Genomic DNA, 68485 nt, shown 5'->3' on the forward strand with positions numbered 1-68485 from the left:
TCCAGCGTTCGATCCGAGATAACGGCGCCAAACCTTCGGATTAACGTTAATCAATTCAAGTCAAGATCATTGGGAGATTGAAGGGCCAAATCCATCAAGAATTTCAAGATCTTCAAGTCAAATTTAGTCAAAGTTCAACGTTCGATCCGAGATACAAGTCGCAAGACCCTTGGAAAACGTTATTCAAATCCAAAATCAAATCCGGAGAAGATCAAGTGAACGACCCGACTCCGAAAATTCAAGTCAACTATATATTTTTCTAGAGAGAAGAATCAGAGGATTAAAATAGAGATTGTAGCCCGCAATTTATTTATTTTAATTCAATAAAATCATCTTTGTTCAATTTTTCTTGTTTGTTTATATCGCAGATAAGAATTTGTTGTTACACTTACATTCATCTATGTTACCATTCTTATCGGTGACTTTAATCGACTATAGTTCATCATAGTCGATTAATATACATGATAGAAATTAAAAAACAAAAAAGAAATTATAAAAAATTATAAAATAATAAAGAAATAAAGAAAGACACGCAGATGGGGGCGGATAGTGTGTAAGGTGGAGGGACATAATTGGGAAAATGGATGGCTGAAATTAAGAGTGGGTTTTTCTCAAATGGTGCAAAATAGTTTGGACATTTCCCTTTTAAAAGAAATATTGATGGGTTATATTAAAGAGCCCCTAAAAAAAAGATAAAGAGTAAATAATTGATCTGTGTCTGTGGCCATTAACTCTCAAAATATCTTATTTCACCACCAAATTAAATATATTTTCTATTTTAGTAATTTCTACTTCTTTCACCTATACTTTATTTTACCACCAAGTTAGATATATTATTTACTACTTTCTTCTTTCACATATACTCTTGTACAAATTCATAAAAAGTCCACCACTAAACTAATTAAAATATTTATCAAAAACTCCACATTTTTTCACTAGATTCTTTACCAAAAAATTTCACCTTATTCCCCTTAAGTGAACAATACATTCGTCAGAGAAAAACATCTACGAAGGTTAAAAAGAGCATAAATTCACGTTCTTTGAGCAATAAATTAAGAGTCTTGTATGGAAGGTCCTGAACTTCCTCCATAATTGACAAGTTTTGCTTAATATGATTTCGTTCTTCGAAAAAAAAAGTTGCACAATTTTCAGGTCATCTGATATAGATGTTTAAATATATTGAAATAAATATTTCATTGAAAAAAAAATAGAAATAACTTAGAACACATGAGGATTAATCGAGAAGAATAGTAGATTAGAAATTTGAGGGATATTTATAATATTTTATATAGTTTTAGTGGTGACTGGAGATACTCCATACTTTGAGGGTGGAAATAACACCACTCATTGTTTAATTGCATTTCTTACCCAATTTATATTTTGATGCCCGCTATGAGTGAGTGGTGGTTTGAAACAAGAGTTTGTGTCAGTAAATTCAACTTCGAATCCCTTTAAAAAAAAAACGAATTCATATACACGTTTAAACAAAATTTTTGCAAGAATTGTATTTAATCTATTGGTGAATGTTGTTGTTAAGTGCCAAATATCGTGGGTTCCACCGGCTTATATGTTTCATTAAACACTTTCGTATATTTTCTTTGTTCTCCTCTTTTCATTTTCTTTTTCCAGTTTCAGCCTTGGGTCTTTTAACCCTTTAGATCACACTGCATGTGGTTTTTAAGCTATTTGGTTAATCCTATATGACTGATTGGGATTCCTTTATTATAAAAAGGGTAATTAGCACTTAACTCCCTCGTGGTTTGGACATTTTGCACATGAGCCCCTTATGGTATGAATTTAGGCACATAACCCTTTTGTGGTTTTGACATTTTGCACATAACCTCTTATGGTATGAAATTAGGTACATAACCCCCTTGTGGTTTTGAAATTTTTCACATGACCCCCTTATGGTATGAAATTAGCATATAACCCCTTAAATATAATACTGCAAAAGACCAAATTACCCCTATCAAGTCCAAAATTCTTGTTTTAATTTAAAAATAATTATTTCATAAAATGAAAAGGTTAATGTACATTTTTGTAAAATGAGAAATATAATATATTATTGTATTTTTTTAATTTTACAGCACAAAAGGTATATAATACTAGTTATTGTTCGATTGACAATTTATTCGATTTTAAAAATCAATTTGAAAATTCTTTAACATTATCATTAATTATATTTATTATATTATTATTTTCTATATAATACATTATATTATAGATGTTATTGAACTTTAATTTTTTAAAGAAACAAAGTCTTTATTTTTTTTTATTCTTTTGGAAAAATCTAAAAAAAACATTTCTCTAAATTTGAAATGAAAATTAAATTTAGAAAAAAATATATGTGCGGTAAAATAGAAAAAACACAATAATATATTTTATTTCTCATTTCACAAAAAATATACATTAAGCTTTTGATTTTATAGAATAATTATTTTTAAATCAAAACAAGAACTTTTGTTTGATAGGGGTAATTTAGTCTTTTTAGTTTTCTATTCAAGTGGGTTATGTGCTAATTTCATACCATAAGGGGGTCATGTGCAAAATTTCAAAACCACAAGGGGGTTATGTGCCTAATTTCATACCGTAAGGGGGTCATGTGCAAAATGTCAAAACCACAAGGGGATTATGTGCCTAAATTCATATCATAAGGGGTTCATGTACAAAATATCTAAACCACAAGGGGGTTAAATGCTATTTAGCCTTATAAAAAAAATTATATTTTGATTAATTGCTATCCACTTGAACATGGAGTGTATACTTAAACCAAATTGCCATTTATTGAGGGGTTATTTTACGTACCCCTAACCACCAAATAAACTAGGGATAAACCCAAGCCCAAATCATCCTTTGACATACCATCATGGAGAAGTGAAAGTACAATACTACCCTTATATGCAATTTTCGGCCAAACTGCATTCAGCATTTCTGCACCTGCATTTATCATTTTCGCTGATTTATTTATTATTATCTTTTTTTTTAATAATAAACTTGTTTGTTAAATTTATATATATATATATATATATATATATATATATATTTATTTTTTTTTCATTTTTTTCATTTTTTAATTTTTTTTAAAACTTAAAAAAAGTTAATTTTTTTTTAATTTTTTTTATTTGTTTTTTTAATTTTCAAAATAATATGTTTACTGTACTGAAAATAACTACATGTAACTATAGTACCTATAGTAATTCGTAGTTATGTTCATTTTTTTTCCTCATATTTTTAGTCGATCAATTGTATACACACACGAATATTGGCTTATACAAAGGAAATTCATAAAACCCCAAAAAAAAATTACAAATTTCAATATTTTTATTATAAATCACCTCAGATCCAACAAAATACAAATCGAAAATACACAAATGTACGCATATGTAACTACATGTTACTATAGTAACGTATAGTAATGTACAGTAATGTATACAGTCTGTTGAACAAAACAGATGTAACTTCAAACAAAAATTTTGACACCTTCAAGGAAAGGATCAATGGCCTTCATTAAGCTGCAATTGCAAAATCAAAAAAAAAAAATTTACTTTAATGCAAATCAACAAAATTTGAAGAAACATCAAAACACTAAAAAATCAACAAACACTAAGAGATCGAGAGATACAGAGAGAGGTTATTGCTGAAAAATGCTACAGATTTTAAATCAAACAGATAGTGACTCTTCACCCCCATCGCCTCCTACCAAAACCCTACACGCCGCTAATAACCACCAATGGTTCCGCGCGCCCACAAATGCAAAAAAAATATAGAAATAAATCTGAGAACATGAAAATAAATGAAATTACCATCAAAATACAGATCTCGACGAGAGGAATCCAACGATGGGTAGCCTGTCAAATTTCGACGGGTGGAACACAAAACAAAGCTCCGGCAAGACCACCGTCGTCGAATGAAAAAAAATTGCAGAAACAGATCAGCGCTCCAAACTGAATGAAATCACCACCAAAAGAAAGATCTCGGCGAGAGGAATCCAACGGTAGTTAAACCATCGAATTCCGACCACCAGAGAGAGTTATGACTCCGGGAAGCAATTTAGCCGGTGGGAGGTTTGTGGAGGCGAAATTTTGAATCTGGGAGAGGAAGAGAGCGACCGAAATGTGTTGGGCTAGGGTTTAAAACTGATTTTAAAAGGGTATTATAAGGACTTCAAGTAGCCCAGGGGGTATGTCAAAATATTTTCGAAATGAGGGGGGTATTCCCTAGAGTGTAATCCACTTGGTAGTTAGTTCTATATAATTTAAAAATGAAGGGGGTCTACAAAATAATCCCTTTATTGATGTCAGTTTTTGGAAGACACGTGTATAATCCTGCGAGCATTTATAACTTAAAATGTTAAATGTCGTTTTAATTTAAATAATACCATTTTAACATCACACGTGATTTTTGCCACTTTCTGGTTGGATTTTTGTAAAATCCAAAACACAGAAATTCTAGTCCCTTGAGTTAACTTTCTTATCCAATCTGAATCAACTAAAATGAATGTCGGCTAACAAAGTTATTAATGAATGAGTTACATTTTGAATGTTCGATAACTTAGAACATCATTCATTGATTCATATCTCTCTCACCCGATATTAACCTTTGGTGATTCAAGTTGAATTAAAAAATCAATTGAAATAACTATTTTTTTTGTTATTTCCAAATTCACTCGAAAATAGTTAATATAGTGTCAAATGAAATGATAACCACTAATTTGGTATTTGTTAGATAATATTTTGGTGGTATATAATGATACTCGATATTTGATAACTTTTCCATTCATAGCCACAATATTGCATCAAACTTTCTAAACCTGGAAAGACACACACATTATTATGCAAATATTTCTCATATAATTTTAGTCTATTATTGCAATATATAAATATCTTATTGAGTTTGTAACTAAAAATGGATCGTAGAAACAAGTGATTTGTCTATCGATATTGTATTTGCTAATGTAAACTATTTAAAGTAAGAGCACCGCAAGTGGGGTTATTAAATGTGGTATCAAAACCTTTAACCACCATTTTCATACTCAAAAATAGTAATTTTTAGTTCCAATAGAGTTATGAAATGAGAGTTGTATTTTGATATTTCTTCTTTCAGAATGTAAAAATACATCATGTTGAATAAAATATCAAACTTGAGTTATGAATTTAACCACCTCAGTATCCATTTAGAAAATGACATGTGGCAGTTATATATATAAATTATTTTTAGTATTTTTAATTAAGAACCATGTAATACCTATGGTTGGCGTCAATAAATTTAGATAAATATCAAAATAAAATATTAAATATCACATAAATATTTGCAAACTCATTTTGACACTTTTGAGTTAGAGTTGCTCTAATTATGTATTTAATTATATTTATGAGTGTAATAGAGAAATACTTATTAGTAGAATAAAATATATATAGTATATACGATCACTATACATTCTAAACAAAACAATTTTTATTCTTCATATTTGGTATTAAATAAAGTGAATAAATGAATTTAGTTCCAAATATTTAGTGTAGCATTGTAATATTTTGAAATATATAAAATTAATTCTTTTATTTTATTTTATCAATTGATTAAACTGAATTTATGCTATTCAATTTATTAGTATACTCATGAGAAAGTTTGTATTTTTATTAGTATATAATTAAAATAAATTAAATCACTCATAACAAAAATTGTCACTAGCTTCAGTGAAGACAAAAGAAAAGTTAAACAATAACATGAAATTCATGTAGTAAAATTTTCAATATGGTAAATAATTGAGAGTAAACTATTATACACATGGCTGAAAAAAAAAGTATATTGTCAATTTTCGCAATATAGTAAATTCGAACATGTATCTTTCTTTTCTACAGATAATATTAATATATAATATTAAATTAGTAAAAAAAATAAATATATGTTCATGTAAAATGTATAATCAAATGATTTTGAAACACGTGGATTATTTCCACATTTTGTTTTTAACCTTCTTATTTTCTAAACTAAATTTTAGTTATTGAATAAGTAGTGCTTAGTGGGTTAAGTATAGTGCTTAGTGGGCTAAGTAGTGATTAGTGGATTAAATTATGGATTTTATTTTAACTACCCAACTAACCCACTAACCCATAGTCTTGAGTGCTCTTATAGTTGGTTTTCTTGCAGATCATGGGCTGAGGAGTGGATGCTTGGAATTCTTATAAATACCGAATTCAATACTCAAGGAAGATTATCGATTCTAAGAAACAAAAACCGAGAGCTGAAAAGAATACATGAGTGTTTTAGAGTGGTTTTAGAATCGGTCGTTTGTACTCCTCATGAGTACATTCTTTACGTACTTCTCATAAGTACATTCTTTATAGTCTAGATTGTTTAGTATATATGTTTCTAGATTTGGTTGTAAGAATGATCAAGATAGTAATTCATTCATAAGTTCTTTACGTACTCCTCACGAGTACATCTTTGAAATCTAGAATTTTTAATATTTTTCTTTTGGTATCTAGATTTGAATGTAAGAATGATCATGAGAATGATTCATTCATAAGGAAGAAGTTTTCGCACCTCTTCTGTTTGTATTCTTGGAATACTGATTTTAATATATTTTTCCGTCCTGTAAAGGGCAAGTTCACAAGTCTTTACTTGTGAACATTTTTAATTCTGAGTATTGTTCTTTTATCTTTATATTTCCGCTGCATGTTTGTTCAAGTGTCATAACACTTAAGATAACACCTCTGTATTAAAAGAATTCCTATCAAACTACCATACACTCAATGGAGGACGTGTAACCCATGGAGGAGGAGCTAAAGGCAAAGTGGTTGGACGTGGAACACTCAGTATTGAGGGACTTCCAAAACTTTCAAATTTCTTACATGTTGAAGGATTGGGGTCAAATCTCATCAGGTCTAGGTCAATGGATAATTGTTATGAAACATGTGACACCATCTCATGCAAGAGCTCAAGAGTAAGTGAAGTAGAGCTGTGGCACCAGAAACTAGGGCACACAAACTTCAAAAATCTGATGCTGCTCAACAAGTACAATGCCATAAGAAGAATTCCAGATCTCAAGATCAAGGACATCCCTATATGCGGAATGTGCCAGAAGGGAAAGCAAACTAGAGTACCACACAAAGTGTTACAACCCGTTGGTACCACCATTTGTTTTGAACTTGTACATATGGATCTTATGGGTCCTATAGAGGTAGAAAGCCTAGGTGGTAAAACATATGTATTTGTGTGTGTTGATGATTTTTCGAAATATACTTTGGTGTATTTTTTAAGAGAAAAATCTGGTCTAGAATACATGCATGTGTTTGGATGTGTTTGCTATGTCCTAAACGATAGAGATCATCTAGCTAAATTTGATTCCAAAAGTGATTTGAGTTTATTTATGGGATACTCTAATAACAGTCATGCTTATAGAGTATATAACTTAAGAACTCGAACCATTATTGAATCTGTAAATGTGGTATTTGATGATTTTGCTGATCTCCGCAGTAAAACAGCTGAAGATGAAGTTGCTGACCTGATTGCTGAAGGAGAAACAACCGGAGGAGACACTACTGCCACAGATGCTCCAGATATAAACAGTCCAGTATCAAGAGAAGAGGGTGTTGAGCCAAGTGTTGCCACATCTGACTCAATACTTCCTACAGAGAGCACAGAAGCTGAATTGCAGCCAACTCATGATGTCTGCAGAAATGAACCATCTTGTAGAATCCAGAAAAATCACCCCTCGACTCAAGTTGTGGGAGATATCTTTGATGGGATAAGGACCAGAAGAAAAGAGAGAGTGAATTACAGAGATATGGTAAGATTTGCAAATTTATCTTCTGAATGTGCACTAACTGGAACTACTTGCTTTGTATCTTCATTCGAACCAAGGAATATTGCAGAAGCACTGAAGGGTGAATTCTGGATCTATGCAATGCATGAAGAACTGAATCACTTCATCAGAAATGATGTTTGGTACTTAGTTCCCAGACCAAGCCATGTAAATGTGATAGGAACTAAGTGGATTTTCAAAAACAAAACTGATGAAAAAGGTACACTTGTTAGAAATAAGGCTAGGTTAGTAGCACAAGGTTATACTCAGATTGAAGGTATAGATTTTGATGAAACCTTTGCTCCAGTAGCTAGAATTGAATCTATCAGGTTACTTCTTGCTATAGCCTGCTTTCTTAAAATCAAACTGTATCAGATGGATATCAAAAGTGCATGTCTAAATGGTGTTTTAAATGAAGAAGCATATGTAGAGCAGCCAAAGGGTTTTGAAGATTCTGCCAAGCCTAATCATGTGTTCAAGCTTAAGAAGGCTCTGTATGGTCTTAAACAAGCTCCTAGAGCTTGGTATCAAAGATTCACTGACTTCTTACTTAAAATACATTTTGCCAGAGAAGAGGCAGACAGAACTCTATTTGTTAGAAGAACAAATAACCATATCATTATTGTACAAATATATGTTGATGATATTGTTTTTGGTTCTACTTGTGCTAACCTTTTACAGTCTTTTGTAGATTCTATGTCTCACACTTTTGAAATGAGCATGGCAGGAGAGTTGAATTACTTCCTAGGACTCCAGATCAGACAGACAGGAGAAGGAATTTTTGTAAATCAAAATAAGTATGCTCTAAATCTGGTCAAAAGGTTTGAGTTGGAGTCAACCAAGCACATGAAAACTCCAATGGGTTCAAGTCAAAAACTGTCCAAGGATGATGTTGCTGAAGATGTTGACAACACCCTTTACAGAAGCATGATTGGAAGCCTTCTGTATCTAACAGCAAGCAGGCCTGACATTATGTTTAGTGTTTGTGTGTGTGCCAGGTATCAAGCTAATCCCAAAGTCACTCATCTTAAAGCTGTGAAGAGGATTATTAGTTATGTTGCAGGTACAGTAGACTTAGGGATTCTGTTTTTCAAAGACACTAATACAAATTTGATAGGTTTTAGTGACTCTGATTGGGCTGGGGATATTAGTGACAGAAAAAGCACATCAGGTGCATGTTTCTTTTTGGGGAATAACTTGGTTTCTTGGTTTAGTAGAAAACAAAATTGTGTATCACTTTCAACAGCTGAATCAGAATATGTAGCTGCTGGAGGATGTTGTGGTCAACTAATTTGGATGAAACAAATGTTGGGGGATTATGGGTTAACCAGTGACACCCTGACCATATATTGTGATAATTCAAGTGCTATTGATATTTCAAAAAATCATGTTCAACACTCACGAACTAAACACATAGATATTAAACATCATTTTATTCGTGATATAGTTGAGAAAAATATTGTGTGCTTAAAGTACATTTCCACAGAAGATCAGCTGGCAGACATCTTTACAAAGGCATTAGATTATGAGAGGTTATCTAAACTTAGAAAATCTCTCGGGATGTGTACTCAATAAACATGTCCTGAAAAATGTTGCAGCACCTCATCAAATATCTTAAGCTGCAACATAATTTATTGAAGCTTAGCTTCTTTAAATAATGACTTCACTGTGATAGATTATTCTCTAAATAAGTAACTGGAAGTCTTTCACCTTGAAACGTGATCATGCTTCATGTAAACATTCAGAGAACAATTATAATCACATAAGTCAAACTCCTCTATTTTGATAGTCATATCTTAGTAACTGAGGAACCTTCAAACTGAACACTTGATCACGTTCCATGTGAATTGTTTGACTTGAAAATAAGAGTTTAAAAAAAAAAAATTATTATCATTATATATATATATAATAAAATCTATGCCTGTTAGCCAATTTATTTTTCTCACACTATTAATCATTAATAAATGTGTTTCTTATTTTTGTGAAAATTTCGTGAGTGCTACTAATTTTATTTTATTTATTTTTGAATTATCACTATTTATATGGGTCATGGGGTACATGGGTTAGTCTTTTATTTTCCACTAAGTCCACTCTTTATTATGCCATGTGTCACGTTTTGTTTTAAACTGCCAAATAAACCTTTATTCTCCTTAATCACACCTTCTCCAAGTAAAACGCACACCACTTCTTCACCTTCTCCACTTCGATTTTTTTTCTGCAAAAATTAGGGCCTATAAATTTCGTGCTTCTTTTTCGAAAATTCACACTCAAAAATCAAAAGCACAAGAAGCAATTTTTATCTACTGTATCATGGCATCTCCTCCTAAAAATCCTCTTCCAACTGTTGGTGATGTCCACAACGATGCTGCAGCACCTGAACCAGCAGACCAGAATCTAGCCATCATCGTTCATCCTGTCAACCTTGAAGATATGCCGATCAGCTTTATTGAGCCCGGAGACGAGCTGAATCCGATTGACCCAGACAACTTCGAGTACGTGGGTCCCTCTTCCACTGCAGGAAGGTTTCCAACTCGCCGGTCCAAGCGCTTGAATCCTTTCCCAGATCTGAATGCTAGTGGGTCACAACGCCGGAGGGAAGAAAATTCTCCCAGCAGAGGCGGCAGAGGTGGAAGAAGAGGCGGCAGAGGTAGCCGTACTCCAGTTAGACCAAACCCACCAAGAGGCCTTCATTTGGTTGATGAAGAAACCGATGATGAAGAAGGAGATCCAACCTTTGCAGAACCAGAAGCCCAAGCTCTCTCCTCAAGCTTTGCTGAGTCATCCTCCAATGACTCAACTCCACCAGCATCAACTCAGGGGGAGACACTTCAGCCTAACATGGCAGCAGCCTCTTCTCAAACATCATGTTTTCGAAGATGTTGCTGCACATGTTCCTGAAAATGCTGCAATGCTGCCACACCTACTGTCTCAGACAATGCCCTTCAGAATGCTGCTAAGGATGCTGCTCCCTACCAGGATGAGGAAATGCCTGACTTTTCCAGGATGTCTTCTGCTGAGCATGTAGACATTCCCACTGTTGATGCCCAGGATTTCACCACCACTGAAGAAGTAGAGAAAAGTTATGATAGCTGGGAAGTTTCCCTTGCCTCATTTCGCAAAAAATTGCCACCCTCAGAGTCAGACAGTGACTCGTTTGAGGAATTCTCTCAGATGCAGGAAAATGCTGCCCCACGTGTTGCATCACCTGAGCCAGCATACATCCCAGATGAACTTGAAGACTCAGAAGAAGAGGAATCTTCTAAGGAAGAAGTGCTGAAATTGGATGGGAATGATCTGTCAACTCCTTTTGAGGTAAACAATGCTTTCAGTACAACTTTTTATTTTGTATCTGATTCAAATTTGAGTCCTCATGAATTGCCAATTCATTGAGGAGAAGAAAATTTCCAAGGATGAGTTTAATAGACATAGGATTACTGATTTTCTTGATCAAAGAAAAATCCTTAATTAGTTGAGATTGCCTGTCCTTATGATTTTATGCCAATTTATGCCAATTTACAAACCTCTTTTTTAAAGAAAAATTCTCCAAACTTTGGCAAAGTTTTTGTGCTCTATTCCATTTTCTCCCTTTTCTCCCAAAATTATCAACTCTCATTTACAAACTCCTACTGTGATTGAGGAGGATAATTATGGTGATTTTACTGAGGTTTGTAAGACTCTTTCTGGCAATCGTTTATAATGTTGGCCTGCTCACCCCAGAAAATTCAAAGTTTCTCAACTCACTGCATTTTATTCTGTCTTGTTCAGACTCACAGTGATGAATTGGATTCCATCCAAAAAATGTCTCTGTGATTACTAAATCTCATGCAGTACTCATGTACAAATTGGGGATGGGATTACAAGTTGTTTTGGCAAACTTTTCTTTAATAATATAGGTCATCTTGCCCAGAAAATTTCATCCTCCACTCATTTTCCTTATCCTTCTCTCATCTACTCCATTCTGCTTTCTTAAAATTTGGGCCAAGATGAATCGGAATATCTTCACACTCCACTTGGCATGATAATTGTTTCTCAAAATTTTCTCAAAGCTCCTCATGTCCAAGATCTTCCCTGGAATGGAGATAATTTTCTCTCAACTGAATCAGGTCAAAATAATCTTGGTGTTGCTCCTCATGTTGACAACATCCCTGACATTCTTGTTTCTGTTCCTCGAGATCTCTTGTTACAACAGCTTACTCATTCTCTAGCTCAGATTACCTATCATCAGTCCATGGTGGAAATGCTTCGAAAAACTCTTTCTGATCAAAAAGGGGGAGAAAAAGCTAGTCATGAAATTGAAGCAGGGACTTCTCATCCTTTGGATGCCTGAGGCAGAGAGCAAGGAGTTAATGAAGAAGAAGCAGAGGAAAGCAGGGATCCAGTGCTAGTGATGGAGGAGCAGCAGCTGATACTGAAGAGACCTTGGATATTCTACTTTAATTGCATTTATGAACAATATATGGTTTTGTTCTGTTTTTATTTTTCCTCTGAACTTTTATGTTAATGTTGGTTGTCAAATTCAGGGGGAGTTCAAGCAATGACTCAGGGGGAGTTAAGCTAAAATTTAGTTTTGATCAGAAAGTTAAAAAAAAGGGGGAGTTTGAAACACGTGGATTATTTCCACATTTTGTTTTTAAGCTTCTTATTTTCTAAACTAAATTTTAGTTATTGAATAAGTAGTGCTTAGTGGGTTAAGTATAGTGCTTTGTGGGCTAAGTAGTGCTTAGTGGATTAAATTATGGATTTTATTTTAACTACCCAACTAACCCACTAACCCATGTTCTTGAGTGCTCTTATAGTTGGTTTTCTTGCAGATCATGGGCTGAGGAGTGGATGCTTGGAATTCTTATAAATACCGAATTCAATACTCAAGGAAGATTATCGATTCTAAGAAACAAAAACCGAGAGCTGAAAAGAATACATGAGTGTTTTAGAGTGGTTTTAGAATCGGTCGTTTGTACTCCTCATGAGTACATTCTTTACGTACTTCTCATAAGTACATTCTTTGTAGTCTAGATTGTTTAGTATATATGTTTCTAGACTTGGTTGTAAGAATGATCAAGATAGTGATTCATTCATAAGTTCTTTACGTACTCCTCACGAGTACATCTTTGAAATCTAGAATTTTTAATATTTTTTTTTTTGTATCTAGATTTGAATGTAAGAATGATCATGAGAATGACTCATTCATAAGGAAGAAGTTTTCGCACCTCTTCTGTTTGTATTCTTGGAATACTGATTTTAATATATTTTTCCGTCCTGTAAAGGGCAAGTTCACAAGTCTTTACTTGTGAACATTTTTAATTCTGAGTATTGTTCTTTTATCCTTATATTTCCGCTGCATGTTTGTTCAAGTGTCATAACACTTAAGATAACACCTCTGTATTAAACGAATTCGGGACCATAAATTCTTTCAGATTTATTCTGCAATATTTTTTAATATAAATCCAACTTTGTAAATTAAAATAAAAAAAATATGTAACACCGCCAATCATTCATACAATTATAGTACGGGAAGATTTCAAATTGATTTTAACTAAATTAAAATTAAATTAACTAGTGTTAAAATTAAATTAAAAAAATAAAATTATTTAGAGTTTCCAACAAAGTTGATATATTTAGAGTATTTTATAAATAGGATGATTTAAATATAACCAACCCTCATTAGGAGAGTTGGTACCTAATCTTTATGAATAGGTTAACGGTCTAGGGTTCGAGTCCCCGCCTCCCCTATTTTCACTTGTAATGGACCCACCAACCCCCACCGTCTTTTCCTCTTTCGTTGACTCCATTATGGAGAAAAAATCCACCATCATCTCCTTGCAAATTCAATTATCAGACAAATAGAAATATCGCCGGAAAGTTCGCAAGCGGATGAAAAATGAAAGGGTTGCTGGCAGCGGCAACGATGGTGGGGTTCCTGGTGGTGAAAGAGATGTTGTGACGGCCGGAAAGTTCTCAAACTGGAAACATGGAGAGGATGCTGACAGCGGCGACAGATAATTTGTTGGCGGCGAAGGTCAGCGTTGGAGGAGCCAGTGGTGGTGGCGGAGCTGTCGGCAGAGAGTTGGTGAAAGACAGTCGAGTGTTGAATGGGGAAGAGAGCCCGATTAGTTTTCCTCATATTCCTCATATTTTTTGAAGAAAATGGGTTTTCCTCGTTCCTATACTGGTGTTTAATTTTTAGGGGCTGCAATTTTGTTACTAGTTTACTTAGAGTTGTAATAAATTTTATTGGCATTACAATATTTAGAAGGATGTGTTAAATGACAACGTGAACTAAAAATTTTAATTGTTAGTAAAATGTATGATTTAATATTAGGGAAAATTAGAGAAAAGCCTCCATCTAGGAAATATATTTAAAGGAAAAAACCCCTCCCAAAAATAATTAGAGAAAACCCCCTTGCCTAATATTACATTCATGTGATATTTTTATAATTCTAAAACTACCCTTAATTGTCTATTATACTCTTTCAAACTCTAATCTTATTTTTAATTTTCCTCCGCCGTTTTCTCGTTTCTCTCTTGTCTTCTTCTCTGTGTTCTCTCTTCTCTGTTTTCTTCTTCTTTATTCTTTGTTTTCTCCGGCGAACTTCTCCCTGTCGCTGCTACCACTGGAAGATGGAGAAAGAAAGAAGCGGAATCAATCGTCGTCGGCGCATGGAGGAGAAACACTCTTCTTTCGCAACACCATGTCCCACCCCGTCGGCGTGTGGAGGAAGAAGAAGAGGAACAAGCTGTTGAGAAAGAAGAAGAAACACTCGTCGGAGGAGGAGAATCAACGAAAAACTTTTATGAAGGTATTTTTTGATTTTTTTTTTTTTTTTTTTTTTTTTTTTTACTTTTATTATTATTTTAGTGTTGGTTTTATAATGTGCTAAAAAATTGTTTATGGAGTGACCAACAATGGTTGACAAATTCCTTTGAATTGTTCTTGTTTTATTTTTTTTTTGGACATTGAAATGCTAATTTGTGTGTTTTTGTATGAATTATTTATTTTATTTATTTTATTGTTGTTAAGGATTGGTTGAATAGTGTGTTGTGGCGCCGGTGTGGTGACGATGGGGAGACATATTTAGGGTTTTTTGGTGGATCGAGCGGAGGACGGCGCGTGTAGAGAATTTTGCGCAAGCTGAAACGTTAATCGACTATGTACATGTTCATAGTCGATTAAGCTAATCGACTATGCTCTGGTAGTCGATTAAGGTTGATTGACTCCAATTTATTTATTTTTTTAGATTTTTCGTTTATTGATTCCAATTGTATAAATAATTTATAATGTATGCATATTTTTTGTTTTTGTAATATATAGTTGATTTTGCATTTTGTTCACAGTTGTGATTTGGTATTTTTAGTAGCTGATTCTTAATCGACTATGCTTCACATCATAGTCGATTAATATGCTTCATTGACTCCAATTTTTATCTTATTTTTGGATTTTTTGTTTATTGATTTCAATTGTATAAATCAATTATAATGTTTGTATATTGTTTGTTTTAATAAAATACAGTTGAGTTTGCATTTTTGTAGTTGTGATTTCTTAGTTTTAGTAATCGGTTCTTTAATCGACTACAGTTCATCATAGTCGATTTAATATGCTTCATAGTCGATTAATATAACTGATAGAGAAAAAAAAATTTAAAAATTAAAATTAAAAAAATTATAAAAAAAAATTAAAATTAAAAAATAAAATTAATAATAATAATAATAATAATAATAATAATAATAATAATAATAATAATAATAATAATAATAATAATAATAATAATAATAATAATAATAATAATAATAATAATAATAATAATAATAATAATAATAATAATAATAATAATAATAAAAATAAAAATAAAAATAATAATAATAATAATAATAATAATAATAATAATAATAATAATAATAATAATAATAATAATAATAATAATAATAATAATAATAATAATAATAATAATAATAATAATAATAATAATAATAATAATAATAATAATAATAATAATAATAATAATAATAATAATAATAATAATAATAATAATAATAATAATAATAATAATAATAATAATAATAATAATAATAATAATAATAATAATAATAATAATAAAAAAAATGAAAAAGAAAAAAGAAAAGGAAAAAAGCATGGCTGATGGGTATAGGAATAGTATGTAAGGTGGAGGGACATAAATGGAAAAATGAATGGTTGAAATTAAGAGTGAGTTTTTCTCAAATGATCCAAAATAATTAGGGTATTTTCCTATTAAAAGAAATATTGAGAGATTATATCAAAAAAAAACCCTTAATATTAATATATACAACATGATGAACACTAGATGTTACGTTCTTACGTTTGGTGTGTTAGCTTACATTACACTTCATTAATAAGAATTTAATTATCCATATTGATTTCGACAGTACATATGGAGTTTACTTTTATTCTTAATGGGCTGAGCACATACCAAATTATGACATGCTCAAAATATTAAGTCTTTTAATTTGGTTTAGGTTATATTTGGGGCTTCATTAGTACTACTTACGGGTGCAAGTTGGAACGTAAGTTTCAATTTCCGCCAACCCCGATTCGAAAAGTTTTGATTTTAGAATAACTATTTTCATTCTTGTTTCCGAAATTCCAATTTCCGAATTTTTCCGATTTTTTGGGATTGGAATTGGGATTATATAAAATAAATTTGGAATTTTCGATTTCCGATCCGATTTAAGTCCGAAATTAATTCCGAAATATTCCAATATTTTTCCGAAAAATACACCTATAAAATATATATATTATATAATACTTATTTTCAGAAAAATACACATAAGTTTTGTTTTAGGATTTTGACATAATGAGTTGTGGTTAGAAGGTTTATTAGATATTATGTTGTGTTTATTGTTATTTATTTTTTGAACTGAAATTTATAGGGTGTTTAGCTAAGCTTATAAGATGTTAAAATGAGCTTATAAGATGTTTTAGAGCTTATAAGCTCTTCCAAAGTGTTTGGTAATTTTTTAGAAAAAGATCTTAATTTTTTTTAAATAAGCTGTTGGAGAGCAAATAAGATCTTTTTAAATAAGTACTTCTACCCCACCTTTTTATTTAAGATCTTTTAATGAGTAAAAATAGGAAATAAGTCCATAATGCAAACACTCTAAAAATTAATCCTAAAAATAAGATGTAACAGTTTATCTGCTCTTAAAACATCTTATCATACGTAAGAGCTTATCAGTTGTTTAAAATAAGCTTAGCCAAACACCCTCTTAGTACTCCCTCCTTCCCTTAATATTTGTCACTTTTGCGATTTTTTCATTTCTCAAATTATTTGTCATTTTACTATTCTAATGAATAATTAATTGCATTTTTTTTCAATTTTGCCCTTTCTCACTCATAATTAACTGAAATATAATTATTTAAAAATCAATTAATTGCATGGGCATTAATTTAGTGATTTACTATACTTTTTGCTACTATCTATGCATATTTATTGAGTTTCTTAATATGTGTGCAACTAACAAAAGTGACAACTATTGAGCGAATGAGGGACTAGTTATTAGTTTTACTTTTATGGATGTTTATGTTCTTATTTTTGAAAAATTATGAACATTTTAGAAAATTTCGGCTTAATTTTAAAATTTTAAAGCTTATGTGACATCCGATTTTTTTTTCTGAAATTCCGAAATTTATGGGTCTTTAAGGAATTGAAATGAATTTTTAGATTTCGAAAATTTTGGAATTAATTTTATACTATCGAATGTTTCTGGAAATTTTTCTGAAAAAGCAAATTCCGAACCAATCCATCGAACTTTCACCCCTACAACTACCCAAATGTTGAATCCTAGGTGTAATTAATTTCAAAAAAAAAAACAGTTTATTGGTTGATTATGAATAAATGAATAAACAATTAAAATTTTGATCATCGTGCTTCATTGTGAACAAATATCAAATTCGATAGTTAATTAACAGTTAAATTACTGTCTCCGACAGTTAAATAACTGCTAGAGACAGTAATTTAGTAGCAAAGACAATAATATTAATTAAAATATTTTTGAAGAAAAAGAAAAGTCAATTTACAGTTAATTACCGTCTCAGACAGTTAAATAACTGCCGGAGACAGTAATTTAGCAGTCAAGACAGTAATATTAATTAAAATATTTTTATTAAGAAAAAACAAAATTATATAAAAAAAAGTCAAAGCCGGAGACCCCGGTCAACGGTAGTTGACCGGCCGGAAAAAAAATTATGGGGAAAAAAAGTTTTTCAACAAAAAAAAAAAAAAAAAAAAGTTAACGCCGGGGACCGGCAGTCAACGCCGGTCAACGGCGGCGACCGCGGTCTCCGGTGGTGGCGGGTCAAAATTGGGGTTAAAATTGAAATTATGGTTAAAATTGGTTAATTGATGAAATTTGGCTAAATTGGGGTGTAAATAATGAAATTGGAGTTGAATTGAGTTTCAATGAATTGGGGATAATTTTGGTATATAAAAAGTTGGATGTCCCTCTTATAATTAAGCGCTCTTGTCATGTGCCTATTTGCCATTTACCCAAACAACAAATAACGTGACTTCTTTTTTATCTTTTTTCTGTGTGGCATAGTAAATGGAAATTTCAAAGTCCAGCCATATATAAAGTAAAAAAAAAAAGGATTGGTCTCTTACTCCAATGCAAGGTTCTAAATATCGGTTATCGGGTCCGAGACGGTTAGGGACCGCCACACGATAAATCAGCGCGGTGGCGATTAATCGGAGATATATCGGAAATAAATCGGTTTTTAAATTTAGTGTAATATATAAATATTACTTGTAAATACATAAAAACGTATAAAAAAAATTGAACATGATTCCTCCTCATCGTTTATATATTCTAATCACATAACAAAAGTTTAATAGTAGTGAGATAGAGAATGCCGCCGCAGTGTGTGGATTGTTTTGTATTTTTTTTTTCAAGGTCTGATTCTTCTTACGGGGTCGGTGATTTTGGGTTTGATTGAAAGAGTTAATGAATTAGAATTTAAAAAAATAAAAAAATAAAAAATAAACACCCTATTTTCCTTCTAAAAAAAATAAAAAAAATAAAAAAATATTTTTCCGATATATCGTTCGAAGTTTGACCCGATATATCGGTTTGACCCGCCACACACCGCCTCAGACCGCCTCACCGTCAAAAAACCGATTTTTAAAACAGCCACACAGATATCATAAAGGTTTACGTCCGCCACCGATATGGCGGCCGCCACGACTGATATTTAGAACACTGCTCCAATGTAGCACCACCAGTGAAACAACGATACGCCCATACGGGGAAATATGGAAAACAGGGAAACGACATGTCTTAGAAATGGGAATATGAGAACTGTTTTTTTTTTTTCGGTGTTGACATTTTTTTTTCTTGTAACATATTTTTTTTCGTTTAAACAGTAATATTGTTGTGATTGACAGTGATATTAACTATATTACTGTTAAACACAGTAAAATTAACTATAATACAATTTAACACAATAATATTGCTATATAAATCTCAAGCACAGTAATATTAACACAACGAAACTCATTATTATTGTGCAATAGAGTAATATTATTATGTTGACCGTTCAACTAATATAAACATAATAAAAAGCCAAAAGAATTAATATATATGACAGTAATATTACTATAACAACAGTAATATCACCGTCAACCACAGTAATATTACAATAATAGACAGTAATATTATTACGTTACTCCGTGAATAACTCAAACAAACAAAAAAAATCCAAACAAAATAATAATATTGATGTGGTTGACAGCAATATTACTATAACAACAGTAATATTACCGTTAACCACAGTAATATTATTGTGTTTACAGTAATATTACAATAATTGACATTAATATTATTACGTTACTCCGTGAATAACTCAAACAAAACAAAAACCCAAAAAAATAATAATATTAATGTTGTTGACAGTAATATTATTGTGTTTACAGTTATTTTACTGTCAACGTCAGCAATATAATTACGTTCACTTGTCAACAAATCAAACAAAATAAAAATAAATAACAAAAAATAAAAAAATAATAATATTACGTTAATTTACTGTCAACAGCAGAACAATTACATAAATGTATTGTCAACGGCAGTACAATTACGTTAATTAACTATCATTGACAGTATAATTACGTTAATTACTGTCAGTGACAACACAATTACGGTCAACGTTTAGCGGCAGACGTAAAAAGAAAAAAAAACACTAAAAAAAGTCAACGCCGGAGAACGGCGACGGAAAAAAATAGGTCAGAAAAATAAATAAATAAATAAATAAAGTCAACGCCAGAAACCGGCGAAAAAATCTGGAAGAGAAAAAAAAACGAAAAGGCAAAGCCAAAATCCGGCGGCAAAAAAAATGTTTTTGAAAAAAAAAGTCCAAATTGGATTTTTGTGGACAAAATTGACTAAATTGGGGTTACAATTAAGAATTGGGTATAAAGGGTTGGGGGTAATATGGTCATATACATGAATGTTTCTTTTATTTATAATAAATATTAAAGGGATGAGTTTATTGGTGAAAGAAATACAGTCCATAAACCTAGAATAATAAAGATGCGTGGTTGTGAACTTATGCACAAAAACCCCTTTTCATTAAATGTATAAATGGCATTACCATTTATTACTTTTGCGGTATTAAAATGAGGAACAATTGGTATTTCAAATTGCCGTCCCCTTTGTTAAATTTGTATTATTTATTATTGGGTTAATTACATATTACCCTTGAAGTGTGCCCCTTGTAACAGGTACATCCTAATGTACCATTTGTAACAAATACCCCCTTAAAAGATCGAGAAACGTCCAACGATGTTAATGAAATGTGTACAATTACCGCATTATCCCTGCTGAGGTGGCTAATAAACACTAAATAGCGAAAGACTGAAAAAACCCGAGGGAAAGATAATACACAGAATACTAATTTCTCTCCATTCTCTCCCAAAAAAGCCCTAACCTTCCTCTAAAATTCAATATATTTAATATCAGTATTGTTGAAGGAAGTCTAATAAATGACAACGACCATCGAGTAATTGTAGCCAATCTTTGATAGAGTAAATTATCCATATAAAATTCAATATATTTACACATGTTAGTAGCTTTGTTGTTCTAGTTGATTTGGGAATAGTAAATTATTCATACAAAATTATCGGGGATTTTATTTACTAAAAAATATTGGTGGGTTAGTTTGGACTCTACAAAATGAGTTTTCCCAATTCTTTTGAGTTAAGTTCTTAAATATTTGGCCTACTTACGCAGAACGGAAGCACAAAAAGGAATTAATTTCTACGAATTAATCCTATAGAGCACGATAACTCTGGAATCCACCAGATAATTGAGAGAAAACTCAGAAATTTTATTGATAACTAAAGATCCTAAAACATAAACCCTAGAACAACTATTTGTACTTAAGAAATCGAAAAACCCTAATCAAACTAGGAAAACGAGAAAATTATCAAAAAAACAACAAACGAAATAACTCCTAAACCTAGTAGAATACCAAAAATTGGAACATCCCAATATGCGAATTTCAAATATGAATTTTCTAGAATTAATTATGAATTATTTAAAACTTTCCTAAAATAGCAAAAACATCGTTTTGAGGGCCTAAACGACCTTGAAACGCCAAAATTCATCGCACATCACAGCATAGCTATGTGTTTAGCTCCTCTCGTCATTCCGGTTCGGAAAAACTTGGCCCTACACAATTCCGCCTCCGCCACCTCTTCATCAGTTAAATTGATATTTAATTAATTATTAATTGAGAGAATGGCTATTTTTTTTTTGGTGCTTAGAAAATAGTACAGTATTAAGAACTTTTTTTTTCCATTAACAAGCCCTTGCCCGTTCTATTTGTTTTGGATATTCTCTTATTTGATTCTCAATTTTTTTGGTTGGATGAGGAATGGTGGAAAGTCATGAACTTGCTGCTTTATATTTTTTTCTTTCACCACAGTTAATTAATTTTCAAAAAACAAGTATTTATTTTTATTTTTAGTAAAATATGTTTTTAATTTGAATTACAAGAAATATGGAGGATTATTTGTTCGGACCGAACGTTAATCATATTCGTAGTTGAAAGCTGATAAGAGAACCAGAAAGAGCTTCTTATGTCAATTGTTGTAGAATTATAATGTCGCAACATGGGGAAGAGGAAGGGACAAAGTTTTGGGAAGAGGCAGAGACAGTGGTCCATTATGTGGAATAGGCAGACGAAGGGGAAGGGGGTTTTTTGACGTACAAGCGACGCAAATTGGTGCGGGTCTTGCACACCTACAATTTATACTTGCAAAATTAGACATGTAATAGTTAGAGGAGTGACATGAATCATGTGAGAAATGAGAGTTTGCCGAGTAAGAACTCCCGACATCGTCTAAATGAAATCTTCTAATAAATACATATATGGTTTGACGGCGGCTACGTCGACTGCTAGGGTTGGCGACAACTAGAAGTTGTTGGCGGCTAGGGTTTGGAATAGTACATCGTAGTATACCATTGTACTGCCATAGTATACCATAGTACACCGTAGTATACTACAAGCTGTATATGAACATCCAGACAATGTTCGATGAAGTAAAACTCAAGTTTTAGATGCCTACAAGTATATAAAGACTACAGTGACTATAGATAACTACAGTTATTGATAGAAGATACAAAAAAAAAACTAAAAATTGAAAATTAAATAAATTGAATTACAAAATGAAAAAATAACATATATATATATATATATATATATATATATATATATATATATATATATATATATATATATATATATATATATATATATATATATATATATATATATATATATATATATATATATATATATATATATATATATATATATTAATTTTCAATGTTACATAGAAAAAAAAAGGATTTTTTTTTGTAATAGTGTAAAAAATGCTAAAATGATGAAAGAAATGAAAAAGGATAACCCGGTATTCTGTAAAAATAAAATTTTAAAACGTTAGACGGAAAATATGAAAAAAATATTAAATGCATAGTAAGAAAATGATAAATACAGTTTGAATTTACTTAAGGTAAATTTTGAATTTGGTAGCGGATGACATTTTTGGAATGAATTTAACAAATGATGTGAGGCAAATGTTTAGTTAGACTTGTTATTTAGTTCTAATATATGTATACGGGTCGGTTGCAATAAGACCCGTAACCCGACCCAAAACCATCTGGTTCTAGAAATTTAAACTCATAATTCGACCCATAATTATTTAGCTGATCCAAACCCGTCATAAACGGGTCGGTTCCGGATCCAAGACCCGTCAAACCCGTACCCATTGCCATCCCTACTCACGGTTAACTTTAAGGAATTTTTAGACGGCCGCTACAATTTGATAATCCCAGAGATTAAGTACCCAAAATCTATATCAGAGGGGGTAAAGTGGCAAATAGTGAAACAAGGAGGGGTAAATGCTATTTACCCTAAATCTTTCAGAAAGAAAGAAAAACATTTCCCACCAATATTGTATTTGTTTTTACTAATGGATCAAGTAATATTTGATATATCTTAAGCCCGCCGGAAAAAAAAGCAAGAACTTAAGTATGTTCATCAAGCTCGTGTGTGTGTATATATATATAAGCATTTATTACAACGCACAAATGCAATTCCAGCCCTATGTAAACAGCCTGATAAAATTATTGCAGCTTCAGTTTTATTTCAACACGAGGAAAAAGTACAACACAGCCAGAAACATTAATTTCAGAAGCAATTCGCGGGACAACACACACATTAAAAACACAATTAAAACACAAAGGGTGGAACCCTTAATTATTCAACCAACTTAATCAGGAACACAATCCACGTGTCGTCGTGGTTATGATCGAGCAGGGATCACTCATCAACTCCGACTAGCCGGACGAGGTGGCGGTTGTGGTGGTGGCATCGGTGGCGGCGGCAGCGGTGGGGTTAGGTTTAGTTGGATTCTCAATAATCTTGATACCGCCAATGGTAACACCGGGGCCTTGATGCCTCGGCACCAGCGTCACCACGATGGCGTCATCGTCCCCGATGTCGATGTCATCGTACAGATCCGTGAGCTTCAGCCTGATGCTGGACGAGTTCGAAGTAGTACCGCTCCTCGGTTTGTGCGGCAACTGCGCGTAAGTCCCCAAGTACGAAGCCTTGTCCAGCTCGCTCGGGTTGTCGTCCTCGTCGTTCACAAACACGTCGAACTTTAGCAGCTTCGACGCGTCCACCGTAATGTTCTCCAGCACCAGTATCTCGTCCGCCTTCCCCTTCTTCGTCTTGTCGACCTGGAATCTCACGACCCGGTCCAGCTTCAGAGGGAACAACGTCTTAGCGTTGGGAGCGTCGACTTTGTTGATCTTCGTCCGGGCCGCCTGCAACGGTGGCCTGTAGTCCATCCACGGCAGGTCGATCCGTTCGTAATCGAATCCCATTCTCCGGTTGTCGAAAGTGTCCCTGACGTAAACTTTCACCAGCTGCGCGTTCTCGTCGTAGAAGAGGAAGCTGGCATTGAGGTAATCAGGGTCGGTTATCCTCTTGTCGGGCAACTTGTTGTTCGGAAGACGCTGCCACAGATACCACATGCGGTCCACGTTGGCGTGGTGGCAGTAGAAGAGCGGGTCCCGCCCGGCGGAGTAGAAGTTCCCGAGGTCCTCACCGCTGGGCTGCTCCGGGTCGCCGACCCAGGCATGGATGGACGTGTGGGACCCGCGCTCCACCGACCCTTCGCCGGGGTTCGGGTCGGACCCCTCGCTGTAACGGGCTCCCATGAAGTCCAACGGGTCGGAGATACCGCGGATCATCTCGTTGTGCATGATGGTGAGATTGTTGGACACCACCTGGAGAGTGTCGGTAGCATCGGTGAGACCGAGATCCACCACCGCGCGCACGTTCTTCTGGTTGCGCTTCCTGTCGTAGAGAGCGGATCTAGGATCTTCGACGAACATTGGAGGGATCGTCATGCCTTTAGGGTTGTCCCAGTTCCAGAAGGGCAAAGCGAACGTGGGATCTCCGATGAGTTTCCCGAGGATCCTTTCGTAGAAATACAGATACCACCTGTGGAAAGGGAAGAAGAGCCAACACTTGTGGATTTGAATATCGAGCGTGCCTTGCCCCGGTTGATCGTAAGCGCCGTTGCAGTATGCGCAGTGGATGTTTGCTTGCTGCATGAAGTTACGCGGGTCGTCAGCCGGGAGTCTTTTCATCCGATCAGTGGCTAAGTTGTACTTGTACATGTATTCCGCGCTAGCCCTATGGGCAGACGGCCGGATCTTCATACGAAAAACAGGGGGGAGTTTGTAGTCGATGATATCCGTCGTAAGCGGTGGGCAGCAATTGATACCGTCGAGCGACTCCCCGTTGTTCCAGTTGGTGGCAGTGCCGCACTTGTTCAGCTCCGGCGGCAAAATGGGGTTCGCGGATGCCGCCGGAGTATTAGAAACAAGGTTGGCCGCGCCGCAGAGCCCGCCCATTCCGAGAAGCACGTTCCTCCTGTCGACGACCTTGCCGCTTTGGGATTTCGTGTCGTCGTTTTGGTTTTGGCTGGTGGTGGAGGAGCAAGAAATCTGGTGGAGGGGGTGGCTGGGCTTTGCATGGGTGGTGATGACATGTTGTGGCTTGAGGAAGGGGTGGCGGGAGGCGGTGGTGGTGGTGGTGGCGCAGGATAGATAAAGAGATGTCATGATAAATTTATAAGTTACAAGTTTGCACACCAGGGCCAAACCCTAATTTATAGAGGGGAGGTACTGGCGCACAATAGACAAAGAGATGCAATCTCTAAATTTATCTGTAGTGTGTACACTGGCGCACCATAGACAAATGGATGCAATATTTAAAATTTTCGGCAGGGTCGTACGAGAAGGTAGGTGTATTATTATGATAGGTTTTGTGAGTGTTAAATAGCAAATAAAAGTTTATGTACGTACCCTAGCTAATTTCTCACATGTTTGGACTTTTGGGTGAAATGAAAAGAAGAACAAAAAAATGGGCCTACGTTTTAAATTAAATGGTTGAGGGAAGATTGAAAACGTACAAATAGTAATTAAGTCATTGTTTTTACCAGTCCATCAAGGAGATGAAAACTGAAATGTTTAACCAAATAGTGTATATTATGGTATATTAATCGGAAATTATCGGAATCAATAGTGAAATAGGGTGTTTCTACCATGAGATCTTGTGTTCTAAACTTATATGAGATATCCCCTTCAAATTGCGACACGTGTCCCAGCAAAAAAACCTATTTTTTCCTCATTTATGTATTGTCGCAAATACACTTTGTACAATAATTATTTTAAAAAAATCGGCAATTATAAGATTTGAATCAATTAAACTCATGTGTTTTCAATTCAAAAACAATATTCAAAGATTTGATCGATTAAGCTCAACTCATTTCAATTCGTAGACAATATTCAAATATTTGAATCGGTTAAACTCAATAATTTACAATAGCGTATTAATCAAACTATGCATAGTTAAAGTTTAGTATCTTTTTTTTTATTGAATTTTATCATAAAAAATAATAAAATTTAATTCGTAAAAAACGTAAGATTTAACGGTTCATGGTTAGATTAAATCTTACGATGTACGATTTGATTCTTACGATTTTACGAATTAAATTATTTTTTTTTTTTTTTGTTAAAATTGAATTAAAAGGATAGTAGACTTTAATTATAAATAGTTAACTCGATTAATACGTTTTTGTCAGTGGTTGAACTTAATCGATTCAAATTTTTGAATAATATTTACAAATTAAAAGGATTTGCGCTTAATTGATTGAAATCATACGCTTTAATTAATTTTATGATTTTATTCTTACGTAATTTGGGAATTATTTTTTTATGATAAAATTGAATTAAAAATGTATTACACTTTAATTAATAGTAGTTAATTTGATTAAGACGTTCTTGTCAATAGTTGAGCGCGCTAATTAATCGATTCAAATATTTGAATAATGTTTACAAATTGAAAGGACTTGAGCTTAATTAGTTCAAATATTACGCTTTGATAAAATATTAGGATTTACGATTAGGTTCTTACATGTGTTATGAATTAAATGTATTATTTTTTATGACAAAATTGAATTAAAAAGATATTAGACATTACTTAAATAATTAAATCAATTATGTAACACGTTATGTCAATAGTTAAGAAACCGATTCAAATATTTGAATAATGTTTACTAATTGAAAGGATTTGAACTTAATCGATTCAAATCTTACTATTTGATTAAATTAAATATTAAAAGAAAATTCACAATATAGTATTTGTAGTATATAATTTTATTTTAAAGTGAGAAAACTACTGATTGGAATGAGTTATAATTTTTTCTTCTTCTAAATAAACATATTATTTTATTTTTTATTTGGATTTGTCACACTATCGATTTAATAACATAAGTGAGTTTGAATTAAGTTATGCATTTTTTTTATATTTAATTGAGCATTCTTTACATTTTTAAATGGTGGAGTTTATTACTAATTCTAAAATTATATAATTAATGATCGATAGATGTTTGGCGTATTGAACTGCAATTCTTTATATTTTTCAAACTTTATTATATTAAATTTATTTATAATTTATTTCATATCATTTAATAATAATGAATATTGCAATTAATATTTTAATTAACAGTATATATACAATTATGGTTAAATGTATCATAATAAGTTAATGTGCTTGGATGGTTAGGAGTGATAAATGTATTAAGATGTCTCAAGTTCTATCTCTAATTAATATATTTTTTTCGATTATTTATCAAATAAAACTCGGTCACAATGAATTTAAATTAATTATTCAATTAAAATATAGTAGGGGGTAAATTAGACAATTCAATGTTAATCAATTTTATATTAATTTAATAAAAAAAGCAATCGATGGATAATTTGGTAAAGTACTTTATTTTTTAGAACACAGGCCATGTTATTTTCCTAGGGTCCAGATATAATCTTAGAAAATTAATGGTAATTAATACATATCTCATATAAGTTTAGAACACAGGTGGTCTCACCCTAGAAAGACCCTAGCGAAATAAGAGTTATCTCAACATTTGGTACGGTATCAGCACCGTAGCGTTATGGTAGCGGTATTAAATTTGCAATAATATGCAATATGATCATACTTACCATACCCCTAATTAGGGTTGCGCATGGGCCGAGTTGGGTAATTATTGGCCAATTATCTACTCGATCGGACCATTCGATTTTGCTGAATATTAAAAACCATTACCTGTTCTACTATTATGGATCGGATAATGGTTGACAACTGACTTTGTCGGATAAACAATAGGTCGGTTGGGGTATTATTGGCGATCTATTTATTCTTTTTTTTTTTTTTTATAATAGTAAGATGTTTTTTTTTAATTCAAAAACATATTTAAAATTTTGGAAATTAAAACTTTATATTGCAAAAAAATTAACTTTAAAATTAAGAGTATTTTTTTTATTAAACTTCTACACTAAGTAAATATATAATGAAGAATATGAAATAAGAATTATAAAATAGAAATATCACGTGAAGGTTTATAAATTTGATAATAAGTAAATATATAATGATATGAAATAAGAATTATAAAATAGAATACATGGACGATTATCAATTTGTGGTTTCGAATTTTTGAGTTTTGACTTCTTTTATATTTTATTTCAACGTTAAGAAAATAAAAATTAGAATTAAATATTTATAATATTTTTTTATTATTAAAAAAGTCGGTTGGTCGTACTACCCAACCAACCAAATTTTGAGTAAAATGAAAATGACCGACCGACAATAAAATTATCGGCCGAAAAAACAGGTCGAAAGTGGGTCGGTTGGCCGATAAAACCAACCCATGCACCGCCCTGACCCTAATGATGATATAGTGTAATTTGTTGTTCATCTTCTTGTCTTCTCTAATTTTATTCTATTATATATATATTCTTAATTTGTTTTAACTATATTTCCAATATTTTGTTTTATATTGAGAAGACTTCTAAACATATTTTCTAAACTTATATAAATATTAATTAATTTTATTATCAAATTAATGTATACACACATGTATATATATTTCAAACTCTTATGATAATGAATGATATATATGTTATATATTATGAAACTCAGGGGAAATTGGATAATAAAATGATATAATTTTTTCATTTATTTCATCTTTAGTTCAAAATAAAATGGTGAGTACTAGAGTACAATCTACCAATCGACAAAAGTAACAGTATATCGAATACTATTATACAGCGATATTTAGTAAGACAATGGTTTGAAATTATAGAACTATATATGAAGTACAATTGGTACACGGTATTGGTCCTTGTTGAGTGTATATTTTACACTCAATGTATACTTTCTTCCGAGAATTTTTGTATACATTTATTGATTTAATGGTGCTTAATGAGTGATTTATTGTATTTTAGGTAAAACTTGACGATTTGGGAGTTCCAAGGATGAAACGAGCCAAAAAAGGTCAAAAACGGGCGAAAACGGAAGAAAACAATAGGATGCTGAAAATTGGCCCGGCGCGGCCGTGCCAGATTTAGCCTATTTTTGGCGCGGCCGCGCCAACTGCAGAATTTGGGCAGAAAGTTTCGGCGATTATCCCGCGGCCATGTGAGAATTGTACTGATTCTCGCGCGGCCGTGTGAAAACACGCTGGAAACAATTTTGGAGTTATTTTCACACAAGAAAACCTAAAATCTTCTACCAAGTTGGGACATCTATTTAAGGGCAAACCAAGCACGAATTAAAGAACTTAAGAACACAATCTTAGAGCAAGAGGAGCGAGAGAACGGAGAAACGAAGACGAAGACCTGACGAATCTTCATCATAATTCTTCTTTCATCTATCTTTTCTTAATCTATTACTTTTTATATTTTTATGATGTTTTTGTAGAGAACATGAGTAGCTAAGTCTTTAATCTAGGATTTTGTTGGAACCCTATGTGGGGATGGTGAACCGTTTTCTTGAGATTATGCAATTATGATTTTATGATTATTTCTTCTAGCTACTTGTTATGATTGTTAATGCATGAACCTTATCAATTTATGTGCTTTATCTGTGATTATTGGGATTGACTCGACGAGCTATTTTGATAATTAGACGGTAAGTAAAAAAACCTTCGAGTAGGTTTCACCGAATGAGTGTGTCAATTGCATGTGGTGTCGTAGACACACAGATATCACCTTAGGTAGCCATTTACAAGACTTGTTAGTTAATGCTTTATTCATAATTGGTTTCCATAGACATATAGTGAACCGTTTATGAATAATAGACTCTAATACACGCGACAACGGGTTATGAGTAAATTAGTGTCTCGGGTTAATAATCAGGAATCATATATTTCATAATTGAGGGGTTTTGGGTGAGCAATTCTTGCATAGGGGGAAGATAAAATCCTATGTCCATTTTTATTGATATTTTCTCGTGTTTATTTGCTTTCATAATTAGTTTAATTATTTAGTTGATTAGATTTGACAACTTTGCGTAGGCTGGATAAAAATCATAATTATTAGAATTTGGTACTTAGGATTAGATAATTTGAGTATTCCCTGTGGGATCGACATTCGATTCTTGCGAGTCCACTTTTACTACTTGTTTGTGATACGTGCACTTGCGTGTTAGGTATTTAACCCCAACAAGTTTTTGGCGTCGTTGCCGGGGATCAAACCCGGGTCACCCGCGTGACGACGGGAATACTTACCACTATACTACAACGACACGCAAGTGCTTATATCGCAAACAAGTACTAAAAATGGAAAGATCACCCCAACTTTGGAGGGGGGGGGACAAAGGCAAGCACCACCTCAAGGTCAACCTCCTAGTTATTCACGGCTAGCTCCCGGTTTCCAAATCCTCCTCAAGCCCCACCTTAAGGTGGAGATCTCACAAATATCTTAGCACAATTCATGACATCAACTCAAGCTTCCATTCGAAATTTGGAAACACAGATGGGTCAACGTGCAACCCAGCTAAACGCGAGGCCATCGGGCGTCGAATACGGAAGATCATCGGAAGAGCAACATCGAGCGGTGCAACGCTGTAAGTTTAAGGAATGGGAGACAATTGGAAGAAGCCCCACGAAAAGAGAAGAGAAACACAGTAATCGAGAAGCCGAGAGTGAGTGGGGAAAAAGAAGCAACTCACGAAGAACCACTATCATCAACAGTGAAATCACAAGCCCCTCCAATTCCATACCCTCAAACGTTTCTAAAGAAGAAGCTCGATGCCGAATACCAATGATTTTTGGACAAGTTGAAGGAAATTCACATAAATATCCCTTTTATCGAAGCCCTTCAAAAGTTGCCAAAGTGGGTAAAATTCCTCTAGGATCTCGTGACAAGGAGGAAGAAATTGCAAGGGAACGAGATGATCCAACTCATGGAGCAATGCAGTGCAATTCTTACACGGCCCCTTCCACAAAAACTCGGCGATCCAGGTAAGTTCACTATTCCTTGTACTATAGGAGGTAAAAAATTTTGATCGCTCATTGATTTAGGCGCTAGCATTAATCTTATGTCTTATTCCACTTATAAAAATCTTGGGTTAGGTGAGATTGAACCGACGGCTATAACTCTTCAATTAGCCGATAGGTCTTTAGTTTACCCAAAAGGTACTTTAGAGAATGTGCTAGTAAAAGTGAACAAATTTATCTTCCCTGTTGATTTCGTTATACTTGATATGGATGAATATATGGAGATACCTGTTATTTTAGCTGAAATGCTATTCATAGTGCAATTTTTACCGCCTTGCAGTGCGATTTATTTCATTTGTAACTTTCCAAAAAAAAAAAACAAATTCGCACACTATTTCGTATATTATTACACGAAATCCACTCAATAATTTCGTGTATTGTTACACGAACTATAAGTGTTTATTGTTATAGAACACGAAGGACGAAACTGTTAGATTGAAAAAATTCGTGTAATAATACACGAAATTGTACATCATATTTCCTGGAGTTTTCCACGAAATTGTACATCATATTTCGTAGATTTTTCCACGAAATATAATGTAATGTTTCGTGAATTCAGTACGAAATCACTAATTAATTTGTTTTTTAATTAACCAATTTATTTCAGACACTCAAATTGACCTAAAAATTCAAATACAAATACAAATTGAACTAGAATTCAAATACAACTACAAATTGATCTAAATTTCAAATACAAATACAAATTCAACTAGATTTCAGATACAACTACAAATTGATCTAAAATTCAAATACAAATACAAATTGAACTAGAATTCAAATACAACTACAACTACAAATTGAACTACTGACCAGACTTTAATTGTTCCTACAAGAGTAGTCGGGGTTTGTACATTTTGAGTAAGTGCCTCAAGTTTTTAGCTCTATGGTCTACCCATGCCGGATGGATTGGTGGTAGAGGACTATTCGCGACCAAATTAACAAACATGAAATGATTGTTGTGCAATGTCACAACAATCATACATGATAAGTGACCACTGCCAAACATAGGAAGGTAAGTCATACTCCCTACTTGAGTCAAAAGTACCACTAATGCACTGTATCTGGTAGCAATGGCCAATCCCATTTCATTCATGTCCATCCAATAAGCTTGTGGACAAGGCCCTGAGGTCCAGTCACACTTGTGTATGACCTCAACGTATCCGGTACTGTCAAACATCGACGTGTACACATTAGCATGCTCGTATAACCCAATAAGCAACTCCCCTCTCACTTGCGGCCATCTTTCTTGATCCACGTACACGGCTTGAACAACACACCGGTACCCACAGTTTCCATCCGCCATCACGTTAACATAATCTTGAATAAGACGGACCATAAATTTGGGCACGAAAGAATAAATGTCGATTCCTTGATGTGCAGGTATTGAAGGGGCAGCAGATTCTTGTGTGGGAATACGAGAACCACGACCTTTCATCTTCGATTGAGGCATTCCATCAGTGCTTCTCTCAACCTTTGCTTTAGGAATCTTTGCACCAGATGAGGTTTGGCAACCCTTGGAACCACAAGAAGACTTAATTGTCTCCTCATCAATATGATGCTGCCATCCGGAAGAGTCTCTCTTTGTCGAGTTATTCTTTGGTCGTCCTTTGGTCTTAACAAATGATGGCTCGGACAGATGCGACGTAGATGGATAAACGATGCCACGCAATGAGGCCACGACATTTATCTAACTCGTTTAATTCATCTTCTTCAAATTGCAATTCAGGTCATCAATCTGTCTATCCACAATGTCCTCGCGGTTTACTTGATACTCAGGTAGCTCTGAAGGCTCAATGCCATGGTACTCCAGAATGGATGCAAGTCTGAAATGACCAACGTGTCATTATCTTCCATTTTCTGCACAATTTTGCACGCGCATGGGAGCCCATGAGTATTACAAAGATAGTGTGTGCAAATACTCGGATCTTGCATCGCCGGGGACTCCATCTCTTGATCCAATTTCTCTAATGCTAGATACGTAACATAACAAATCAAACCCTGAAAACACGGCCATGCTGCAGTATGCTTCCTTATCTTGGATGATAATGAAAAATCGCACTTCAGTTGACTAATTTGGATATAAACTTGGTCCCGAAGTTTGCCTTGCACGTTATCCAGACCTCCGGTCGAAGCATTTAACCAACCCTTCGCTGCAGAATGAGCACTCTCCACCCTATCCAATTACAACAACAATCAAAGCATACCACGACAATCAAATTACAAAATAAATTATTTTTATATAATATATTTTATCATTTAAATAACTAAAACATGTAATACCTGTTGGTGCTCGTGTTGCCAAAATGATACACATTGCGAGTATAGGCTCGAACAAACTTCTCCTTGTATATCAACCATGTATCATTCAAATACTGTATCAGTCTAGGATACCCTGCATACCGTCCAAAAATTTCATTGTAATTGTAATGATACTCTTCTTCGGTTTCTGATTTCACCAGCTTAGCCCACAGCACACGTCGGAATATTAGACCCTTGGTCTTTGTTGCCTCCCATAAATTTCGTCGCATTTGCCTCAACATTTCTGTTTATATGGAATATACACAACATATGGTACGAAAATGGGAAGACATTTGGCAGTGCTTTTAAAAGACCCAACTCCATGTCTGTCAAGATCGCATCAGGTTCGACTCCACCTAGCAACTCTTTCAAACAATTCCAAGCCCACTCGTAGGTGTTTGCATCTTTATGCGACATAAATGCAACAACAAGTGTAAAATTCCTCCCAAGTGGAGTTATCCCAATTATTTCCAAAAGAGGCATAGCATACCTACAACAATGTTGTTTTTACATATTTAAACAATAAAATACATTAAAACACAATAATCATAATTTAAACAATCGTAATTTTTACTTACTAATTGGTTTTGTATGTGCAGTCCATCAATATAACATACGGGAACAACTGTAGTAACTTAATAGATTCGGGACATGCAAACATAATATCTGTAATCGTGTTGCTCGTTTCACTTTCGACACGATGCCAATATCGATACTGTCCTTGTTGAAAGTTATGCATCATAAACTGAATAACAGTCATGCGCTCCATTTCCTCAGATTTAATCTTCGCCAACTCATTGTAAACATTTTTCATAGAGGTTTGTATCGTCGGATCATATTTCCTTAATCTATCCATGATTAGCATTGGCTTCACGTGAGAATTTCGCAATTCTTTAATTCTTGCTTTCTGTTGTGGAGTTATACGACTAGTCGTACCTTGTCCGTGAGGAAACAAAGCCGGACGATGAGTATGCCTGCCATCGCTGACAGTCAACCGCCATAATTCATCAAACCTTGACTTTTTGCCAATGAATTTGAACGGACAACCACATTGTTTTGTTCCAGTGTTTCTAGGATCTTCCACATCGATATTCGTTTGTCGGCCATGTCCGTATTTGTCACACGTCAAGTAATGTGCATTCTCCCTTCTAGACTGACAAATCAAACGGTGACAATGACTAACTGCAGTTGCTTTGGCCCAGTTGATTAATTCTTCCCTACTACCGAACACAATATGAACTTGGAAGAAGTGAGAGAAATCTTCATATTCATTTTGATCCAAAACCGAGGGATCAAAATACAAATTGTCTTCATATGGCTGCGTAAATACAAAAAAAAAAATAATACTAGGTATTTCATGTAAAAATACACGAAATTAATGTATACATTTCGTGTAGTACTGCACGAAATGAATAACAAAACAGTTTACTTCTGTTTCGTGTGACTTTACACGAAATAAGAGGTATAATTTCGTAGTATTGTACACGAAATGACTGGAAAACACGAATTAGGTGTTAATTTTGTGCAAACACCACGAAACGACTTGAATAATTTCGTGATATTCTACACGAAACGACTGAAAATCGAAAAAAATCACAGTAAAACGTAATTTTTTACCTCATTTACGGGATCGATGTTGGCCATCTTGATAATTGTTGGGTTTTAACTGATTTCTCCGAAAACAAATCACGATCTACAAAAGTCGAAATATTTGGAGGTTGAGAGGATTTTGTAAAAGGTTAAAGTATTTTTTGACAAATGAATTATTTCGCACTGTAGCTGGAAAAAATCGCACTATGAATAGTAAACCCCTATTTTAGGGAGACCTTTTTTAGCCACGTTGAAAACTCTAATTGATTGTGCTAGTGGTGATCTTACAATGACGGTGCATGATCAAACGATCAAATTTAACGTTTTTAGTGCTAATAAATCCATGTGATAATAATGATTGTTTTGCCATTGATCTTATGAATTTTACGAATCATGAAAATTTTGATGTTTTGATCTTGGACCATGGGAAAGCATCTGTTCGTTTTTGTTAGTTTGTGTTTTTTTTATTTTCTTTTTATTGAAGCATGCAAACTAATGAACTAAGCAATGTTTTTATTTTTCAGGGGTAAAAATGCAATTTTGTAATTCACACGGCAGCATAAAAAATTAGCTTGAATTTCACACGGCCGTGTGAAAAGAAGAAAAAGCTTCTGGATGATTTTTGCTATGCGCACGGCCACGCGCAAAAATGAACTAAATCTCATGCGGTCGTGTGAAAAATCTAGGCAACTACTGCCCAATTTTCACCTTGCGCACGGCCGTGCGAAAAACACACTGTAATCTCCCACGTCCGTGCGAAACGTAGCAGAAGCATAATAAAGGCGAGGGTAGAGAGCAACACGGAGATGGCCATGTCGACTAGTCAGGTGTTTTCTATCCTTGAAGTTTGTCCTCATTACATTGAGGGCAATGTAAATTTTAAGTTTGGGGGTGGATAATTACTTGCTTTTAGGTGCTTTAATTTTTTAGTTTGCATGGCTTAGGATTTTTTTTTATTTACTTGTTTTGGTTTAGTTGTCGCTTTCGATATAAAAAAAATTGAGATAAATGCTTCGATGAATCATGATGATCAAAGATGGTTGATGTTTAATGATGAAATTGCTTGCTTTATCTTGATTGTGATCGAATTTTGGTGAGCTTTCGATTCAAAGTGTCGTACGAAGGAGTCATTGTTAGGAATCATGAATTATGCCTTGCTTTGGTTGAGAGTTTTGTGTTTTAAAACGTGGAATTAATTTATGCAATATCATATGCTATTCGGTTTTAGAACTTGCCTTAGGAATTTACAAAGTGAAATATTAAGTTCTTGAGCAATTTGGGAAGTGATTTGGGCCATCTTTGAACCGTTTGAGCCTTTCAAGCCTACCTTTAAATTTTTATCATTCGAACCTTGATTGAGCCTTGGAGAAACGGTGTTCTTTCTTTTAGCCGAAATAAAGTGGGTAGATTAGATGGTGATTTCTTGATAAATTATCCCTTGGAGCTTGGTTGAAAAAAAAAATTGTTACGTTTTTCTTCTTCATAAAAAACAAGAAAAAAAAAAGAAAAAAAAAATTAAAAGAAAAAAAGAAGAAGAAAGATAGAAGGAGAAGAAAAGGACTTGAGAAAGATTTTAAAGTAAAAACTCGAACCATCGTGTTAAGAGCAAAAGTGGAGACTTTTGAACTCTTAACAAATCGAGTTAAGAAATAAGTCCTTTGAGGTGAAGAAATAAGTCCAAAAGCTAAATCTTAGCAAAAACACCTCTTGTCAAGAACGAGAGTTAAAAATTCCGTTAAGTGCAACTCTTAGTGACTAATTGTGAGATGAAAGGAGAAGAGTAGCCACTTTTACCCATATTTTTTACCTTGTACCAAAAGCCCCACATTTGAAAGCCAAAAAGTCTCAATGATCCCAATAGCTCAATTATTTGATACTAGCCGAGTAAAGAAATTTGGTGAGTTTTTGGAGTTGAATATTTTTATGTAAGTATAAATTTTCTCCATTTTTAATTTACAAATATAGGATACTTGAAGCGATAGCATGGTTTATGGTTTTTGGCAAGGGTGAGTGAACACGTATCTTTGAATTACGAGCTTGTAAATTTTTGAGAATTGTCATGATAATTGCAAGTTCTGAAAACGTAAAGATTGACCATTAATCTATGTGATGAGGGGCATTTCTTGAAAGTGTTGCTTTGAAAGTTGCTAGTTTTTGCTTGAGGACAAGCAAAAGTTCAAGTTTGGGGGTGTGTTGAGTGTATATTTTACACTCAATATATACTTTCTTACGAGGATTTTTGTATACTTTTATTGATTTAATGGTTCTTAATGAGTGGTTTATTGAATTTTAGGAACAACTTGACGATTTGGGAGTTCCAAGGATGAAACGAGTCAAACAAGGTCAAAAACGGGCAAAAACGGAAGAAAACAATAGGATGCTGAAAATTGGCCTGGCGCGGCCGTGCCAGATTTAGCCTATCTTTGGCGCGGCCGCGCCAACAGCAAAATTTGGGCAGAAAGTTGGGGCGATTCTCGCGCCGCCGTGTGAGAATTGTACTGATTCTCGCGCGGCCGTGTGAGAATTAAACTGATTCTCGAGCGGCCGTGTGAAAACACGCTGGAGACAATTTTGGAGTTTTAATCACACAAGGAAACCTAAAATCTTCTACCAAGTTGGGACATCTATTTCACGGCAAACCAAGCACGAATTAAAGAACTTAAGAACACAATCTTAGAGCAAGAGGATCGAGAGAACGGAGAAACGAAGACGAAGACCTGACGAATCTTCATCATAATTCTTCTTTCATCTATCTTTTCTTAATCTATTACTTTATATATTTTTATGATGTTTTTCGTAGAGAACATGAGTAGCTAAGTTTTTAATCTAGGATTTTGTTGGAACCCTATGTGGGGATGGTGAACCCGTTTTCTTGAGATTATGCAATTATGATTTTATGATTATTTCTTCTACTTGTTATGATTGTTAGTGCATGAACCTGATCAATTTATGTGTTTTATCTGTGATTATTGGGATTGACTCGACAGAGCTATTTTGATTATTAGACGGTAAGTAAAAGAACCTTTGAGTAGTTTTCATCGGATGAGTGTATCAATTGGTTGTGGTGTCGTAGATATACATATATCACCTTAGGTAGCCATTTACGAGACTTGTTAGTTAATGCTTTATTCATAATTGGTTTGCATAGACATATAGTGAACCGTTTATGAATAATAGACTCATAATACACGCGACAACGGCTTATTAGTAAATTAGTATCTCGGGTTAATAACCAGGAATCATATATTTCATAATTGAGGGGTTTTGGGTGAGCAATTCTTGCATAGGGGGAAGATAAAATCCTACGTCCGCTTTTATTGATATTTTCTCGTGTTTATTTGCTTTCATAATTAGTTTAATTGTTTAGTTGATTAGATTTGACAACTTTGCGTAGGCTGGATAAAAATCATAATTGTTAGAATTTGATACTTAGGCTTAGATAATTTTAGTATTCCATGTGGGATCGACATCCGACTCTTGCGAGTCCACTTTTATTACTTGTTTGCGATCCGTCTCGGGGATCTCATCCGATAAAATAATCCCCTACTCATTTTTCTCTCAGAAACTAAAATGTCAACAAAAAAATTTGAGTTCATAAAGAGGAAGTTTAATTTGTATGGCGTGGCAATGGATGCTCAAGGGTTGTCCGGGAGCCTTGGTCTTTTGTGGACAAAGGATACGATAGTGGTATTACAAAGTTGCTCGAAATATCATATTGATGTACACGTGTACGACGACGTAGCAAATATTACCTGGCGATTTATGGGATCTTACGGGGATCCGGATGAGGCGCTGAGGTACAGATCGTGTCAGTTGATAAGAAAACTTGCTTTACTTTCGTCCAAACCGTGGTTATGTGCCGGATATTTAAATGCAATGCTTTCTATTTCTGAAAAAATGGGCATTAAGTTTGTGTCTTTCAATAATATCCACGAATTTAGTAGGTGTTTAATGGGTGCTAGATTGGATCATTTGGGCTTCACAGGTTATCCGTTTATATGGTCGAATAATAGAAAGCACCCACATATAACCAAAGAACGCCTTGATCGTGCATGTGCTACACAAGATTGGAAAAGTCTTTTTCCAAACTATCAGGTTACACATCTAGAGGCCCTCAATTCAGACCATTCACCGATTCGCATTGAATTCCATAGCCGGGGCGGAGTGAGTAGGAGCCGGAGGAAAAAAGGCTTTAAGTTCAAAGCAATGTGGCTAAAGTCGGGAGAATGTGAAAAACTTGTTGGCGATTCTTGGAGGAATAGTTTTACCACTGGCGAGCTCAATGATCTAGGAAGTGTATTTGAAGTTTGCAAACAAAGATTGCAAAGTTGGAGCAAAAATTCCTTTGGAGGGGTCTCAAAACAAATCAAATCCTTTCAAGAGAAAAAATTTCGGTTAAAAAAGGGTCTCAAGACAAAGCAAATCAAATCCGAAGAAACGTGTCAGCAAATCAAGAGTTTGAGTGAGAAATTAGATGATCTCCGGGATAAGGAGGAGATGATGTGGCGACAACGAGCTAAAGCTCACTGGATAAATGAGGGAGGCAAAAATACCAAAATTTTCCATGCGCGAGCTTCGGCTAGAAAAAAGAATAATACGATTGAGGGTTTGAAAAATTCAACAAGAATTTGGTGCGATAAAGACGATGAGTTGGAAAGTATTGTGACTGAGTATTTTCGAGATATGTTTAAATCCTCAAACCCGACGAATGAGGATTTGAATGAAGTTTTTAGAATCCATTGAGCCGCGGATCAATAATTATATGAATATGGAGCTTTCACGAGCAGATTCAGCCTCAGACGTCAAACGGGCTATAGACGACATGCACCCTTTAAAGGCACCTGGACCCGACGGCTTCCCAGTACTGTTCTACCAGAAGTTTTGGCATATAGTCGGGGAAGACGTCACAAAATGGGTGTTGAGGTTTCTTAATCATATGGAGTTCCCGGCGACATGTAACTCCACTAATATTGTACTCATTCCAAAGTGTGCGAATCCGGATAACATGACCCAGTTTCGGCCTATAAGTTTGAGTAATGTTATTTATAAGATTGCGGCTAAAGCAATAGTAAACAGATTGAAGCCTCTTAAGAATCATATTATCTCGGATTCTCAATCTGCATTTGTACCTTCTCGGCTCATTACAGACAATATACTGATCTCATATGAAGTAGCACATTACATGAAGCGTAGTCCGGGGCAAAGTATGGCTGTAAAGCTAGATATGAGTAAGGCGTATGACCGCATTGAGTGGGTTTTTCTCCGTAATATGTTGTTGAAACTGGGAATGGATCTCCGTGTGGTTAATTTAATCATGAAGTGTGTGAGTACGGTTAATTATTCTTTTGTTTTGAATGGGGGCGCTTTCGGTTCTCTTTGCCCAGAGAGAGGTCTTCGGCAGGGTGACCCGTTGTCACCTTATTTATTCTTATTTTGTGCGGAAGCTTTGAGTGCTTTGTTTCAGAGAGAGGAAAATATGGGCCGTTTAGATAGCCTCACTATCTGCAGAGGTGCTCCAACAATATCTCATCTTCTATTTGCGGACGATACAATGATTTTTTGTAAAGCAAATGAGAAGTCCGCGGAAAGCATTAAAAATATACTCAATATCTATGGGAGCGCATCGGGCCAGAAAGTCAATTTTCAAAAGTCTAGTATCGTTTTTAGTAAACGGACAAAACAGGAAAAGATTGATCGGATTAAATATCTCTTGCCCATGGCAGTTGTGGATAAGCATGAAAAATACCTTGGACTTCCAGCAATTGTAGGAAAATCCAAAAGAGAGGTGTTTGACCACATTAAGGAAAAACTATGCAATAGACTTATGGGGTGGAAAGAGAAATGGCTCTCTCGAGGCGGTAAGGAAATTCTTCTTAAATCGGTTGTTCAAGCTATTCCAACCTTTGCGATGAGCTGCTTTTGTTTACCAGAATACTTCACGAGAGATATTGAAAGCCGTATGGCTAAGTTTTGGTGGGAAGGGTCTAACGGCAAAGGAGTTCACTGGATAAAGTGGCAAGAAATGTGCAAGAGTAAGCGAGCAGGTGGTCTCGGATTCAGAGATTTAGAGGCATTTAATACATCTCTACTTGCAAAAAAATTATGGCGATTGTTGGTGACCCTAGAGAGCTTGCTTAGAAGAATATTGAAAGCACGATATTATCCAAATGTACATTTGTTCTAAGCCACTTTAGGATCAAACCCATCATACACCTGAAGGAGTTTATGGAGTGCAAAAAGCCTTCTTGAAGCAGGTACTCGTGTGCGGATCGGGAATGGACGTTCAACCAATATTTGGGGGGATCGACGGCTGCCACGAGAAACTACATTCTAGATTTTTTCTCCCAGAGGAGACCATCCAATGGATATGAAAGTTAGTGAGCTGATATTGGAAAACGGGATGTGGAACGACGGCCTTATCCGTAGTTTATTTTTTGCGGAAGATTTTGAGTCTATCATGTCCATTCCATTAGGGAGCGGAAGAAATGAGGATCGGTATATATGGCATTATAATCGGAATGGGAGATTTTCAGTTGGGAGTGCGTACCACCTGGCTCTACATGAGGCTGTTGATGGAGAAAATCGTCATGGTGGTGGCTCGAGTGTGAATATTGCGGACTGGAAGTGGTTGTGGTCCTTAAAGTTGCCTAGTAAGGTTAAAATCTTTCTTTGGCGAGCATGCAAAGATCTTTTACCAACCGGAGATAATCTGCGGAAATGAAAGATAGTAGATGAATCAAGATGTATCTTTTGCAATTGCATAGGCGAACAAGTCATGCATTGCCTATTCTTTTGTTCATTATCACGTAAAATTTGGGCTTTAAGTGATGTACCCTTCTCAATATATAATACATCAACTAATATTATGCTGGATTCGATATTGGAAATTAAGGAGAAAGCGGGCAAGGAGGTTCTTGGAAAATGTGTAGTTATGTGTTGGGCGATCTGGCATACGAGAAATAAAAGATTGTTCGAAGGCATTTACACGGCAGCTAAGGAAACACTGAGTTTGCTATTAAATATTGGCATGATTTGTGGAGTGCCAGCTGAAGTGCTGAACTCAAACATTCGAACGAACAGAGGTGCTGTAAGATGGGTTCGACCAGAAATGAATGTGGTGAAAATAAATTTTGATGCGGCCATAAACAAGGTAGATGGGGTATGTGGTATAGGATTTATCGCAAGGACGAACTTAGGTGAGTGTGTGGGATGGACCTCTCGCTGCATTAAACAATCTCTGGATCCCACAGCGGCAGAAGCTCAAGCGGCATTCATGGCGGTCGAAATGGCACGAACAAATAATTGGAGAAGGATTGTAATTGAAGGTGACTCGATGGAGGTTATTTGCGCAGTCTGTGAATCTGCAATTTCCGAAGCTAGGTACGGGAATATTATTGAGGATATTAAGAGGAAGAGGGAGTGGTTCGAGCATTTTCAGATACAACACATTTTCAGAGAGGCAAATCAAGTGACTCATGAAATAGCAGCTTTGTCAAAGATGGAAAATTATGCTCTTGAGGATCTTCCTGTTGCAATATGTAACATTATATCTGCCGAAAAGCACGTAGAATAAAATTGCAAGCTTTTTCTTCTCAAAACAAAAAAAAAAAGGTGTGCTCAAATTAAATTGAAGAGTATAACTTGTCGTTCATGTCATGAAAATTGAAATCAATTCAAATAGGTATCTTATGATGTCAGTCCATATTTTGAAGATTTTATCAAATTGCACTCTTCATAAAAAAAGTCTATATAGATATAGGACTCTTGTCATACAATTATAAATAGAGGTTCTTCCTATCCCTTAAATCACACAATTGAAGAAGAAGGAAACCGTATGGGAGAATTCTCTCTATAACAATTCCAGCAAAGAACAAGGATTCGTGGGATAATTTTTCTTCTTTCCAATTGTACATGTTCTTCGTCGAACTGAAGGCGAATCAAACCAAAGTATTCTTTCCCAAACTCAAGGTGTTTTTCATCACATACAACATTTGATCCGAGATTGCAATCAAAATAAATTCAGACATTAAAATTAAGTAATTAATCTGTCAAATGTGATTGAGACAAGTACTCTACGTAGAATCTGATTCTAGGTGTGTGGTTAGGGGTTAAAATCAGAGGGAACATATCAAAAATGACTTTTTCAAAAAAAAATCCAATTATTTCCGAAAGTTTAAAATGCGTCCCATTTACGTTCCAAAGAAATCGAAATTCAAAAATCCATTCCAATTTCGGAATGACTCGAAATCAGTGGAATTTCGGAAATTGTGGATATTGTATTAATTCAAAATTTCTTGTTCGAAATTTGGATGTAATAGAAATTTTCATAGGTTTTTTTTTAATCTCTTCGAAATTTTCATAGGTTTTTTTTTAATCTCTTCGAAATTTTCTATTAAAATACAAGAAATCTAAAACAAAGGTTAACAAAATGAATGCAATATAAACACATGTAAGAACAACATAAGCAATCAACAAAGGCAACATAAGGAAACATATTTCTTGCGAATTCTCAAAAAGAAAAAAAAAACAAAGACATATAGTTCGTGCAAAACATGAAAAAAAAAACCAACATAACATTAAAAAAGAATGTGAAGAGCAAGATTATAAAACTTTGATTGCTAAAGTCTTAGTTTATTTGGGCCTAGTTGGAAATTTATAAATTTCATATAACATATATCACAAATTTATATATATTTCGGAACTATAATATTGGAAAACCAGAATGTTCGATAGTTAAAATTCCAATTTCATTCAAAAAATAACTGGAAAAACCGAAAATTGAAATTTTTGGAAATTAGAAGGAAAAAAAGTAGTACCAAATTCAAAATTGGAATCGGCGGAATTCGGAGGTTCCGTTTCGGTTTCCACCCCTACCTATGTTAGACATGGAGAATTGCAAGTGCGCTCATGCATAGGAGATTGACAATCTGATCACGAAGAGACATTATCAAAGTGAAGAGAGCAAAACAAGTTTATAGTGCATTTGATTACGGATCGGAAGATCAATATTAGTTTAAGGACATATTGCACTTCACCTCCTATAACCCTAATAAAAAAATAAAAAGAGTGTCCCTTCAAAATGTTATATTCGTTGCACGATTGTCACAATAGTCAAATTCTGATTGTTTGTCGACATTGAGTGTTTTGTTGTATGTTGCCGTGTTATAAATATATTATTTTTGTTGCACATTGTCAATTTAAAATAATTTTTTTTTTGCACGATGTTCACCAAAAATTGGATTTTGAGGATAAGTGCAACCGAAACAATATTTTAAAGGGCGTTCGACTCCTTAGTTGATTTTTTATTAGGGCTGACAATCGGGTCATGTGAGCCGAGTCTGGGTCGGCTCAAGCTCATATATCATCGGGTCTTGTTGTTATAGGCTCAAGCACAAATACCATCGGGCCTCATTCCTATAGGTTCAAATTCGGCTCACGTATTTTTTCGGGTTTCGAGTTTGTATCGAACTTATATCAGTCAGTAAAAACAATTATATATTTTATAAATTTGCAGTCGAACATGTTAAAAAAAGAGAGCAAAATCTAGAATGTTTATTGAAAATTAAATTAAGATAAAAAAAAAAAAATCATAGTCTATTTATTAAAACAAATGAAGTTTAATGTTGGAATATTTAATTCTTAATTAATTATATGAACAAAAAAATGCATTTTAGTCGCAAATAAAGAAACATAAAATAAAATACATAGTAACAATTATAAATGTTCTCCTAACTCTTTTCGTGAATCTTTAAACTTAATCGAGTTCGGGTCAAATAAAATTAGGCCGAGCCATCGGGCTTCGAATAGGTTCGACTCAATTGGCGGTTCTATTTTTTATGGATGTAAAAGCAGATCGTCTTTATGGGTATAATAGGTATTCGGTATCCCTAGCTTTCGAGGCATTTAATATTTTGTAGATTTTGATTAATGAATAAAAGCATAATTTTCTATGCAAGAAAGTAAAATTAACATCACTACCATTCTTTCCCGGAATTATCATTACACTTGATTATTTATAACAAGGGACTATTAGTCATAACTCATAACCCCCTCTAGTGTTTTTTTAATAAGGGGGAATCCAGCCAAATTTTCAATATTAGTAGGAAATCCACTATTTTAATGATTCCAGAAAATAGCCTTATAGAAGACATACATACAAAATCCAAAAAAATTAAGATCCCTACAATCATGTGTGATTGATTATATCCCAAAAAAATCGCTTCCCAAAATCTTTCATAAACTGCCATCTACAAACTATAATATTTCCATAGTTTTTTTAATTAAATTTAAATTTTTGTTTTCTATTATTTTATTTAAAAACTAACAATAATAACTTTAAAAAAATATTTTTCTTTTAATTTTTTATTTAAAAAATATTTTAATTTTTTTTTTAATTTTTTTAAATTAAGTTTTTTTGTTCGGAATCTACTATAAAGATTCTGAAACCAACTATAATATTTCCAAAATCGACTATAATTTCAATTTTTTTTTTCTTAATTTTAATTTTCAGTTATTTTGGCATTTGTTTGCCAGAAAATAACTATTTATTTGTAGAAAACAACTATTTTTGTACAAAACAACTATTTATTTGCCATTTTTTTTAAAAAAACAACTATAAATTGTAAAACAACTATTCGAAAAACTACCAAAATCTATCGAAAACGACTAAAAATAGCAGAATAACGAAAACAACTAAAACAAATAGCAGAATAACGAAATCAACTATAAAAATAGCAGAATAACAAAAAACAACTATAAATATAGGAGAATAGCAAAACAACTATTTTCTGGGAAAGATACTCAACATCAAAAGCATAAAAAAAAAATTAAAAAGAAGACGACGGCGGGGCAGAGGTGGAAGGGGCAAGATGTGGCGGCGGTTGGATCACCAGATCCGACGGCGAAGACGATGAGTAGAGACGCCAAATTGCTAGACTGGCGACGAAAACTTACGACGAAATGGTTGTCTTTGCGACGAAAATCAAGCATGTGCGACGAAAAATAAATCGTCGCAAAGGCTGCAAAAAAAAGTCGCCAAACGTATCGTCGCAAAAGGTGCGACGAATTTATTTTTTCCGTCGCTCATTGTTGCAACGATTGGTTATTTCGTCGCCAAATTCATTTTTTTGTGAAAAGGGGAATTTTATTTTGTTTGCGACGAAATTTGATTTTTCCGTCGCAAAAGAAAAACCATTCTTTGCGACAAAAATATTAAAAACCTCGCAACATAATTTAAAAAAAAAATTTGTCCCAAATATTAAATGATAAATTAACCTATAATTAATAATCAGATCTAAAACCAAAAATCTTAATATTACGCCACATCATACATTATATTAAAATTCATCCTACCACATTAAAATTAAAATATTACATCAAATACATTTGCATAAAACTGAAAGTACATGAAAACTCAAAAAGTATTGTAGCCTTACAAACAGAGTATTGTAGCATTACAAAAGGACTGAATCCTTATTTTCATCTTCCATCATTGGCGTCAAAGGCTCGAGCAAGGAGTCCAATGTTTCTTTGAGTTATCCACCGGTTCACTCTTAACTCATAATCGACATCTCTATCATGTTAAGTTCCAACAAAAGTATTAACATACAAAAGAGTACACTTACATAAAGGAAAAGAACAAAGGTCACCAGAAAATCATCATACCTTAGCTCTAAAGTTATTGTCTAAAAGTATGTATGATGATTTAATATCTCTGTGGATTATATGAGGATGACCTGAAAAATTAAATTCAAAACAGTAATATACTTTTCTTTAATAACCGAAAAACTAATATCAAAAGTCCTTAAGATTTAAGAAAATTATTAAACCATAATAAATTGAAAATTTAAATTGTACATGCCCAAAAATTGTAAAACCGGAATACATTCAAAGAGTCAGAGTGCATAAGTCTAGAATCTTTTACAACTCAATTTAATTTCTCATATATTAAATGACTGGTATTCTACTGTGTGAATTCATTCCTAAATTGCCCAAGTTCTCATTAGCTACTCGTCAAGAGAATTTAGAAACAAACAGATAAAAGAAGTAACTAGGTTAGAAATTTTTTTGCTATGATCATTAGAATGATAAACTTCAGATCAAAAAGAGGAGAAACAAGAATATAGATAAAAAAGTGGAGAAACAACACACTACCAAGAACACGCATAAAAGCTCAACAACTTCATCAGTAAAACCATATAAAAAAAATGCACCCCCAAAAATAATTATTTCTCAAGTAATAACCTTTCTTGCTTTTATAATATGAACATATGTATTTATAGGAAGACTAAATGCTAGAGGGAAAATACGGGATAATGGCTGCATTTCGATTTCCATATAATTAAGTGGTGATAAACGATGACCTTGGTAATTGTGTGTAGAGAGTGTTATGGCATTCTGCCCAATCGATTAACATAATTCATGATATAATCTTCTTTGGCATTTTTATATTTGGAAAAGAAATCACACATGCACAAAATCCCACCACTACACACACAAAATTAATCAAAGAAAATTAGCCCATTAATGCTACATTAGCAGTTAACTTCCATCTTAATATAGCAATTGAAAGTTCAACACCCAAAATCTCAAATCTGTGAATAATAAACCTTCAAAGAAATAAGCCAAGCTCAAGAAAAAAACAAATAATACAGAGTAAATCAACGAACCTTGATAGGGGCGGCGACAGGAGGGGGAGGAGACTGGCTGATTGTTTAAGATAAAGGCGATGGAGGGAGTTTCGGTGGCGATATATGCGGAGGGCCTGCTGCAACAACAATGGGTCAAGGGGGCTGAGACTGCGATGACGGGCAAAGGGGGGAGCTGTCACGGCGAGGAGACGAGGGGAAGAGATGGCTGAAATGCGACGACGATAGGCAAAAGGGAGCAGCGACGGCGAGAGGCAGGATGAGAGATAGGGAGGATGGTGTGAACGATATTAGGGTTTACTGGGAGTTGTAAGGTTGAAGATCAAAAATTGCTACCAATTTATATAAAGAGACGCAAGAAAAGAAAGATAAAGAAAAAACTAAGAAAATAAGTTTGCGACTTTTGCTGTAATTCGTCGCCTTATAAACAAAAAAATAAAATAATATTTTTTTCTTGTGACGTTTCCTTCACTTTCGTCGCAATGTTCCCACAAAAAAAAAAAAAAGGAAAACGATAATTGTTTTACATTTGTGACGTTTTTAGATTTTTTCGTCGCCACGTTGCTATTCTTTTGCGACGATTTAGCTATTTTTCGTCGCAACATTTTACAAAAATGAAATTTTAATTTTTCTTGACGAAACAATGCGACGAAAAAAATAAATAGTCGCAATGTCTGCGACGAAAATCGTTTTAGTCGCTAGTCTTTTGGACTTCGGCACATTGCGACTTTTTTATTTCTAGAAACGTAGCAAATTTACTACGAAAACATTTTCGTCGCAAGAAAAAACGTCGTCAGTGTCACATTTTGGCCTAGTATAGGGATTTATGAGTTCTTGTTCTTGTCTTATAAACTATATCAAAAATTATTGCAATGGCGGCAATGACACCGAGATCTCCAGATCCGGCGATAAAGACGAGATTTTTTTGAGAATGTTTCATCACCGGAGTGCTGGGTAGATGGAGTGAATTTTTCACCATCACGGCGTGAGGAGCACCTTCGACAGTAGAGAGACGGCGGCAAACGGGGAGAAGGGAGAACTTGGCGGCATCGGAGCTGAGGTGGAAGGGGGAGATGGCAGCGACAGGGCTGAGATGCAAGGGAAGAGATGGCGGCGTAGAGAGAAAAGAGAGAGAAGAAGAAATACAATTGGAACGTGATAGGGTTTGGCAATTTGAGAAATAATAAATCTGAAATAATTTAAGTAAATTATAATGTTGGGGTAAAATAGTCTTATCGTATAAGATTTTATTAAAATATTAATCTTAAATGACAAGTGAGGGGGTATAACTAATAATTCAAAAGAGGCTAGATCCACCATAATATAAGTAAAAGAATATGGGGGTTTTTCACAAATCATCCCTTATAACAAAGATTTTAAATTATTAATAAAGTTAAATAACTACCCAAGTCCCATTGAGCACAGATACATGTGCATGCGATTATATGCAGATTAATAATTAATAATTATCCGGCGGAAATAAAGCGGTTCAGTATCTAAATACCCTTTTACCCCTTTCCGGCAACACTCTAAAACATTAAAAATATATAATAAATAGTTATTGTTTCTAAAAAAATTAATTCTAGAAGGGACATTTGTTTAATTTCACCAATAACAAAAGTTATCATGTCAATGGGCAACAAGTCATCATCAAGACAACTCAAGAAAACATTATTCACGTGTTTTTTTTTTCATTTTTGGACGTTCCCTTCAGTACATAATTGATATAGCGCCAGATGGTGCAATTATGGTTTAAAATTACATAAATAATTGATATAACGCCGCATGATGCAATTAAACTGTTTTAGATAAAGTAAATAATTCATCTAAGAAAAAGATAAAGTAAATAATTGATTTGTATCACGTGTGGCCATTAAATTGTTTATTTGTATTTTTTACCCAATTTATATGGGGCAAATTACGACCACTCCTGAGGTGTGGTCAAATTACGAAAAAATCTTTTTTGTTTGGGTAATTACAGCCAGTCATCATTTTAAATATTTGTATATAAAATTTATGTAATTTGGTTATTTACCGAACCAAATCGTATATTCAGTTCGTAAACAATATGAAATGTTGGCGTACCGAAATTTCGGTTCAGCTTTACCGATTTAACATCCCTAAATTTAGCTCTGGAGATGTATTTTTGTAAGATAATACATAGTTGAAGGGGTAACTGTAATTATCCAAAAATGAAAGGGGTTTTCGTAATTTGTGCATAACTCTTATTTGCCATAATTTACCCTAAAATATAAAAGTACCCTTTTTTTCCCTTTAGAAGTACTTGACTACTCTAATTAGTAGTTGGAGGTTGGGAATATTAATGACATTTGACTACGGAGGAGTTTTCTTCTTTTTCGAAAATAAAGGGATAATTAGGTATAACAACATGAATATTAATATTCATGCGACTAAATTCCAAAAACATGTTTTGCATAGGTGGTTTTGACAAAAACACCCTCATATTTGTTAAAATAATTTGCATTGATTTTAGAACATGTTAAAAGAAGAATCTTGAAAATTGCAAAAAAGTAAAAGTTGTACATTTTATTGTCTTAATTTGAACAACTTGAATCAGTGTAACTCGAGCTCATATGAGAACATTAATTAGGAGCAGAATAAATCATGAAATTTGTAGTACAATGATTTATATTTGAATCTAAGAACAAAAAACTCATAAAAATTGTAGATCTATTTGTTAACTTTACAGCAAAATTTGAACAGGGCAAAACATGGTAGTTAAACTCGTGAAATATCGTCATATGTATCGGCATATCACGATACGGTATGTTCTCAATCAAAACGATACGACCCGGACTCTGTATCGACTATGTTTTTGCACAACAGGGCCAAACCCACCCCAATTTATAGAGCATGAGACAGGGGCGGCACCAGGATTAGAAAGTAGGGGGGTTAACTAAAAATTCAGGGTTCGGTGCAGCACCCCGAAATTTTTTTTTAGGTTCATAACACATTGCAAAAATAGGTTTATATTGCGAATTTTTAATTAAAAAACACACACACACAAACACACAAACACACACACACACACAGATATATATATATATATATATATATATATATATATATATATATATATATATATATATATATATATATATATATATATATATATATATATATATATAATTTTATCATATTTCAAGAAGCATGGCAATAAAATCTAAATTTACCCTAATAATATATTGCACTTAATGGGATTTATGGAACCGTCTCATATTATTTTTTAGGGATATTGATATAAAAAAAAATCAAAGATCGGATAAGTAAATATTCATAAATTCTATTTAAAATAGTATAAGTTTTAACCATTTTATTTTATATTTTTATATTAAATATGTTATACATCTACAATTTATATAAAATTAATATTCAAAAAATATAATGTCAAAATAGCTAAAACATTTTTTTTTGCTTTTTCTTGGGGGGTGAACTACCCCCCTTGCCCCTTAGAAGTGCCGCCACTGGCGGGAGATACTAGCGGCGCACAATAGACAGAGATGCAATCTCTCTAAATTTACCGGCAGTGTGTACTTACTGGCGCACGATAGACAAAGGGATATGCATGCAATCTTTAAATTTTTGGGCAGTGTCGTAACTCAGTACGAGTAGATAGGTATACATATTATCATAGTTTTGAGAGTGCTAACTAATTTCTCTAATGTTTGGACTTTTGGGTGAAAAGAAAAAAAAAAAAAAAAAACAAAACTGGGCCTACGTTTTAAAGAAGGTGGAGGGTAGATTGAATTCAAATAGTAAGGCATTGTTTTCACCGGTCTGTCCATCAACTAGTATGTTACTATTTTGTACGGTGGCGGTATTAAATTTGTAGGGCAATTTACAAATAAGCTCATCAATGGATATTTATTCATAAAGAGGTTCAGATAATAAATTCTCTTACAAAAAAGTCCACATATGGTTCAAAGATTTGTAAAAGAATAAATATGCTCAAATTTCATCATTTAATTTAATATTACCTCAATTTGACCCCAAATTTCACAAATTATTCAATTTTGACCCAAAATACATTTTTATGGACAATTTTGTCCGTCACCGGCGTCGACCGCTGGTCTTCGGCGTTGATATTTATTTTTTTTTATTTTTTTTTCCGCCGGTCTCTGGTGTTGACTTTTTCGATTTTTTTTTTCTTTAACGTTTTTCCCCCCGTTTAAACAACAATATTGTTGTGATTGACAGTAATATTAACTACATTACTGTTAAACACAATAAAATTAACTGTACTAAGTTTAACACATTAATATTGCTATATTAATCTCTAGCACAATAATATTAACACAACAAAACTAATTATTATTGTGTAATAGATTAATATTAACATGTTGACCGTTCAACAAAGGTAAACATAATAAAAAAACCAAAAAAATTAATATTACTGTGAGTGACAATAATATTATTATAATAACAGTAATATTACCGTCAACCACAGTAATATTATTGTGTTTACAGTAATATTACAATAATAGACAATAATATTATTACGTTACTCCGTGAATAACTCAAACAAAACAAAAACAACTCAAAATAATAATAATATTGATGTGGTTGACAATAAAATTACCATAACAACAATAATATTACCGTCAACCACATTAATATTATTGTGTTTACAATAATATTATTACGTTACTCCGTGAATAACTCCAACAAAACAGAAAAACCAAATAAAAATAATAATATTGATGTGGTTGACAGTAATATTATTGTGTTTACAGTTATTTTATTATCAACGACAGTAATATAATTACGTTGTCTTGTCAACAAATCAAACAAAAAAAAAAAAAAACAAAAAAAAATTATTGTCATTGACTCTAATTGTATTGTCAACGGCAGTACAATTACATAAATGTATGTATTGTCAACGATAGTACAATTACGTTAATGTACTGTCAGTGACAGTACAATTACATTAATGTACTATCAGTGAAAGTATAATTACGTTATTTACTGTCAGTGACATTATAATTACATCCGGCGGCGGAAAAAAACGAACATAAAAAAATCGAAAAGTCAACGCCCGAGACCGGCAGCAAAAAAATATTTTTTGAAAAAAAGAAGTCAAAATTGAATTTTTGTGGTCAAAATTTATTAAATTGGGGTAACAATTAATATTTGAATGTAAAGGGTTGGGGGTAATTTTGTCATATACATGAATTTTTCCTTTATTTATAATAAATATTAAATGGATGAACTTATTGGTGAAAGAAATATATCCAATAAGCCTAGAATAATAAATGGTTGGTTATGGACTTATGTACAAAAACGCCAAATTTGTAATACCATGGCAAAACCGTACTTACCATACCCCTAATTAGGACAGAACATGGGCCGAGTCGGGTATTAATTATCAGGTAAATTATCTATCCGAACCGACCATCCAATTTTGCTAATATTGAAAACCATTACCCGACCATCCGATATATAAATATGTTTTTTTTGTTATATATTAGTAAGATGTTTTTGAAAAAAAATCAAAAGATATTTAAAATTTGGGAACTAAAACTTAGATTGCAAAAATCTTAACTTCAAAATTTAGACTTTTTATTTTTTATTTTTTATTTTATTAAACTTCTACAATAAGTAAATATGTGATAAATAATATGAAAGAATTATAAAGTAGAAATAGTACGTAGAGATTTATAAATCTGTGTTTTGAGTTTTTGTCTGACCAGCCGATTTTTAAGTAAACTGAAAACCATTGATTGACCCATGTACATATGGGTCGGTTAAAAATTTCGACCAAAAAAAGCAGGTCGAAAGTGGGTCAGTTAACCGATATAGTGTACTTTGTTTTTCATCTTCTTTTCTAGCTTCTCTAATTTTATTCTAGCATATATTCTTAATTTGTTTGTACTATATTTAATTTCCAATGTTATGTTTTATATTTAGAAGAAATAGAAAACTAAAAAGTCCATATACAAGACTCTTGTCCTACAATTATAAATAGAGGTTCTCTTTGTCCCTAATCACACAATTGAAGAAGAAAGAAACCGTACGAGGGAATTCTCTCTATAACAATTCAAGGAGCAAGGAACAAAGACTCGAGGGATAATTTTTCTTCTCCCAATTGAAGGTGTTCTTCGTCGAACTGAAGGTGAATCAAATCAAAGTGTTGTTCTCCAAATTCCAAGTGTTTTTCATCACATACAACGTCTGATTTGAGACTGCGATCAAAATAAATTCAGACACTAAAAATATGTAATTTTACCGTCAAATGTGAAAACAAAGAAATGTGATTGACACTAGTCTACGTAAAATCTGATTCTAGGCATGTAGTTAGGGGTGAAAATTGGACAAAACATATCAAAAATGGCCTTTTCAAAAAATTCCAATTATCCAGAAAGTTAAAAATGCGTTCCAATTTACGTTCCAAAGAAATTCATGAAATTCAAAAATCCATTCTAGTTTCGGAATGCTTCGAAATCGGTGGAGTTTCGAAAATTTTTGATATTGCATTAATTCATAATTTCTTGTTCCAAATTAGGATATAATATAAATTTTCATACTTTTTTTTTAATCATTTCGGAATGTTCCAGCAAGATACAATAAATCTAAAGCAAAGTTCAACAAAATGAATGCAATATAAACCACCCATAAGAATAACATAAGCAGTAAACAAAGGCAACATAAGCCAACATATTTCTTGCAAATTCTAAAAAAAAAAAAAAAAAAAAAAAACACATAGTTCGTGCAAAACATGGATAAAAAAACAATTCAAAAAAGCCAATATAACAAATTAAAAAAAGAAAGTGAAGAGAAAGATTATAATTTGGTTGCTTAAGTCTGAGCTATTTGGGACTAGTTGGAAATTTATAAATTTCATATAACATATAACATAAATATATATATATATATTTCGGAACTATAGTCGGATTGGAAAATTGGAATTTCAGATAGTTACAATTTCAATTTCGTTCCAAAAATAACTGGAAAAACCGAAAAATTGCAATTTCAGGAATCGAAAGAAAAAAAGCGGTTCCAAATTCGAAATTAGAATTGGTGAAATTCGGAGGTTCCGTTTAATATTTTATAGATTTTGATTAATGAATAAAAGCATAATTTTCTGAGCCAAGAAAGTAAAATTAACATCACTATCATTCTTATCTAGGAAGTAGACATTACACCGGATTATTTATAACGGAGATTTTTTAATTATTAATGAAGTTAAATAACCATCCACTAAGCACATCACACATACATGTGTGTGTGATACATGCTATTAATAGTTAAAAATTATCCATCGTAAATAACCCGATGTAGTATCTAATTACCCTTTTACCCCTTTGCGACAAATCGCCACACTCTCAAACATTAAAAATATACAATCTAACTAATTAATGCAGTTTTAAAGAACATAATAAATAGTTGTTGTTTCTAAGAAGGGGCAATTTGCTATAGGTCCCTCTAGATTATAATTTATGTGTATAAATCCAAGTCAAAATCTCCATATTTTAATAAATTAATAATATTTATTGGTCAAAAATACCCTTAGTCAAATCAAATCAAATAAAATCCCTTAAAAATATCTCTATCAAAACAAATTCCCAAACATCTCTCTTGCAAACATTAATTTTAAAAAAAATAAAGAAATTAATAAAAAAATATTCTATTTATTGTACGAATTCATACTCTAAAAACGACACTACCGCCGTGCCACCGTCTATCGTGAACTGCAAATAGCAAACTGACGCCTATGACTCCGTGACTGCAAATAGCAAATGACGCCTATGACTTCGTGAACTACAAATAGCAAAATGAATATAAGAATTTGTATTATTGAATTGCAAACAACAAAATACCTATGATTCAGCCGAAAAACAGCAAACTGGAAAAACTACTCCAGAATTTGCATTATTGAGTTGCAAAAAAAATATTACCTATGACTTCTCCAAATAAAAACATCAAACTGAGGGAAAAATTCAAAACGAGAAACAATATGTAACATGAATTGCAAAATGCAAAATGAAAACAACTAAAGAAAAAAGAAAAAGAAAAAAAGAACAAGGTACTCACTCAAATCCCTTGCCGCCAGTTCTAACTCCGGCAAAAATCCTATGGTCGCCATCGTCGCAATGAACCCAATCAATTGAGTCCAACCCGTCAAAGCCCTCGGTGAGGATGGTAGGGACCGAAACGGAGATATTGTTGGGGACGAAGTAGAAGGTGAATTTCGAACGCTGGTGAAGAGGTGCATCAAAATCTCGTGGATCGATTCCCACAGAGACACCACCCAAGATCGATGCGAGAATCTCCTGAATTGCCTTCCATCGTAATAACTGGAGAAGTATAAATTAAATACAAACAACAAACAAGGTCTCCAAAATAGCAAACGATTTTCCCAACAAAGAACAGCAAAATGTCCCACAACCAAAAAACAAACGAAAAATATTTGGTTATAGTTTGTTGAAGGTTCTAGCGATGGCAGGATTCAATAAGAAAGAAAAGAAATCAGAATAGAAAAAGGGAAGAGAGTAAGAAATTGATCAAATTTTTTTTTTCGAAAAGATGCTTATTGGAAAAAAAAAACAGAATGGAAGAATCGGAATAAAAAAACAGAAAGAAAGAGACGATGGAGAGCGTGACACGAGAAAGAGAAGAAGAGAGAGATGAGAGATTAGATATATACGTGAGATTGGAGAGAAAGAGAGAGTGATATATGGGATTTACTTTCTTTTTAATTAAGGGTGTTTTATGTAAATGTACTAATTATTTTATTTTATTTATATATTTTTTTTTGTCAAAGGACTTAAACCTATATTCATCTAATAATTAGGATCTCCACCTATATAAGTTCTGAATAAGGAGTGTCTAGCCAATTTCCCCTTCTAAGAATTTTAATTCTAGAAGGGACTTTTGCATAATTTCACCAATAACAAAAGTTGTCATGTCATCGTCAAGACAACTCAGTAAAACATCATTCACGTGTTTTTATTTTCATTTTTTGGAATGGCCCCCCTCCTACATAATTTATATAGCCCAAGATGGTGCAATTGATGGTTTTAAATTACATAAATAATTGAAATCAATGTTTTGAAAATTGGACCGGACATTAACCCGGCCAAGCTATGGGGTTACGGTTGGACCGGTTTAATGGGGTCCAAGCGGGTTTTTGAATACTTTATTTTTAATTATTTACATTTAATTTATATAGTATTATTTATGCAAAAAAATACGTAAAAATAGCATGTTTATCAACAATATCAAATATTCATATGAGTTAAGCACAAAATTATAAATCAAACCATAAAATGACACGGAACATAAATCATAGTCATCTTATAAATCAAAACTCAAAAGTTAACATTTAATTTGAAGTCGGACATCTTTAAAAAATAAATTAAAAAAGGCATATGTTGTATTTTTTTTAATGAAAAAAGACTTATATTGTTGTGGTATTAGGGTAGAAATCAAAAGCCAGTTGAATTATTGTGAAAAAGAGAAACCCATGTTCCAACTTTCTTTTTCAAAGTTTTTTTTCCTGGGCATTTAAACGGCGTCGTTTCGATCTCCTTTTTTTTTTTTTTGAATTAATTAAAAACGCATCTGTGCAGCCAACCAAAAATCCCTTTTTTAGCCGATTTCCAGGTTTCCGGTCCGACCGGTCAAAAAACCGGTTTTTGACATTTTGACCGGTTTTTTGTAATTTTTCGTTTTATAGGGCTAACTAGACCGAACAAAGCACCTGTTCGCGGTTGAACCGGTCGAACCGGCCGGTCCGATCGAGTTTCAAAACATTGATTGAAATAACGCCACGTGATGCTATTAAACTGTTTTAGATAAAGTAATAATATAATTCATTCAAAATAGGATAAAAAGTAAATAATTGATCTGTGCCACATGTGGCCATTAAATTATTTAATTCGACGTGCTATTTTAACTCTCAAAATATCTTATTTTCACCACCAAATTAAATATATTTTTTATTTTACTAATTCTTTTTCTTTCACCTATACTTTATTTTAGTACCAAATTAAATATATTTTCTATTTTACTAATTTCTTCTTCTTTCACCTATACTCTGTACAAATTCATAAACCATCCATCACTAAATTAATTAAAATATAGGGACTACTAAAGCTAATACCAATTTTTTTCACTTCAACACCACTAAGTTTAAAACCATTTTTTATCGAAGTTTTTATAATTTTTTCTTCGTTTAATACCGCAAATAATATTTTTTTTATTAGCAAAGTACTAAAATACCCTTCATCAAACAAAATACAATTTATACAAACAATATTTTTTTCTCATTTCTATATCAAGGATAAAAAAGAAAAAACAAATCCCCTCTTCTTCTCCCCCAAACTCAAACCCCTTAAACCCCCTCTTCTTCTTCATCTTCTTATAAATCCTCCAAAAAAACTCCAAATTCAAAAAAATTAAAACCTCACAAAATTTATAAAATGGAGTCACAAGACAAAAAAATGGTAGTATATATGGAAGAAGAACCCATTAAGGTATGTATCCATGTCTTCTTTTAGCTTCGAAGTCGATTTTGAAGTTTTTTTTTTTGAAACACGTCGACAATTTTCGACACATACATGTTGAAATTTGAGAACTTTCGACGTGTATGTGTCGAAAAATCACTGCTGCGATTTTTTATTTTTATTTTGTAAACCAACAGTGTTTTTCCGATACATACCTGCCGAAAATTGGAGAAATTTTGACAGGTATGTGTCGAAATTAGTTTTTTTTTAAATATATTTATCGATACGTTGGTGTCGAAAATTGACAAGAAATTCGACCTACATGTGTCGAAAATTGTCGGCGGGTTTCAAAAAAAAAAAAAAAACTTCAAAATCGACTTTGAAACTCAAAAAAAGACATGGATACATACCTTAATGTGTTCTTCTTGGTCGTAAACTATCATTTTGTTGTCATTTGACTCCATTTTGCAAGTTGTGTGAAATTTTAATTTATTTTGTTTTGAGATTTTTTAAGAGGGTTTGTTGTGAGGAAGAAGGAGGAGGTTGAGGGATTTGTGAAGAAGGAGATGAGTTTGGGGGATTTTGTGTGTTTGGTATTGAAGAAAGAAAAATGACATTTTTAATGTTTTTATGGTATTGATTTTCATTATGGGTATTTATGTCATTACCTATTTATTATTCAAATTTTATTTTTTTGGTATTAAAGTGAGAAAAAATTGGTATTAGTTTTAGTCACCCGCTTAAAATATTTATAAAAAAAACTCCACATTTTTTCACTAGAATCTTTACCAACAAATTTTACCTTCTTCCCCTTAAGTGAACAATACATTCGTCAGAGAAAAACATCTACGAATGTCAAAAAGAGCAGGAATTTATGTTATTTGAGCAATAAATTAAGAGTGCTTGTATGGAAGTTTCCTGAACTTCCTCCATAATCGACCAGTTTTGCTTAATAAAATTTCGTTTCCTCGAAAAAAAGAGTTACATAATTTGCAGGTCATCTGATATGAATGTTTAAATATATTGTAATAAATATTTCATTAAAAAAAAAGAAATAACTTATTTTTTTTGATAATTAAGAAGAAATAACTTAGAACACATGAGTTAAGCTAATATAGGGAAGAATAGTAGATAAGAATTTTGAGGGGTATTTATGATATTTTATATTGTTTTGATGGTGACCTAAAATATTTTGGAGATGGAAATAACACCACTCCTTGTTTAATTGTATTTTCTTATCCAATTTATATTTTGATGCCCGCTATGAGTGGTATTTGAAACAAGAGTTTGTGTCACTAAATTCAAGCTCATATCCCTTTAAAAACAAATCGAATTCATATACATGTTTGAACAAAGTATTTGCAAGAATCGTATTTAGTCTATTGGTGAATGTTGTTATTAACTGCCAAATTTCTTGGGTTCCACTGTCTTTTATATTTCATTAAATACTTTTATATATTTTCTCTTTTCTTCTCTTTTCATTTTCTTTTTCTAGTTCAGCTTACGAGGGGTTTTCATGCTATTGTATAAGATTATAAATTTATTCAATGCATCTATATAGCTAGTTGTGATTTCTTTATATAAGAAATTATATTTCGATTAATTGCTATCCACCTGAACAAGGAGATTACACTTCAACCGAATTGCCAATTTAAACAAGGAAAATTGATGTCATTTATTGGAAGACATGTGTATCAGCCTCTTCTAATTGGCAAGTATTTATAATTTAAAATGTTAAATGCCATTTTAATTTTAATAAATACCATTTTAACTTCGGACGTGATTTTTACCCTTTTCTAGTTGGATTTTGTAAAATCCAAAACACATAAATTCTAGTTTTTTGAGTTAACTTTTATATCCAACCTGAATCAACTAGAATTAATGAATGTCGGCTAACAAAGTTATGAATGAATGAGTTACATTTTTAATTTTAAATAACTTAGAACATCATTCATTCATGGGGAAATATGCAAACCCCCCTTATGTAGGAAATATTTTGAATTAAACCAATTGACTTTTAAGACTTTCCCCAAAAACCAAATCTGAATTTAAATTAGTGAGACCCCCTGACCAGACATAATAAAACTAAAGTATCCCTATATGTTAGGTTTTTAACGTGATATAATCTTATTTTCTCATTCTTTGCATCTCTCTCCATCTCTCTTTCATAATTTTTTTTCCAGATCTGAAAAGTCGGCGCTGCCTCCTTCTTCGATATTTACATCACAGCCGCCGCCCTCCTTCTTCTTTTTCACACCACTGCCATAATCCGCTCACCCAGCCACTGATCGCCGCCGCCTAGGATTCCCGTTACGCCTCGCTACGATGTCAAACTTCCCCAAAACCACATGATGATATCCAAATTCTTTGAATAGGTTCACATTTTTCTGTTGGAACATCAATTAATAGGTTTAGTTTAGTTTATTGATTCGTCACTTGTTTCGAGAACACCTGTTTATTATACGTTCTTATCTCTCCCCCTCTCTCTCTCTCTCTCTCTCTCTCTCTCTCTCTCTCTCTCTCTCTCTCTCTCTCTCTCTCTCTCTCTCTCTCTCTCTCTCTCTTTCTCTCTCTCTCTCTCATATTTTTGTTTTCCTTCAGATCTAAATCATCGTCGCCGATCCGTTCACCTTAGATACCAATCACAGCCGCTCACCCCACTACACCTAGTCGTCCGCCTCGGAGATGTTGCCGCTATTCACGCACTCGTTGCCGTTGGAGCCAATAATACCCTTAAAACTCCACTGACCGAAACCCCTTGCAGGAGGCCCTCCTTCGCCGATGTTGGAGCACAACATCAACGCATGGTACAAGTGACGGCGGCGCCTCCCCCACCAGGTTGCCGCCCTCCGTTGGATGCGTGATTTCTACATGGAAATTCCTCTTTTTCGTTATCTCTCTCGATTTCTGAGTTTTTTTTTCCAGGTCTATCCACTACCTCCACCGTCGTCGCCTCTCTCACTCTCTCTTTCGTTCACAACCGCCACCGCCGTTGTCGTCGACTCCCCCTCCCTCTCTTTCGTTATATTTCTATCTCTATTTTTAGTATTTTTTTATTTCTCTTTCTTTGTTTATTTTTATTTTTCTAGATCTGAACTAGCAGCAGTAACATGACTATATTCATATTCGAATATATTTTTTTCTCGAGATCTGAACTAGTAGCAGTAACATGACTATAGTCATATTCGAACATGACTACTGTTTGAACATGACTATAGTCGTATTCGAATATGAACATGACTGTAGTCATATTCGCATATGTTCTATTTTCTCGTTTCAAGATGACTTGCAATAACAACATTCAAATGTGATTTTTGTGTGGATGTTGATTGGATAGTTATCGTAAGCAATAGGAAATCTTCGTTATTTTATATCATTTGGTAATGGCTGTACCACACTATATAATCGGATTTTTTAAGTTGAAAATGCAAAAGACTGTAATATAAAGAAAGAATATGACTACAGTTGATTTAGTCACATATAGTCTTATTCGGCGTAGTAAACCTATCGAGAAAAAAAAATTAATTTTTTATTTAGAAAAAAAAAAATTCAAAAAAATATTTAAAACTAAAAAATCAATGCTAAATGAAGTCCCAAAATAATAAAATATATAAAAAAATTTTGATTTGGTAGTAGATTTTTAGGAAAAGGAATAATTGAAATAGTTATTAGACAAATTAACATAAAGTAGTATTGAGAATAAAATTTCTAGGGGGTTATCACAAAGAAAATTTAAGGGGTTGACATATGACCATTTCTTATTCATTTTCTTATCCATATGAGGGGCTTTTGACTAATGTCGCCTTCATTCATTCATATCTTTCACACCCGATATTAACCTTTGGTGATATTCAAGTTGAATTAGAAAACCAATTGAAATAACAAATTTTTTAGTGTTTTGAGTTTTTCAAAATTCACTCGAAAATAGTCAAAATATCTTTTGAAGTCGAAATGACATTATTAAAACTAAAACAACATTTATGACATCCCATTTAAAATATGGTGTATTTGACAAGCATCCCTCATTGAATTTAGATTTAATGATAAATCCATTTTATTAATTGATATTTGACATAAGTCCATTTGACTTAAAATACCCGAAATGCCCCTATTATACTCTCTCTCCAAAATAACTCCTCACAAATTTCACGTCATTTTAGATTTTTTATTCTTTTTTTTTCCAAAACAATATGGTTTTTTTAATTTCAATTTTAAAACAAAATATTGCTTTTATTTTATTTCATTTTCTTTATTTATTTTTTTATTATTTCCACCAAGTTTAAAAAGTATGGTTTTTAAAGCCCATTTTTTTTTTAATTATTGTTTTCCACCAGGGTTACAAAAATTAAAATCCACAATATACTGATCAGAAGCTATTACAAATTTATTGAAAACCACTGTAAAATTAACGTAATATTAACATAAACCACAACAAACTTATCGAAATTCACTAAAACCTACGTAATCCACTATTAACACAACTCAAAAAATAATAAACAAAAAAAAACACGTAAATTCACCATTTGAAAATCCACTGTTTGAAATGTAATCCACTATTATGTCCAAGAAAAAGTGCAAGACCAGTACACCACCACCAACAAGGCCGACAAGGGTCACTAAATCAATCTGAATAAGAAAAAAATTAATTAACAAAAGAAAACCAATTTTCAAAAGCAAATCTTGGTGTCACACCATTGTTGGTGGGAACAAAATCTGGGAAGCTTTCATAAACAAATTATTTCCAACCTATTAATATTGCATAAATCTGTTGAAACGAAAAATTAATGAGGGAACAACAATGAAAACCACTATGTATAAACAACTATATAAACATGAGAACCACTATGTATACTTATCGAAATTCACTATAAATTTATCGAAAACCACTTTGTATACTTATCAATATCCACTTATCAATATCCACTATAAATTTATCGAAATCCACTATAAATTTATCGAAATCCACTATAAATTTATCGAAATCCACTCGGAATATTACTCCCTTTTGTTTCATAATAATTGCCTCTTTTTAAAAATATTTTGTTCCATATTATCTATCACTTTAGATTTCCTATACTGCATTAATGCTTAATTTTCAATTTATACCCTTACTAACTCTTTCTAATACTCTTTTTTAATTCATTTCTCTCTCTTATTATTTATAAAATAAGGTAATTTTAGTATAAAATCATACATTTTTGCATAAAATCAAGGCACATTTAAATAACGACCTTATTACGGTGCTTATTTATTAAGGATGTCTTGCTGCACTAGATGTCTTGATAAACCAAGATACATGAATAGCAAGGTTAATGTGTCGATCAATGTTCTAGATGTTTGCGATGATAACATGAACTTTATATACCTACTTACTGGGTGGAAAGGGTCCATTGCGATAGTAGAATACTTCGAGATGCAGTTACCCGAGACAATGGTCTACGGGTCTCTACAGGTAAATATTAGTTCTTAGAGTACCAAATTATGTCAATTAGTTAACATAGTGTTACTATATACGAACCAATGTAGTCAATTCCAAGTGTAGTAAATCCTCACCTTTACAGGTATCTGCTACTTGGTTGAGAACGGTTATACGAATGGAGAAGCTTTTTTGGCACTGTACAGAGGTTGTAGATACCACATCAATGCATATGCGAACGGTTCAACCACACCTAGAAATTTTAGAGAGTTTTTAGTATGTAACATGCCAAGACAAGGAACATCATCGAGCGGGGTTTTGCGCTTTTGACGTCAAGATGGGCCATATTACGTTGTCCGGCACAATACCCCATCAAGGTTCAGAATATGATTGTAATGGCGTGTTGTCTCCTACATAATTTTATACGCAAAGCCAATGACTTCGATCCGGAAGAGGAAACTTTAGACGAGTTTTCCAGGAAAAAATCAGGCATTATTAGTGGTGAGGATTACATTTACAATGTTGAGACTTCGGAAGAGTGGACTACCTGGCGGAATACAATTGCAACTAAAATATAAAATCAGTGGTTATTGCCTCGATAGTTAAAAAAAATTCTACAAATTTCGTAATAAAATGTATTTCATTGTTTTTTGTTTGACTACAACATGGATACTAATGTGTTTTTAATTTATAATGATTTATTATTCCATTTGTACTTGATGTAATCTGAATATTGTTTCTGCTGTTACAATGGCTGGCTTTATTCGCATATAATTTAGGTAGTATGGAAAGTATTGGTGCTCCGAAAAAATACAGTACAAGAAAAAATTGTGTCTCCAACAGCAGGCGTTGTTGGACAGTCCTTGAAGAGCTAACTTTAATTTTAAGTTTGAAAGATATTGTTTCAAGAGAGTGGAAGTATGAAAATTGCTTTAAAACCGGTTATTTATGAACCCTTGAACATTATATGGTTCAAAATTTTCCGGGAACCGATCTTAAGGCCTCCCCTTACATTCATTCCAGGATACACGAGTGGAAAAAAAAATACGGAGCATTAAGCACCATGTTGTCAAGGTCTGGATTTAGTTGGAGTGACTCGAACAACACCATAGATGTCATTGACGACCAAGTGTGGCAAGATTACATTAACGTATTCTTTTTCCGAAAAAAATGAAATAACTTCTTGGAATTAGGTCACATATCTATATACTTCATAATGTTAAACTTGTTGCTCCATATTTGCACCTAGACCGATGTCAATGCTCGTTCCATGCGGTGCAAATTGTGGACGTTTTACAAGGATTGGGATCAAATATTTGGCAAGGATCGTGCCACCGTGGAACTGCCGAAGCATTCACTGAAGCCATTAATGATCTGATGTCAAACTCTAACAAAGGGAAATAACACATGTCCAACGATGACGAGAAAGTTCCACAACCGGATCCTTCAAATACAAACAATAACTCTCAATACAGTTAAACCTCTATAAAATAATACAGTCGGGACTCACAAGATTCTATAAAATAGCAAAATATTAAATTATCGATATAATAATTTAGTATTTTTTTACCGAGTCGGGACTATAAGAAATTATTATTTAAATGAGGTTGTTAATTTATCCAGTATTAATTTATCGAGGTTCTACTGTATATGTCTTTTAGCCGTGCTGATGAAGCAACTTCCAAGATGACTAAATCAAACACTAAGAAGCGATCACGGAGCTATCCCAACGACGGTGTTTACGCCGAGATGGCTACAAAATTCTTCGAGAAAATGGAGGTTCAAATGGCTGAACTAGTGAGTCGCATGGGGTTCGAGAAAGATGTGTCGGCAGCTAGAAAACAACTTTTGATGCACTAGCCAACATGCAACATCTTGGTTTCGAACAGAGGCTTAAAGCAACTTCTCGCATTTGCGATAACTCCAAATATCTTGATATATTCTTTTACTTGAGTGATGAGCACAAGGAATGGTGCAGATTATATGAGAGGGACGTTACTAGCAACAAAACATTCACGAAGTGTAGACCTTTTAGCTTGACAAATTATGTGTTTAATTCTAAACTATGACTGAGCTTGTTAAATTTCCCTATTATAGTGTGATTTGTTAAATGTGGGTAGGATAAGAAAAAAATTAAATTAGGTGCTATTAATTTTTATGTAATATAATTAAGTTGTCGTGCCATATTTTACTTACCAATTACGCTTGTTACTAACTATTTTAGAAATTGCAGTTTGTTATAATTATTGGAAAACATATTGGGTCTTAATTTGTAATAGTAACATCCTGGTTACTCTAACAACAGTCCTATGTAAGGAGAAGTTTCATAACTTTCTAGATTTACCAACATTACTATATTACAAATTACAGTAGTGAATATATCACTAACAAAGCATTATATTTAAACCACAACATATATTACTTAAACCATACAATGTTACACCCGTTTGTTTTTCGTTGAGACTTCCATATTTTACATACAACAAAGATAATAAACACATTAAACTCGCAGAGGACACACCGCATATAACATATAATAGATATTCACTAAAACCAGAAGAATGCAGGAGACATACCATAGTTCTTTTATCCACAAAATGTCCGCTATTTTACCAACGGGGCAGACCTAGAACAACTTATTTATATGTTGGGGTTAAGAACTCAACCATAGTAGGCTTGTTTGAAGCCAATGAGCTCTTTGGATTCCCGAATGGTTTGAATTTTCTCATGCTTCCTGTTTTCAAGCGGAAAATAGATCTTACTCGAAGGTAGTCATAAGTATCCACGTAGTGTGAGATTGCCGTGCTAACCTCGATGTCTCTTGATCCCTTTGAGTCCGAGACATAGCTAAGATAACTGAGCATATCGAAGTCAACGTTTTCAGAAGAACCCGACGAAATGTTTATGATTGCATGCGGGTTGTTAATGTTTACATCGGCAAACTCTTGCTTGGCAACCACCTCAAAAGCCTGAGCGCTAACTCCTAGTTGATCCGCGTCAATAGCATGGTCTGAAAATCCAGATCATTCGCCTATTTCAGGGTGTGCTTCATCGTCATCGGATAGTACCACAATTACTTCTTTTGCCTCATTCAGGTTTTGCACTGGCTCTAGTCCGAATATACACTTCAATGCATTGTACTTAGGCGCCCCAAAGTGGCGGTAAAAAAATGCAAACTTATTAGTCTGCATTACCGTGAAACACAAAAATTGATTTAATGGGTGATTAGGCATATGGATTGGGATTCAATTAACTAAGATTCAAAGACATAATAAAATGTGTGAATATTGTTTGCTACGCTTATTGAAACCTTCAAAATGTGATCCCACGGGTCGGAGGATGTTGAAACGATGTTGGTTGTAGAATTGTAGCGAATACCTTCTTGAGCTAGAATCTAGTGAAATGTAGTAAACCTTTTGCGTAGCAACGTCATTTGTTTCGTCAGATGCTTGTAAGAGAAGAACAAGTTGAATTTATTTTGAATAGCTTCTAGAGAACTGAATAGGGCAAGTGTATTTTTTCCTTCACGTTCGAAGCTTCCCCGACATGATTCCATGCACAACAGATCGACGAAATAATCATCGATCTTCTCACTCCAGTCCAACTCGTACAAAAAATCGTCACGCCTAAATATAGGCTTATTCTTTGGGGCCATGGTATGCTACTGTATTATGCAACAGATGTATTTTGTCGAAACCACACTTGATTGGCTGCTACTCAACCCACATTTATAAACAAACCCTAACTAATGAAAGTTAATAAACCCTAATTAATGATTGTAGGTATTGATTATATTTCTTGTTCAATTAATGGCTGACAAGAGTGTTGAAAGAAAAACTATACACTCAATCTGACAAAAAAAATGTCAACTATATATGATTTGTTATTATAATATTAACTGATATTTCTGGTTCCATTGTACTGTTCTTTTTTTTTTTTTTTTTTTTTTTTTTTTTTTTGGTAATGCAGGAACCCGCAGCCAACCATATAGGTGCACTGGGTAAACCTACACTCTCGTATAATAGCTTGCAAACCATACGAGAGATGTAAACCACACTAGGCTAACCATGTGTGACAAGCTCGACCTAGCGACCGTTGACAAGGGGATTCGAACTTGGGTCAATTGACCCAAGCTCTCTTGCTCCAACCGCTAGGCCACCCTTGCGGGTATCCATGAGAGGGTGTTCGAACATGATATACTAAGCATCACAAAGCATGTGGAAGTATAATGAGCCATGACAGCCTCCATTAATGAGAAAAAACATACATCAATTAGTTTAAAAGAAATTAATGATGGTTGTTCACCTCTACCTCCATTTACATGGCTGAAGAAAAAATGATGAAATGTCATTAAATGTCCACACTTGAGCGAAATGGTTGTTCAAGTGTTAATTGTTGTATTAAAGTGGTATAATTAATGTTTAAGTTGGTGGGTAAGTTGACCTATAGCCATACCAATTCCAGCTGTAATAAATGACAAAATAAATTCGGTTTCGGTTGGTAGATATTAATAGGTGTGTGCCCTAGTTTGTTTATATTACATTTGACAAGGAAAAAAAAACTCAACATCAATTCAGAACCAGCAGAAAGGTTGAAGATGGTCTTATTTTTTTCTGTTTTAAATCGCTCACTTAAAATATTGTAAGTCTTCATTTTTTTCTCGCTGTGCTTCTTATGCTCTTGTTGCAGATACCTTGTCGAGGCACGAACAAGGAATCAGTGAAGATTGGCAAGAATCAACAATGCTTGATGGCCGTACGCGTACGACGAATGTATGATCGACGTGACTGCAACCTATGCACAAGACGTTGAAACATTGGACA

General features: G+C 33.4%; 4 protein-coding genes and 1 long non-coding RNA gene across 5 annotated transcripts in view; 3 read left to right on the forward strand and 2 right to left on the reverse strand.

Moving 5' to 3' along the window:
- Positions 1 to 23453: 23453 nt before the first annotated feature.
- On the reverse strand, positions 23454 to 25585 carry LOC105961596 (polyphenol oxidase I, chloroplastic). The gene has a single exon (XM_012985828.2). The coding sequence runs from the start codon at positions 25469 to 25471 to the stop codon at positions 23672 to 23674; it is 1800 nt and encodes a 599-aa protein (XP_012841282.2). The 5' UTR covers positions 25472 to 25585; the 3' UTR covers positions 23454 to 23671.
- A 6486-nt stretch (positions 25586 to 32071) lies between these two features.
- Positions 32072 to 35187, reverse strand: LOC105976359 (PKS-NRPS hybrid synthetase cheA-like). The gene is made up of 6 exons (XM_088812433.1): positions 35161 to 35187; positions 34161 to 34861; positions 33753 to 34033; positions 33526 to 33637; positions 33043 to 33418; positions 32072 to 32932 (listed from the first exon to the last, which is right to left on the reverse strand). The coding sequence occupies exons 1-6, from the start codon at positions 35185 to 35187 to the stop codon at positions 32072 to 32074; spliced, it is 2358 nt and encodes a 785-aa protein (XP_088668559.1).
- Positions 35188 to 38760: 3573 nt separating this feature from the next.
- Positions 38761 to 39876, forward strand: LOC148765939 (uncharacterized). The gene has a single exon (XM_088812434.1). It carries the CDS (start codon positions 38761 to 38763, stop codon positions 39874 to 39876), a length of 1116 nt encoding a protein of 371 aa, XP_088668560.1.
- A 1618-nt stretch (positions 39877 to 41494) lies between these two features.
- On the forward strand, positions 41495 to 42706 carry LOC148765940 (uncharacterized). Its single transcript, XM_088812436.1, has 2 exons — positions 41495 to 41788; positions 42026 to 42706. Exons 1-2 carry the CDS (start codon positions 41495 to 41497, stop codon positions 42704 to 42706), a joined length of 975 nt encoding a protein of 324 aa, XP_088668562.1.
- A 25495-nt stretch (positions 42707 to 68201) lies between these two features.
- Positions 68202 to 68485, forward strand: part of LOC148765941 (uncharacterized) — a 1479-nt gene continuing 1195 nt past the window's right edge. Inside the window, exons 1-2 of the long non-coding RNA XR_016029267.1 lie at positions 68202 to 68252; positions 68352 to 68485. The exon at positions 68352 to 68485 is cut by the window's right edge and continues 218 nt beyond it. This is a non-coding gene — a long non-coding RNA (uncharacterized LOC148765941). The remainder of the gene's footprint in view (positions 68253 to 68351) is intronic.

Source organism: Erythranthe guttata, chromosome 13, assembly GCF_056151865.1.
Source record: "Erythranthe guttata isolate IM_541 chromosome 13, IM_541, whole genome shotgun sequence".
Classification (NCBI taxonomy): domain Eukaryota; kingdom Viridiplantae; phylum Streptophyta; class Magnoliopsida; order Lamiales; family Phrymaceae; genus Erythranthe; species Erythranthe guttata.

Excerpts from the sequence above, each read along its gene's own strand:
- LOC105961596 (XM_012985828.2), bottom strand. The coding sequence starts at position 25,471 with ATGACATCTCTTTATCTATCCTGCGCCACCACCACCACCACCGCCTCC.
- LOC105976359 (XM_088812433.1), bottom strand. The coding sequence starts at position 35,187 with ATGGCCAACATCGATCCCGTAAATGAG. Across the intron at positions 34,034-34,160 it reads AAGTTACTACAGTTGTTCCC|GTATGCTATGCCTCTTTTGG; the intron begins GTATGTTATATT and ends ACATTGTTGTAG. Across the intron at positions 32,933-33,042 it reads ATCCATTCTGGAGTACCATG|ATAAATGTCGTGGCCTCATT; the intron begins GCATTGAGCCTT and ends TAAACGAGTTAG.
- LOC148765939 (XM_088812434.1), top strand. The coding sequence starts at position 38,761 with ATGGATGCTCAAGGGTTGTCCGGGAGCCTTGGTCTTTTGTGGACAAAG.
- LOC148765940 (XM_088812436.1), top strand. The coding sequence starts at position 41,495 with ATGGATATGAAAGTTAGTGAGCTGATATTGGAAAACGGGATGTGGAAC. Across the intron at positions 41,789-42,025 it reads CCTTAAAGTTGCCTAGTAAG|GAGAAAGCGGGCAAGGAGGT; the intron begins GTTAAAATCTTT and ends TTGGAAATTAAG.